The sequence below is a fragment of the Rousettus aegyptiacus genome, unplaced genomic scaffold (assembly GCF_014176215.1).
Source record: "Rousettus aegyptiacus isolate mRouAeg1 unplaced genomic scaffold, mRouAeg1.p scaffold_m13_p_5, whole genome shotgun sequence".
Classification (NCBI taxonomy): domain Eukaryota; kingdom Metazoa; phylum Chordata; class Mammalia; order Chiroptera; family Pteropodidae; genus Rousettus; species Rousettus aegyptiacus.
Genome location: NW_023416308.1, coordinates 105,423,244 through 105,495,332, shown reverse-complemented (window position 1 = coordinate 105,495,332; position 72,089 = coordinate 105,423,244). Strand labels below are relative to the sequence as shown.

Genomic DNA, 72,089 nt, shown 5'->3' with positions numbered 1-72,089 from the left:
GCTAAAACCGGAAATCTCAAACTCTAGTCATGATTGGCTCAATGGAAAACAAACAAACAAACAAAAAAATTCCTGACTTTTTTTAGAGAGCTGTTACTCCAATTTCTGCTTTAGCAGATATAAGTCAAAAAATACTAACACATGGTAATCACAAAGCAAAAACCTATAGTAAACACATGAAAGATAAATAAAAGGAGTACAAGCATATTGTTGAAGAAATACAAGCATATCAAACTACAAAGGAAAAGAGCGAGAGAAATGAGAAACAGAGTAGAACTACAAGAACAGCCAGTAAAGTTAGTAAAATGACAGTAATGTAGACCAGCAATAATTTTAAATGTAAATGGACTAAATTCTCCAATCAAAAGATATACAGTGGCTGAATGGATAAAGAAACATGATTTATTTATATGCTGCCTCCAAAAGTCTCACTTTAGATGAAAAAGCACACACAGCCTGAAAGTGAAAAGATGGAAAAAGACATTTCATGCAAATGGAAACCCTATGAAAGCTGAAGTAGCTACACTTATGTCAGATAAAATAGACCTTAAAATAAAGACCGTATCTATACAAGGTCATTACACGATAATAAAGGAGTCAATTCAACAAGAACTTCTTTGTAAATATTTATGCACCTAACCTAGGAACACATGAATATATAAAGCAAGTGCTAATAGTCCTAAAAAGAAAAATAGATGTCAGTACAATAACAGTAGAGGACTTTAATCAATGGATAGATCATCCAGACAGAAAATCAATAAGGAATCATTGACTTTAAGTAACACTGAGATCAGATGGACTGAATAGGCTTTTATACAACATTCCATTCAAAAGTAACAGAATACATATTCTTATCAGTGCACAAAGAGCATTTTCCAGGATACAGTGTATGTTAGGCCTCAAAATAAGTCTTAATAAATTTAAGAGGATTAAAATCAAACCCAGCATCTTTTATGACCACAGTAGTATGAAACTAGATATTAATTACCTGAAGAAAACTGGAAAATTCACAAATATGTGGAGATTAATCAAAACTAATGGATCAAAAAAAAGAAATAAAAGGAGAAATCAAAAAATATCTTGAAACAAATGAAAATGGAAACATAACATGTCAAAATTTATAGGATGCAGCAAAAACAGTTCTAAAAGGCAACTTCATAGTGACAAATACCTATCTCAAGAAACAAGAAAAGTCTCAAATAAACAACATAAGTTTACACTTTAGGGATCTAGAATATGAAGACCAAAGCCCAAAGTTAGTAGAAGAAAGGAAATAACAAAGATTAGAGCAGAAGTAATTGAAATAGAGACTAAAAAGACAATAGAAAAGATCAATGATCTTTTCTCTAAAAAGAAAAAAAAAATTGAAAAATGGCTAGCTGTACTCACCAAGAAAAAAGGAGAGAGAACTCAAATAAAATCAGAAAGAAAAGAGATGTCATAACTGACACCTCAAGAATACAAATGAAAAATACTGTGAAATACCTGCAAATAGAAATATCTAGAAATAGAAATTTCTAGAAATAGAAAATGAACAATTCTAGGCTAACAAATTGCACAACATAGAAATGGATAAATTCCTAGAAACATACAAATTACCAAGACTGAATTATGAAGAAATAGATAATATGAATTGGTTTATTAATAAGGAGATTGAATCAGTAATCAAAATCCTCCCAAAAAACAAGTCTAGGACCAGACAGTTTTACTTGTGAATTCTATCAAGCATTCAAAGAAGAATTAATACCAATTTTTCTCAGACTTTTACAAAAAATAGAAAAAGAGGGAACTTCCAAACTAATTTTAAAAAGGCTAGCATTGCCCTAATACCAAAATCAGACAATGACATCACAAGAAAAAAAAATTACAGGCCAATATCCCTGATGAACATAGATGCAAAAATCCTCTACAAAATATTAGCAAACCAAATTCACCAGTACATTAAAAGGATCATATACCATGATCAAGTGGGATTTATTCTAAGGATGCAAAGATGGTTCATCTGTAAATCGGTCAAGACCTATAGGCTGAAAACTATAAGACATTAATTTAAGAAATTGAAAAGACAAAAATAAATGGAAAGATATTCTGTGCTCATGGATAAGTGCCCTTTGTATTATTTGACTTATCATTTGGGTCCTCTAGTCCTCTGCTAGTGCTAGTTTTAGCAGATGCATTGTTTCTTTTCTCACATCATCTGTGACTAGAGCTTCTTTTTTGAATGATTCTTATATATTCAGTATCCATCTCCCAACTATATTGTGACAATAACAGAGGAAAAAAAAAAAAACTAAAAGCACAAGGTGACCAAATTGCTTAGGAAGGGAGAGTCAATACATTTTATTTTGCACTCTAGCTTTAGTAAAATGGAAGTGGCATTTCATTGCACTGGGTTGAGAAGTATTTCTGTACTCTGTAGAAAAGAATACCATAATTAACTAACAATGTGTTTCTTGTATACGTAAACACAGAGAGATTACATTTGTGCAAAAACATGCCGTTCTTGTCCTAGAGAGCTAAGGGTAGAAGTATGAAAACAGAACCTTGGGAGGTTCTTTTGTCAATAATTGTGTCCACTTGGCTAGGCTATGGTGCCCAGCTGTTTAGTCAAAACCTTGTCTAGGTATTGCTGTGAAGTATTTTATAGATGTCATCAACATCTACAATCAGTTGACTTTAAGTAAAGGAAATTACCCTCCATAATGTGGGTAGGTCTCATCTAATCAGCTGAAGGCTTCAAGAGCAAAAACTAGAGTTTCTCCGAGAACAAAATTTATGTCAACACTAAACATAGAAATCCTGCCTGAATTTCTAGCCTGCCGACCTGACCTACAAATTTCAAACTCAAGACTTACAACCCCTTGTTTTCATCCTGCCAGTCCTCATAATTGCATGAGCTCGATTTTTTTTTTAATTTTATAGATATATCTGAAAGTGTAGATGTAGGTATATTTAAAAATTTATAGATATAGACATATCCTGGAGAACCCTTACTGATACAACAGGGTCCATCCTTAAAGAGGAAATCAGGCTAGTGTATAATAAATATAATTCTGGTTATCTCTTTAATAAAAGAAATAGTCATAACTTGTCTTAGTTTGGACAACACAGGAAGTTTAGCATTTACTATTCAAGAAGCAGCTACATTCAGAGATCAAAGTTCTCCTTCAGATTTTCTGAGGCTAAGGTGATACCATAATATGGGAAAACAGGAAGTTATTGAGCCAGAGCAGACCCTGGTTCTACAAGTACTTCTTGCTGTTGCCTGTAATGTTAGAGATGAAGTTCAGAGGAGTTGATTAGATGAAATATGACAGACAGTAGACTTCCTTTCCTCCCACATAATGAATTTCAAAAGACTTAAATGCCACTTTGATTTCCCAGCAAAGTTTGCCATTTTGTTGCTCAGTCACATTCTTTCCATGTGACCTGCAACAGCTGTTCTTTCACCAATTACACCATTTCTTCCTGATAAATTAAAAACAATTCTAATTAAATGGTATAATGAAACTATCAATCTATGTTACTGAGGCAGAACTGTAATGTAATTAGTTATTGATACCACAAAGCAGGGCTTTGTTAGGATGAGAGTAGGATGCGTGGCTGGCTCTAGGATTTTCACAAGGCACGTGATCAATGTTGGAGATACATGAGTGACTCATCTGGTTGTTTTCCCAAAGGACATTTGTTATGTAAATATGGCCCAGGGGAACAGTATAATAAGATTGTTTTTAAATACGACACAACAGTTCTCAATACTACCAGCGAAGCCTACAGGGAAAGCATAGTTTTTTTTTATCCCCATGAATAATCAGTAATAAATAATTTCCGGGTAAAGAACAATTGATTTGAGGAATGAATGGCAATTATGGAAGTAAAATGAGGCCTTTTCCAGTTGGGATACTATTCTTACTCTTAGAAAATTTGATAGAGCTACTTGGTGACTGGGACTATCCCCTATTATTAATTTTGTACACTTCATCTTTACTACCCACAGTACATAGATAGTTGGAAGTTGCTCACAGAATGAATGCCTTAGTGTTTAGAGTAATTGTAGTGGGCAGCACAGATTTATCTTTCATAGATGAATCACCAGTAATAAAAACTATACCTGTAAACACTCCCTCCTTTTAACAACTAAAAACTACATGCACCAAAAGCAAATATTTTAAAAAGAAGTAAAAAAATCTATTAGCATACCAAGATTAGGTCACCATGTCTACTGGACTGTATAACAAATGCCTAGTGCTTTAAGTATTGGTTATTTTCACCTTAGAATCTTAGGAACAGTGTTAATGTATCAACATGAATGAGATTTTGTTTTTTTAAAAAACATATAAATGTAAGTACTGTATGAGTAAGTATTTGTTCATAAACCACGAAAGTATTTTGCTTTGCAAACAACATCTAGTTTAACCAGAAAAGGAATTTATAAAAGTTTACAGGAGGTACTCAAATACTGTCTTCTTGTTCAGTGCCATTTCATTATAATATTGATAAGATGCCTATGAACTTAACTCTTATTTATTATCAATTAGCCTATGATAAATTGTTTTTCTTATATGTTGGCCATTTTGCTGCATTTCCAAGAACTTACTGACGATGTAGTGTGAGGACTAATTATACTCCTAAGTTCTGAATCTCCGGGAGGGCATGAGAACTAGACTTTTGAGCCACAAATTCAGGGACAATTCTCAGTCCTACTGAAGAGACTTCTGCAGGGGAAATGCCACTTCATCACTCTTGGCCTATGATATTCTATATTATGTGGATCTGGATGCCAGAAGCTTCACCACTGCTACCCACAAGGCACTTGGTGCCTCTCTCATCACAAATGCCATAATATCAATTCTCAAATGTAGAGAAGTATGTGTCTGTCACCTCCTTTAAGACCTAAGTGTGCTCCGGTATATGTGAGTGGCCAAGTCCATATCACATACCTGTACCCTAGTATCAGGGATATCTGGTAATGCAAGTTCTCTGACTCTGCCTTGGAATAGCAAGATTCCTAAAAGTAGGAAATGACCAAAATATGAGGAGGGTTTTCAAGGATGTTGTGGAGCCACAAATGGCACATGTTTACACCACAGAAGCAGGTGGACATTTATACAGTCTTAGAGCCTTATGGGCTGTTGAAATGTTTGAACTATTTTCAAATAAAAGGAAACATTCACTAATCTATATATTACAGCTTTGTCAAGTTATTTATAATCCTCGCAGAGTAGTGCAAGTTTGGATTTTTATTGTAATGAATGTGAAACAATGACCTAAGCAATAAGAAATTTCTGGAATTGCATGATGCAAGAGACGCCCATAGACATTGTCTGACTTTTAAGTGACATTTTGTGAAGAAATTTATACAGTCTAAAAGGAAAATAGCTGAGTAGATTACATTAGTTTGGAAAGGACTAATTTATTAAGGAGATTGAAAAGAACTTTATCTGCATGATTTAGAAAGACATTCAAGGGCAAGGCCAGGATGACCAGTTATTGATATTGGATATATTTCATAGAGGGAAGAGTTCAACTTCTAATAGTGAGGTCTACTGGAGAAAACAATGCTTTATCCCTAGAGATTTTTCAGAGTGTACTTACAAAGAGTATAGAAGAATATGCAATAGGAAAAGAGTGCTTTTTTGAAAGTATCTCTATTTGAAAGAGATTCAAAGTTCATTTCTATAGGAATGCTTGGAGGCAAGGAGATCAGCAAAATCAGAGTACTTTATTATAATTTATGCTAATTTTTTTCCACCTAACCTCAACTGTATGCTAATTTTCTTCCATACAACCTCATAGACATTTTTCTTATTTCCTGGGAAAGTTTTGAAATATTAAACAATGTTTTTTTCTACCCTTCCTGATAATTCCATCCTTCTGAACTTTCTTCTTATTCAAAATGTGAGGGCATCTTGGGCCATTGCCTCAGGAGAGGGATGTGGCAAGCCAGAAAGAAAAAAAAAAAGCCTGCCAATCTCTTTCTGGCTTTAGTTTTCAGCCTAAAACACTTAAGAGAATTGAGAGGACTTCAAGCCCAGACAAGCCCATGCTTGGAGAAATGTAATGAAATGAGGAAAAGTGTTCCACAGTCCCTGCTGGCTCTGCACATTCCACAATCCTGTTCCTTTTCATTACGGTCACCATCTTTTCTAGAATAGATTCACCTAAAGCTGAACTATAGGAAGCAGCAGTATCCCCAGAAATGGCTGCTTGTCAAGTCTAACCCAGTGGGGTCTTCCTAAAGCCTCAGAGAGTGTCCCAGAGTGACCTAAAAGCTGATTGGTTTCCCTAACATCAAACATTTACAAAAGCAGCAAACACTTTGTACCTGTAGGTTTCATGTGAATGAGAATGAAGCATATACCTGAAGCTACATGTGTGGACCTATGACCAAGACAAAATAGGATGATGGGCTTGCTAACTGATGCCTACGTGGAGAAATGACCTCAAGGAAGAGAATCCCCACCTTGACTCATGTAGCCTTTTCAATCCAATCTGGAACCTGGAAGCTTCCCCAGAGGAAAAGGAAAGGAGGCATCAAATTGGTTGATATTTCAAGACATTCAGATCTCAAAAGATAAAATATGCTTCTGTAGAAAAATATAGGGTTACCTTTGTACGCCCAAACTAAGGACTGGGATAGCACCTACGCAGAGAAATGGAAGAAAATCTTTTGTCATCTGTGTTTCAAATACAGTTATTTTGTTGAGCACAGATGTATTTTCTTGCCACTTATTGTACTTAAGTAATAATAAATACTGTATTGTTTATGCTTTGCTGGGGGGGGTGAGATTTTGTAGTCTTTATTTATAAGTAACTGGAATGGAAACAAATTCAAAGGAAAGTGTTTTTTTTTTCTTTTTACAAAGTAATTATAGTGAAAAAAAAAACACCTAAAAGTTTTATATAAGTTTTTTATCAGATTTATTGAGGTATAATTGACAGGAATTTTTTCTTTATGACCAACTGCTCATCGAGTAACAATTTAGGATCTCTTATTTGTCTATTATCATTATTGCCTTCTGTTTTATACATTATTGTAACAATTTGATTATATATGAATTTAATCTTTTCTTTTTTAATGTAAAGAAGGTAAAATAATAAATAAGTAAATGCCATATTTTTTTAGTATAAAAGTGTAGACTTTGAAGATATCGAGATATTAAACTATGTATTTTAGAGCTAGGTTTCAATAAAACAATGAACAAGATACAGCTTGCTACTCATATCTCACTAATCTTTGACTTTTTAATCCAAGTTTTCCTGTGTTTAGGCAAGCTGCTAGGCTTGAAAGGATACTTCTTTTGTCAATCAACATACCTTTCATCTCAGCTCAGAAGTCTTTCTAGGACTCATTCATAATTGTCACTTGTTCTTTGAATTTACAGAAGTTTTACATTCTCTGTCTCTCTCTCTTTCTCTCTCATGTGTGCACATTTCCTTCACCATATTTCAACTTTTCTACCACAAAAACAAACAAATAAATGAACAAGAAACTCTTTAATTTTATTTTTATAACTTGCTATGGGAAAAGTTGTTTTTTTTTTTTAAGCAGCCAAAGACTTAATCTTATTGAATAAACAAAGTTCCTTCAGGGTTTACACCAATTATAGGAATACTTTAGATTATAACAGATGCCAGATCAATAGCCGATCTGAAAGAAGGAAGAAAAGTTTATGTTTTCTATGTAGAAAAAAAATCTACTTGCTACAGGATGTCTTGTAAAATTCCCAAAACAAGGTCTAACCAAGTTCCTTGGTTAGTGGACTTTTTTCTTTTTTCTTTTTCAAGGGATGGAAAGTGAGATTCAATATGCATAGAATTGGTTACAACTAATGTAATAACTTGAAGAATTCATGAGACAGAAGCATAAATATATATAAAGACAAGATTTTAAAATTGTAAGAATATTAACTATAATAAGTGGAAAGGATACATTAAAACCAGCAGTGTATGTGTTACACTAGTTTGAAACAGAACTTATTCATAAAGCCAAACCAAAACTGATGCTAGTTAAGGAAAATGGTCTGTTTTTAGAGGAGAGAGCCATTTTTTTTATTTGAAAATTCTCTACTCTTATCATCCTTTCACTTATCTTTTCCTAATTAAACAAGAAGAGTGATAAAATAAATTTATTGATGTCAATGACTACATAAAATACTGAGATCTGGAAAAATAGGGCAATTTTCCATCTGCCCATAGAACTGACTTGCTCTAATTTTCCTTCTATTCTTAATTTTATCAATAGCTTTTAAGGATATTAGTTTAGTTAATGAATGAGTTTATATGTATGAATCAATGTTCGAGTTTCTGTGGAGAACCAATTTCCTCACCAAAGTTTGAGCTACAATTCTTTATCAACTTTTACGACTTTCTTGTAACTCAATCTTCTTTAACAAGCAAAAGAAGCTTTCTGTTTCCATTCAGGTTTACCCTGCTTTTGAAAAGCACACTTAAACATTTTTTCGTTTTTCTAATATTTATGGAAGGCCCAGTATCTAAAAGCCACTGTGTTATGTCATGTCTGTGATACAAGGATAAACAAGATCCCTCCCTTCAAGAAGTCCACATTTTTGTAGAAAAGATAAGACATACACATATAATGATAAAAGTAGCAAATGATAAATTCCATAGGAAAGGTGTAGATAAATTGCTATGGGTATGAGAGGCTAGGGAGATTACAAAGCATAACAAGGTTTTAAAATAGATAAAAAGCGTTCCTTTCAACATGTAAATACTGTGAGTGTGTATATCTCTGTTCAGCGTGCCTCTTGAATATATATGACAACATTATTATTCTCTTTGCTATAGTTTTTAAAGATAGTCTGATGATGCCTTTCTTTGATACAAAGATTGTGTTTTCATTAGGGAATGGCTCTGCCACACTGGCCCATGGCAATGATGGCTGAAGATATTATTGCACTCTGCTAGGCAGGAGTTGAGGGAGGGAGTGTTCTATTTGATGTGCTAGGGTAGTCTTCCAGGACATAGAATTCAGTAACAAAAGGGGTTATTTTACATATAAGATATTCATTAAAATTGTGGAGGTCAGGTAGGGAAATGATTTTTGTTATTTTGAACCACAAATGTCTTCCAAGTGCAACCACCTCATGAGGGAATTTTTATAATCTGGTCGTAAGACTTTCTTTCCTAATTGACGTTCATCGAAATTTTATAATTTCTATTTGCTTGTTGAGCTTGAGGAATTAGAGCAACTTTGGGCATTTAGAGACCCATGACACAGAAGGATATTTGAAAGAGACAGACAGAAAGGCTTTTCCTACAGGAGACAGATGGGATGACTTGTTCTAATGGGCCATGTGTTCTTGGCTGGGCTAAGTCCAAGTATGCTGACTCCCTTTACCCATTAGCTTATACAGAAAAAAACTTTTTCACAAAGAAGTGACGTAGAGGAGTCATTGAGACTAAAACTTAAGTTTGGTTTCTATAATTTGTGCTTGTAGTGTTTAAGATTATTTCTATTTCATATAAGCAAAATGTTGCTCAAATCAGCTAAATTAAGAACAGAAATTTATTTTCTTATGTAATTGAGGAAGCTAGAGTTTAAATGTTCTCTGCTGTTGATCTAGCAGCCCAAAAATTACCATCAATTCTTGGGATTTTCATCATTTCTCATCAAAACTGGCCCTATTAATTTCATTTGCAGGCTCCATTTGGAAGCCTCGGGTGTAACAGAAAAGAGGAAACTCCTACACTGGTCTTGAAATGCATTCTGATTGGACTGATGTGGGTCATTTGTCTACTGTTCCTGAACCAATTCCAATGGCAAGGGAATTCCTTATGCTGAGTAAATGGGACTGGGTGATGTGCTCCCCATCTAGAAGTAGGAATGATGCTCCACTTGAAGTTCACAGATGAAGAATGGGGAAAGGTTAGTGCATAGTCAGAGAAATTAATGTTCATTTTAGTGTTCTATAGGCCTTGCTACCTTTTATTCTGGAGATGCTTGCCACAGCAAGGAGGTCTGAGGACCTATTTATAACCACAGAGTTAAGAAGAACCACAAAAATATACAAACCTAAAAATAGAGTATGTGGATATCTTTGTATATACATGTATATGTGTAAAGGGGGAAGAGAAAAATATGCATAGATATTTGATAGGAAAATTCTGAAAAAAATATATATCCCCCAAATAATTCAAATAGCTTATTAAAACTAAATAGTAACCAAATACTAAATATTTAAATAATATTAAATACTAAATAGTAACATTAAACTATATATATACCCACATATGTGAAAACATTATTGTAATGTTTTCATGTAATTCATAAAATTAATGTTAAATAATTTTAATTTTGTTTTTCATTTTATCTCAATTTTTCTAACGTTTCTACAATTATCTACTATAATTAAATAATAATTAGGTATTTTAGAATTGTATAGTTGAAATAAAGGAAATAACAGTGTCACTAAACTATTATTTAAAGTTAATCATCTTTTTCCCTCAATTGATTTTCATATATATAACCAATCTTAATCTGATCAGTAATCTAGATCATACCCAGGAGATGCTGACTTGGAGATATTGCCATCCTGAGTTGTTGTCATCTGTCTGAACACTCCACTGGCCACCATAATAGAAAGGGGGGGAAATGATGACCCTTTTTTCCTCTATGAATTCTCTCCAGTCACTAGGCTTATATTTTGGCCTTTACTATGTATTTATGTATTTATTATCTCCTTTAATACATAGCAATAACAAAAACGATGGTGATAATAATAACAATAAGGATAATATAATAACACAGCAGCTGCCATTTACCGAGTAGTCACTGTATTCCAGGTACAGAGCGAAGTGCTTTGTAGGCATTATCTAATTGAATTTATTGAACAGCTCTAGCATTTATTATTTACTTAATCAAGAGAAATTTATTGAACATATATAATTTTTAAGAAAGGATCTGAAAATCTGAGGGGTGGATATTTTATAAAAAGCTGAATTTTTTAAAAAGAGAAGCCACTAAGAAGTGATCTTTTCCAAGAACAAGTTGGGTTCCTTGGAAGTATAGCGGGGTATCAGGTGCTACAAATGGTAGAGGCCTACACCCAACTCCAGGTATCCCCTTGGAGGTAGGTAGCAGGAATTCTAATAGAGGAGAGGGAGTGTGCATCCTTGGAGGCTGAGAACTTAATCCATGCTGGGCTTTGTCCACAAGGGAAGTAAAGAGGAATTGGCACCTGCTTAGGAGCAAGGTCATGTTGTCTTTTAGCTAATGTCTTGATCTGAGTTCTGTGCCTTTTTTAGCCATGACTTAAGAGAGGGATGATCAGAAAACCATCTCTTCTTTGTATCTTTGGTTTCTTTCCCTATATCTTGCAAATTATGGTACTTGCTTAATCTTTAAGAAGGAGAACACTTGTATTTGAGAAACCTGAGTTCAAAACACAGATTTGCCACTCACTGTCTAAGTGATTTTAGAAAAATAACCTAACCCTTTCAAGGCTCAATTTCCTTATTTGTAAAATTGGCTTAGTGTAAGTCTTCATAGCACTTGGAAAATGTCTGTAGCAGAATGCAGCACAGAAGCAAAATCGTTCAGTGGTAAAGTGCACAGAATGGAGTCAGATTGCTGGGTTGAAACCCTAGATCCATCTCTTACTAGCTGAACAACCTTGGACAACCTACTTAAAGTTTTCTTGCTCTAGTTTTCTCATCTGTAAAATGAGGCTAATAATATGAACACTTTCTATCTTACAGTATTGTTGTGAGGATTATATGAGTTAATTTATGTAAAGTGCTTAGAACAGGGCTGGACTCAGTAAGCACTATATCACATTTTTCTTAATATGTTAGCACTTTCTTATAAGCTAGCTGAGAGGGCTAAAAGAGTGACTGTTGATTAAAAAGCACTTAGCGTAATGCGTCTACTTACTAAGTGCTCTGTTAACTTATGTTAAGGTTATGGAAACATAATATTAAACAGATTGACACAAACATTGCAGGGTAACAAGCACACTCCGGGATTCACCCTCATTTCTGTTCTCAAATTAGGGATTCGATTGTTCTCTTAAAGCAGAATTGTTTCAGCGATGAAATAAGTGCATGAACAGTTTCTTTTATAACGTTTTTAAGTTCGGCAGTTTATTTCAGGGTGTCCCTAATCATTCTATGAAGTATTTGTTTTAGCCAGCTTGCTACTCTTCCTCAGTATTCATGGCTGGCTCTTTTTCACTATCTTGGTTTATTTGCTCTATATTTTAGGCTCCAACTCTAAATATTAGGGAGTCCTGCTATTCTATCCTGGGTCCTTTTATTTTTGTCTTCCAATTGAGTCTCCATAGATATGTTAATATAGACCTATGACTTGAGTACCACTTAATAACTAATCTAATATTCTCAAGCTCTATCTCTACTTTTGACATCTCTTTGGAATTTCAACTGCATACATCATAACTTCACGTGGATGTCTAACAGACATCTCAAATTGAACACAGTCAAAACAAAACTCTTAGTACTGAACTCCTTCTATCTACGGTATTCTCAGACTTCTCAACTAACTGTGCATTCATTTGTTCTTGACCAGAAAACAAAAGAGGGAGGAGGAATGATATTTGCTGTTTCTCTCTCTTCCTTATCATATTCAGTCCATCAGCAGGATCTGTCAAACATGTCATTCATTCATTCACTCAAGCAATTCATTTCTCTTCATCCCCACTGATACCATTTTCATCCAAACCATCTTTATTTTCTTTTTGGAATACTACAACAGTGTCCCAACTAGCTAGCTTTCTTGCTTTTATCTATCTTTACAATATTGCATGGAATTAGATCAGAGTTCCTTTTCCTGTTTGCCTGATCTGTCCTCTCTTTTCCTTCATGACCTCACCTTAAATTAGCCTCTCCTTTCTCACTCTGTTCTAGACAATTTGGCCTTCTTTATGACCCTGGAGCAAGTGAATCTTGTAGCTTTCTCCTTGTACTTGGAATGCACCCTGTACTTGGAAAGCTCTTTCCATATTCTTTGTTTTTGACATTCAGATCTCAGTTTAGATGCTAGCTCCTCAAAGAGGTCACCCGGACCACCCAACCTAAATGAACCACAGTCGTTTCCTAAAATATCACTATCTTTTAATACTTTGCAGGACACTTCTTACCATGTGATTCTTTTTAAAAAATTATTTACTGATTTATTTCTTCATTTATTTTCATTTCAATTCACACTAGAACTGTGGTCCTGGGAGTGGTTTTGTCCTCCTAGGGAACATATCTGGAGACACTTTTGGTTGTCATAATTAGAGGCGTGCAAAACATCCTAATGGATTAGAGAGTTCCTCACGACAAATGATTATCAGCCTCAAAATGTTCATAGTGGCTGAGATTGAAAAACTCTGCACCAGAAGAAAATACTAGGAGAGCAGAGATGTTTCCAGTATTATTTATGTTCTATCCCCCGTACCTGGTACAGGACCAGGCATATACTGAAAATTCAGTAAATATGCTGAATAAATAACTGTAAAGACTTTTAAGACCTTAATAAAATCAATGATCCCTTCTGATACATAATATTTAAACATTTTTTTTTATTTCAAAAGCTTGATAAATATCAGTACCTTAGAAAAATCCAAATTGATGGTATTTGTCATTGAGGGGATAAAAATTGCATGAATAAGGAGATGATGGTCATAAGAATCCCTATCTCTACGGACTTTGGCTACAAGGGGTCTCTGGGAACAAAATAAACCTCAGTCAAAATGTTCTCCTTTGAAAGAGCTTTCCATTCATACAAAGGCAGTTTGCATAGTGGCTGTGCCTAGGCACTTAACAACCAGACTGCCTTGGCTCCAGTTCCCCTCCATCATTTCAAAGCTGTGTGACCTTGTACAGTTTCCTGAGCTCTTCATGCCTCAGTTTCTCATTTCTAAAAGAAGGCAACAAATAAAATACCTTCCCCATGGAGTTGTTCTGAGAATTATATGAGTTAATTTACATAAAACACAACAGAGGTTGGCACTCAAAAAAAATATTGTTTTGTGTTAAAAGTCTTTTCACAAGTTGAAAGAAAATGGTTCGATCTTTTCTTGATATCTAGGGGATTCTCGGGACCTCAGCTCCTCAGAGGAGAGCACCCTAATGATGGAAAGTAAATGTTAGCTATGATAATTATTTTTTTTTGTAAAACAAATAGCTTGGATTATAATGATACTTGTATATATGTTAATCTTCATGCAACAAAAAGATGATGATGATATGATGATGATGATGATGATGATGCTGCTGCTGCTGATGATGATGATGGAATTCTCAATCTAATAATCTCCCTTCAAATTCTTTTGAACATAAGATTCAGGTGAGCAAATAGAATTCCACCTTTCACAGGATCAGCTTGGAATCTGAGATTGAATACACATAAAAGTGAGCTATGAGTTAAAAGCTGTGCACACCCATCTGCTGTCACACCCACAGAGCTGTGCAGTGCTCCCCACTCCTTCTGCCCTCTCTGGTCTCAACGTCTTTGGTCATCACTCCACTTTCTGCTCTGCCTCTTGGCAGGTGGTGAAAATCAATAGGAAATAATAGGTGAGAATGGTTGTGTTCCTTAGAGGAATTTCCGAGATAAGCAGGAGGTTATGTAGTTATTATATGACTAATGAATGCTGTTTTCCCTCACTGCACTCAGATGTGGGCAGTATTATCGAACCTGGCCTTGGTCAACTGTGGCATTGATTTCCTTTTGTGATTTTCTCTTCTCAAGTAACCTTAACTAAACACTTGAAATAGGAAAACCAATTCAAATTGACAAAGTGCAGACTGAACTTTAGACCTAGATTTTAACTGATGATTTTTGAAAAAAAATCTTAGGTTGACTTCTCTGACGTGCTTGTTTATTTACTTATTTCTTAATACTTTTTATTCATTTTTCTATAAAGTGTCCTCTATTGTTGTTTTATTAGTATGTGGCAAATCATCTTTTTTAAACAACTTGATCCAGATGTAATTTATATATCATAAAATTTACCCATTTAAAATGTACAAATTTATATTTTTGGTCTACTTCAAGAGTCATGCAGCCATCACAACCATCTAATTTTACAATATTTTGACATCTCAAAAAGAAACCCTGTGCCCATTAGCAGTTGCTCCTTATCTTACAACTAAGCCCTAGGCAGCCATTAACCTACTTTCCGTCTTTATGTATTTGCTTATTCTGGACATTTTTTATAAATGGAATCACACAATATGTAGTCTTCTGTATCTGGATTCTTTCACATAGCATATCATATTAAGATAACAGCTTTTAGATCGGTCATGCAAAACTTTGAAATCATAACTAATTTTCCATTCAATTCGGCTCAGCGGCACCTTGAATTGCTATCCTGAAGTCACCTTTCTAAGGCCTCATCCCGGTGAATGTTGAAAAGGGCTCTTATAGATGACTATTATTTCTCCAGATATTGCCTCAGGTCCTAGCAGAGGTTTGTATATACTTGGGGTCATTCCGAGGAGTTTATTTGGGTCCGAAGGACTTCTGTAACCTAGTGATAGGTTCGGTAGGTATTATAAACATTGCCTTGAACTAGCCTTCTCCCCTATGTCCTCTTCTACAGAACTTTCATGGGTGATGCTGAGTTTCTCAAGGGCTCTGTGCAGTGAAGACCATCTTCCTTGAGAACTCTGGAGTCTATCTAGAGACCAGGAGTTTCTGTTTCTAAAGGCTTCCAAGTCAACCTCGATCTAGGGAAGATCCTTAAAAGCTGGTTTCCTGTGAAAAGAGGGGAGCCCACTGGCTTCTGACATTGATCTGCCTACACATAGCAGTTAGTATAGCCAATATCTGATGACTTCTCCAGATTATAGAGGGGTATGAATATTTCAAGTGACTTCTCTGAGCCCTCTCTTTCCTCACCATGGAGACAGACCACGAGACAGAGTAGAATGGATCCAGGAAACAGTCAGACCTAGGACTAAATCCTGGCATGGCTACTTATTAACTCATTGATTCTTGGCAAGTTTTCTTAGCCTCATTTTCTACATGGGAAAAGCAGGCATTAATAAACATCATGAGGTGGTATAAAAATTGGGTTAGGTAATACATGTAATAGACTTTGCACTTAGTGGGGACCGAAGAAGCCGCTAATGTATTTAAATGCAATGTGGTGTGGGAGGAAGAGCCGAGGCAAGGAGTCAAATGACCAGCATTTGAACCTTAGCTTTCAACGTACTGTGTAAGTTTTTTTTTTTCTATTCATTATCCTCTGTTTACTCATATATAAAAGGCAAATACTATATTTTGAAGAGCGGATAGAAGAATTAAAGACTATTTACAAATCGCCCATTCCAATACCCACCATTATAGCAGGTCAGTAATTAATAACTTTGACTACTTTTTACTGTTATTGAGGTGGCCAAGGCCAGTGAGGATCTAGGTAAGCCATATAAAGTGCCTACAAGAGTATGCTGGCATAGGTTAGAGTGGTTTTAGTCATGGTACTTGGACACATTTACTCCTTAGGGTTTGGGTGCCTCTCACCCCTCCACTTCTCTGGCATTCTGGCTGATGGAACATATATACAAGGATGTCAAAGAATTAGCAAAGTAACAAAAAAAAGAAAAAAAATCCAACTCCAACATGGGCTTTTCTAGTAAAATCTGCTTGAAACATGATGACAGACCTAACGCCAAAGTGAAGCCACTTATCTTCCATTTTGACTTACACTCAAGGATTTGCAAATTTGGGCATGCCCCTGGGAAGAGAGCAAGAGTGAGAATGAAAGCAAGACAGAAACTGAGACAGGACTGACATATTGAAGCGCGACCGGACAGGAGCGCAGAGTGCAGCCTGAGTCCACCGCTGTAGCCAGTTCCACGGGGAAGCGAGTATTGCCTCATCTACCTAGCCAGAGTCCTAACCAGGGGGAAATAGGCAGCCCTGTGTGCTTCTGGCACAGGAATAAGATGTAAAGGAGGGCTGGCCATACCTGAGCCCTGAAAGTGAAAGAGAAAAGACTCAGTGGGCTCCAGTATCTTTGGTATCAGTTATCACATGCACTGACTAACTGATGAGAGTTATAAAGGCTTGGCCCACTTGCCCTCATTTGGAACAACTCTGGAGGGCCACCCCAGTTTCAAAGCTTCCAATGGGTCCCCCTGAGGACTTTTATTGTGAATATATGTGGCTGGACATTATCTCCCTCCCATCCGTCTTTCACTTCCCCACAGGTGTTGCTTGTGAGAGCATCCTAAATAAGCCACCTTCATGCAAACCTCCATTCAACAGTGGGAATAACAGAGAAAGGGACCTAGGAAACCCTCCCTTACAAAGCCTGATTTTACCTGCTTCCAGTGTACATGGGTTTTCCTTCCTCTGAAATCTTCCAGCTCTTTCAGATACCCCTCTTCTGGTGACAGTACATTTCTACCTTGAAATTCTATTCATGTTCTGTCTTCCTTGTTAGACCTGCAGCTTTCCAAGGAGAGGATATATGTTGCTTTTCTTTCTATATGTTCTCCAGTTCACAGCCTTTTGCCTTGCATATATAACAAATATATGCTGAAATAATTAAGTCTGGGTTGCAGTATGAATTGTCATCCTGGGGTTATTTCAATAACTAAATTTTAAAGTGTGATTTTGAAGCACCTGGAGAAAAGCAACCTATTTAAGGATGATAGTATGCCTGCACAGATTAAAATTAGGGTTTCAACTTAATTACCTCCAGGGGTGAGCAGCTCAAGTAAATAAGGAAAATGAAGCATTTGTAGGAAAATAGGTCACTGGTGAACTATGTGTCCTGTGCTGAGAGGAGAAAGCTGCTACTTCTTAGACACGGTGGGTTGTGGGCTTAGTTTTGCCAAATCCTCAAATTTTTCAAGAGAACATGGGAACTCAGACCTTGTGTGAATTTTTTTTATCTTTCAAGCATGTACAAGCCAAGCAAACATCTATAAATTGGACTCAGTCCTGTGGGGCTGCGAGCCTGAACCTCTTGTGAAGGACCTCTTAGGTTTTATATACCTTTGGTTTTCTGAATTGTATGTCTCTGTCCAAAATAGTTGTATTTTATGAGCGAATGATGAACTGTGTTTATTTGAAGGGTCATTTTTATCCACTGTTATATACTTGTATTTCTCACTGAGAGAATCAGAGGAGGATGGTTAGGTGCTGAGCAGAGGACTTGGACCATAATTTTGAGAATGTTTTAAGCATCTCAGAAGAATGGTGCAATATGGCTGTAAGATAATTGTTGTGTTTTCTAATGAATCTTTTTTCACCTTTAAGGAAAGCTTGTGAAATGGGCTAACAGTCTTGCTGTTTATTGTAAAAGGCAGCCAGGCCCTTCTGTGCCAACATTATTACATGTGTATTTCAAGGATACGATAATAAAAAATCCAGATCCAAATCTAAATCCTTTCTTCTACAATACTGAGAAATATATCTCCTTTTCCTTCCCTCTGAATACTCCTGACATCTGTGCAGTAAATCTGGCTTAAATAAGGGCACGAGTCCTAAATTTCTTTTGTTGCATCTAACTCAGAAGAGTACTAGTAGTGTGGGTAAGAAAAGAGCCTTGTCTGTGAACACAAGCTACTTAAGGGTGATGGTGTAAATGGAGGAGGTACATGAACACAGGTGTGCGCATGCACAAGTGTGTGCGTGACTCATCCAAGCTCAGAAAATTGGGGTGGGGGTGGAGTGGGGGGTGGGGCAGGAGAAGTATCTTACTGGTATCTTGCTGGTGGGCAATTCAGCTCAAAGAGTTACATTTTGTTTGCTAAGGAGAGGATTATCAGGTTAAACTCTGATTTACTCAGGACATTAGAGTGGGGCTACGAAACAAAACTAAAAACAAAATCAGGGTTTATAATTTACTCTGCTAAATTATCTGTGGACAGTGCAAAGAATAATCTCAACTTAAGGCACACTCTTATTTTCTACTAAGGAAGAGAAATCACACATGTTATGAGCTGTTACCATTTATATGAAGTTACGATCTGGCTTATGAACAACAGTTTTAGGTTGAGGTTAGAAGTCAGAGGTAAAGAACAAGTATGGGTTTTAAATCAGTTTTAATCATATTCCTTTTTCGATTAAGATGTCTTACTTTCAATCGAGCAAAATTCAGTAAAGAAAGAAAATTTAATATATTATTATCCAAAGTTGTTCTTAAACTTTTCATCTTGTTTTACAACATGGGGATTTGATCTCAGTCGATATTCTTTAAAAACCAATTTTTTATACATAGTTTAAAGGCGTTAATTTAACTAACGGAATTTTAACTTGTGTAATAGTCTATTGACCTGACACTAACTAGTGACCGTACTAGATGTCCTCACTTGTTTCATACACAATTTCATTGATTCTGAAGGAGAGATGTATAAATGTCCATGAACTAAATCTATAAATGTAATTTTCAAATTGTCTTTTGAAAAGCACCAGGCATTTTATCTCCATGGGGTTCTGTTGTGCCGTGTCCTCCATTGTAGTAAGTGGGGGAACAGATGCAAAGAAAGAAGAAAAGCAGGTGTTTCAGAGTCAATGAGAAAGAGAATCCCTGAGATTCCAGTAGCCTTTCATTTACACTGGTCAACGTCCCTTTCTCCTACGTGGCGTTTCCAGGCAGCATTGCGGACTGAATAGTATTCTCATGGGAGAAAAGTCTATCTCTCCCACGAATATTTTTCAGAGAACAAGAGTGGAAGATTGGACTTGGAATATGTCGAATTATTTCTGATCAGAGTCCTTGTCCGATCCTCAGTGTTTTATAGATGTCATAAAGGGGAAGTTGAGGCATTTGATTTCGGCTCTCCCCATCTCCCTGTGTTAATCCTGTTGTCTTAATGATGTGGCTCTGTCTGAAGACACTGACAGTATGGTACCCTGGCTAGAGACCAACAGAAGGCTTTCAACTTCTGAAGGCCTTGTCTGCTTATGCCTAGGATTAAGTAGATATGTTAGATGTCGATAGAAACACTGGTACCAAAATTTCCTTGGGTCTCTGTTAGAGGTTCCTAAATTCAAGGATCTTTGAAACATGACTACTTACTTAGTCCCATCCTCATGGTTCCTTAACCAACCTGGACATTTGTTCAGACCTTCCCACGAAGAACTATAGCACTTAGTTAGCTCTCACCTACTAAGTACCTCTCAGACTCATCCTAAGTAACCATACTCTGTCCTGATCACAGTGCTGAACCGTCTTTTCTCAGCGTCAGCGCCCCGGCATAATGCTTATCAAATTTTCTCAACAGAGTACTCTTAAATAAAGAGGAGAGTGAACATATATTTTAAATAGGATGGAGGAAGGAAAACAAAAGAAATTGGAAGAGTAACATAAAAAGTGATGCAAGTAATATCTGAGGATATATCCCAAATTCTGAGTTTTTGATAATTGTTGCAATTTATCTTTTAAATTCCCACCATAATTCAACAGTCTATCCAGTGATATCTAATGCCAAACTATATAATACAGTAAGTAATTTTAATATTTGACATTAATAATATATTACCATGGAATACATCAACATGTAAAATATGATTCTTATTGGTTTGATATAAAATATTTCCCCTAAATATTTGAGTAAAAATTATTGTCCAGGATGTTGTGTTAACTTCATTCAGTGGTTTCTTCTGCTTTTCCTGCAGGTTACTCCCCAGCCTCTTATCCACCACTGTCCAGAGGTATAAGGAATCTGTCATGAGAAACGCTGTCTTATCAGGTATGCTGGCTAATGATATCAATATTGCCTTAAATGTTTACTCAGAGGCCTGGGACTTTACACTTTTTGCGCAGTTTTAATGTAGTGCATCTGTTTAATCCCTCTTTAAAAATGTCTGTAAGGAACAAAAAGTAAAGTCACAACTAGGCGTATCATCATATAATTTCCTCAGAGTTGGCACAGGAAAAGGCATAGAAGGAGGACCTGGGAAGGGGTTTTTAAATGTGAGCTACTTTATCTTTTTATAAGCCATGTGGAGGTTAGAATTTCATGCAAAATAAGAAAATAAATCTAAAAAAATAATAAGATATTAAGTCAATATTGATTATTTAGAGTGAAAATGCTTTATGGGAGGCAGTAAAATCTTTTAGGATACTAAGGGGGAAAATATGGGTATAAAAGTGGAATAAATTACTGCAGTTTAATCACTTGGTAAATATCTAAAATGCTGTTGCTGGATTTATAGTGTGAGAGAGCAGCCTCCTATAAAATACAGAACATGTTGGTGATGCAGTTGTGATGGATTTTAGGGTAATTGTGCAAGAGCCACAGCTGTCTTTATAGCTTACCTCTTGTATTTCTCTTCATTATTCTTTCCTGCATGTGAGTCCATTTTAAAATGTCCTGTGTTCGTAAAACCATAGATTCTCATTTAAAGAGAGAGTCTTTCGGATTCTGAATATTCATTTAAGAGCCTTACTTACCTGTGCTACTCACACTGCTGATCATTTTCATCAAAATCGGTTATGACTCTAGTTTACTTTTCTTCATTACAGCCAACATCAGCCTTTTGGCTCCAACCCCGGGGCTGTATTTGACTCCAGAGTGTTTTGAAGTGATGGCTATCCTTATAATTTTGCGCAAGGTGACAAAAATAATGCACCTTCAGATATTTCACATTTTTCTGGCTTCTACTAGCATTATTGATCTGAAGAAGTAGAGAAACTGTGCTAGTAAGAGGCCTCTTGTCAAAACTATGCCTTTGATAAAGCTAAACATCACCTCCATCAGCAAGGAAAGCAATATGTTTCCAGTACTTTTCTCACCGAAATACTTTGACAAAGTTTCTCGTTCTTGAGCATTCTGAAATTTAAAAACTTTTCCTTAACCTTCTTATCAAAATTTACATCTCTTTTGTTCCATTTTTTTAATTGATTAGAAAATAGTGACATAGATTAAGCCTCACTAAATAACAATTAATAAAACATTAATGCTTTAATTGTGTTTTACATACTCAAGTATTTATACTAAAGTAACAAATATAAGAAAATGTAAAATGTTAAGAACATAATGTACAGAGAAAGTAATATTCAATTACAACACACCCACTTTCTCATATTCATTTTAAGATTATTTTCTCATTTTCAGTAAATTTACATTTTTCTCATGTATGATATTTCCTTCGCCAAATGACCTTTTTCAGTAAATTTACATATTTCTCGTATATAATATTTTCAGTAAATTTACATTTTTCTCATATATGATATTTCCTTTGCCAAATGACCTTATATCTGATTGAAGCACAGGAGACTGCCCATATCTGAGTGAACCAGTTGGGGTTCAACTCAGAAAAAGAGGAACTGTCGGAGATATAAATTAAGAGATTCACTGCCAGAAATTGGCATATATGATTGCAAGGGCCAGCTAGGAAAGTTCCAGATCGTAGGGCAGGCAGCTGGAAAAGGTAAGCTGGAACTTTCTGCTGAGGCCAAAGCTGCTATTCACAGTCAGATTTCTTCATCAGGAAAGCTTCAGCCTTCTGCTTAAGGCCTTTCAACTTAAATGAGGCCCACCTTAATTATCTAGGATAATCTCCCTTACTTGAAGTCAACTGTTTATGAACTTTATTCACATACACTAAATATCTTCACGTCAACACCTACATCACTATTTGATGGTATTGTGGAGGGAGAGGGGGGCCTAGCCAAGTTAGAAAAGGCAACTAAATGTATTTTTTTTTCCTAATATAATAGTTAAGCATAGCTTCCGACATTCTTTCTATATTATATCACTTATTTTAGGACTTCACAAAATTGCTCTGAAATTATCTTGAACTCATCACTGGGAAGACATTTGATACCTTCTTAGATTTTTTCCAAGCCCCCTGAATCATATTGGAATCTTTTATTCTGTATGAAAACCTTTCTATTATTTGAAGGCCTGACTTTAGTTATTCTTTTCTTCTAGAAATGGCTAGCTTCATTAATTAGGCTCTCATTTTTTTTTCACTTTTTATTCACAATAAGATAATAAAATAGTATTGGCAAAATGCCTTACAGAAGGTCCAGTGCATTTCACTGTAGAATTTGACCCCCAGCCTAGGAGCGCAAAAATAAACAAAGCAATAGTTTGATTATTTTTTTCATCTTTAACCAACCAGATACTATACTATGTTCACAGACACAGAATGACCCGAGTTTTTTTTTTTTCTTTTTTGACTTGGCAGTACTCACAAAAAGGAATTGCAAACCAAATATTTGGCTCAAGTTCCAACAGTCATTCTTCCCACAACAAGGCCAGCTTCTTAAAAGGGTGGAAACTACTAGTGTTATACATTGCTCTTTGCACTATCCTCAGAAACTCTGAAGACCTAGCCGTGCTTTTCTGGATTAAACGAGCTGAGGTACCAGTTTAGCTAAGCAGAGCTTGGCAAAAATGTCACTATGGTCAATGAAAAACAGCAATTTTAAACTTTAAAATCTTAAAACAGAGGTTATAAAAATGTCAGCCCTATAAACGATTGATTGCCAGGATAGAGTTTTACCCTGTACACTTGAGCCAGTGTGTTTCCAGCATCACTGACATTATGAAGTTGGCAGAGAGTGAGCCTGCATTATTTACAGCAAAAGGCACACCTGTATTATTATTTTATTTCTGTCGTGTTCCAGGATAAATCAAGTCCCCTTGTACTCTGAGTCGATAGAAGCCTTAATGGCTTTCAATCATCAATTCTCACTGCGGAAGTTGGTGGGGAGGGAAGTAATATCTGTGTTTAGAAAAACAAAGCGGGGTCACTATGTCTTTGGTTTCTTTCCTGTGGAGTTTGGGGCACTTAAAACCACCGCGTCGTGATGGAAGCGGTGGGGATGGAGTTCAGGGGTCCTGAGTTGTGGCAATGTAGTGAAAACAGTGGCAGAAAAGAGGGTGGTTATTAGACCCTCAGCATTTACAGATCCCAAGAGCTACTTTAGAAGCAGAGGTTGTGCTCCAGGTGGCAGTAGACAAATATAATGCCTTGATCATTCCTTGGACTCAAGATGATATGACACTATTTGCCATCCTGCTGTGCCCGTGATAGTATGTAGTGAACTTTACTTTCCCTACGATGTGGCCAATTTTCAGAAATGAATAGAGATAGCACACTAAAAGGAAGCTATTTTTCTTTAAGAGATGAACTAAGAACCATAGATCAGTGGGTTCCAATAATAGTAATGATGTTGAATAGTATTCACTATCAATTTTTTTAAAGTTTTAAAAATATCTGTGTGCCGGTACCCTATGAGAAGGGCGCTACCATTATCTACTTCCTCCACATAAGGAAATGGAGTAAGGCTCCGGGAGGCAGGTAATTTGTTTAGCGTTATGAACTATGAGGTGATGCATTGGGGTTTTGGACTCTGGTCTAACTCTGGCCCTGTTCTCTATAAAAATTTGTGTGGAGCAAAGTGAAAATGACTTCTTCAAGCCACCCCACCAGCTCCAAAGCTCTCTTTATTTCAGCTATGAGAATTATTTCAGTCCCCTCATTGTACCTCACTCTGTCTTGTGCATTCGGATTTCTTATTGGTGTACTCACTCCATGAGAGTCTGAGCTAATCAAAGGCACAGGACTTCATCTTTTGTGTTAAATCTCCAGGGCTTAGGAGAATTCCTAGCACATGGTAGATACTCAAGAACGTTAGTCAAATGACATGAATTAGCAAAACCATGACCAAATCCTTCGTTTGATATGGGCTTCCTTTTCTACCTTGGGAATATTTTAAATATATTTTATATAGATAAATAGGTATAAATATAGTTATAGAGGTAAATATGGTCTACTCAGTGTTTTATTCTTTAATTGTTTTTGTCTTTTAGTGACTTCTGCTAGTTGCATAAAAGAGAGATAAATGAACATACAAATTAATTTTTTAATGATACTGAATCACAAGCAAAGAATTTACTAAAGAATCCGCTTTCATTTTCCATTTCAACTCCTCGCAGAGGCTTTTATGCTCTTGTCTTGGCTGCTATGTATCCTCCTCCTTTTTTTTAAGTTTATTGGGATAACTTGGTTAATACAATTATATAATTTTCAGGTATATGTTGTAATTTGACATCTATGTATTCTATTGTGTGATTACCATCCAGAGTCCAGTTTCCTTCAGCTACCATATATTCAATCCCTTTACTCACTTCATCCTCCCCCAACCTGCCTATATTTGACCCCTTTTATCTCGTCTACCTCTACCTCCTCCCCCACCCCCTACCTTCTGGTAACACTAGTTCATTGTTCATGTCTCTGAGTCTCTGTTTGTCCTGTTCATTTGTTGCTTTTAGGTTTATGTCCTATATATAAATAATATCATGTGATTTTCAATTTTTTCAGTCTGGCCTATTTTGCTTAGCATGATTATCTCAAGGTCCATCCATGTTGTCACAAATAACAGTATTTCATCTCTTCTTATGGCTGAGTAACATTCCATTGTATATATGTACCACATCTTCTTTAGCCAGTCATCTATCATAGGACATTTCAGTTGCTTCCATATCATGGCCACTGTGAATAATGCTGCTGTGTACATTGGTGTGCAAATATCTTTTTGGATATGGGTTTTCAAGTCTTTAGGGTAAATACCCAGTAGAGGGATTGCTGAATCATATGATAGATCAATCTTTAGTTTTTTGAAGAACCTCCATACTGTTTTCCATAGTGGCTGTACCAATTTGCAGTCCCATCAGCAGTATATGAGGGTTCCTTTTTCTCCACATCCTCTCCAGCATTTGTTATTACTTGTCCTGTTGATTAGAGCTATTCTAACAGGTGTGAGATGGTATCTCATTGTGGTTTTGATTTGCATTTCTCTAATAGCTAGTGATGTTGAGCATCTTTTCATATATTTGTTGGCCATTTGTATGTTATCTAGGGAGAAGTGTCTGTTCAGGTCCTCTGCCCATTTTTTGATTGGATCATTTGTTTTTTTGTTGTTATTGAGTTGTATGAATTCTTTGTATATTTTGGATATTATCGGAGGCCCTTATTGGAGGCATTGCTTGCAAATACATTTTTCCATTCAGATGGTTGTCTCTTTACCTTGTCGACAGTTTCTTTAGCTGAGCAGAAGCTTTTTAGTTTGATGTAGTCCCATTCATTTACTTTTGCTTTTGTTTCCCTTGCCTTTGAGGTCAAATTCATAAAATCATCTTTAAGTTCAAGGTCTTTGAGTTCAGTTCCTATGTTTTCTTTTATGCATTTTATTGATTCTAGTCTTATATTCAGGTCCTTAAACCATTTTGAGTTAATTTTGGTGTGTGGTGATATAAGGCCACCTGCAGAAGAATGAAACTAGGCAACAGTTGTCTAGTTTCATTCTTCTGCAGGTGACCTTCCAATTTTCCCAGCACCATTTATTGAAGAGGCTTTCCTTTCTCCACTGTATGTTTTTTGTTTTTTTTTTGTCAAAAATTATTTGTTCATATAAATATAGGCTTACTTCTGACTCTTGATTCTGTTCCACTGGTCTGTGTGTCTGTTTTGCTGCCAATACAATACTGTTTTGATTACTGTTACTTTGTAGTATAATTTGAAGTCAGTCATAGTGATACCTCCAGCTTCATTCTTTTTACTCAGGATGGCTTTGGCAATTCAGGGTCTTTTGTGCTTCCATACAAATCTGATATTTTTTTGTTCTATTTCTTTAAAAATGCCAATGGGATTTTGATAGAGATTGCATTAAATCTGTATAATGCTTTAGGTAATATGATCATTTTAACTATGTTGATCCTTCCAATCCAAGAACATGGGGTATCTTTCCATTTCTTTGTATCTTTTTTGATTTCTTTTAATAGAGTCTTGTAGTTTTCATTATATAGGTCCTTCACATGTTTCATTAAATTTATTCCCAGGTATTTTATTCTTTTTGTTGCAATTGCGAAAGGAATTATTTTTTCAACTTCTTTTTCTGACACTTCATTGTTAGAGCATAGGAACGCTGTGGATTTTTGAACGTTGATTTTGTATCTAGAGACTTTATTGTAATTGCTTATTGTTTCTAGTAGTGTCCTTGTGGGGTCTTTAGGGTTTTCTATATGGAGAATCATGTCATCCACAAATAGTGACAGTTTGACTTCTTCGTTTCCTATTTGGATGCCTTTCGTATCTTTCTCTTGCCTGATTGCACTTGCTAGGACCTCCAATGTTACATTGAATAACAGTGGTGGTAGAGGACATCCTTGCCTTGTTCCTGATCTTAGAGGGAAGGTTTTTAGTTTTTGTCATATACGGCCTTTATTGTGTTAACATACTTTTCTTCTATACTGATTTTGTTAAGTGTTTTGATCATAAATGTATGCTGTATCTTGTCCAAGGCTTTTTCTGCATCTATTGATATCATCATACGATTCTTATTTTTTAATTTGTTTATGCGGTGTATCATATTAATCAATTTGTGGGTGTTGAACCATCCCTGTGCCCCTGGGATGAAGCCCATTTGATCGTGGTATATCATCTTTTTAACATGTTGCTGCATTCTGTTGCTATGCAGCCTTCTTACCTCTGACCTTTCTCCTTTTAAGGCTGACATTGCTAATTCAACATGAATATACAACCCTGATGAATTGCATGTGTGTCGAATCATTCATCGTCACACTGTATGAACTCGGTTACCATTTTTTAGTAAGTTTGTCACGCCAGTCAAAGGTGCTGCCACTGCCATACCTGCTGCCACTCCTGGTGAGCCAGCAACGTCCTGGCCAGGGCTCCTTGGAATCTTGGGACATTCGTTAATGAAGATCTTTATCCAGAAACTCAGTGGATTAATGCCGTGCCAGGAATCATCAGATAGCAATAGCTATTATATCTTGTCCCCTCCTTGTAACGAAATGCCTCCTTTTACTTTTCTATGCCATTGACCTGATTGGGAATGGTTCTTGGAGTACAAGATGCTCTTCATGAAATTTCATGGTCACTGAGAAGAACACATGTAGTTTCTAAATATAAAGATACATAAAGGAAGAAATACATAACATAGATGAAACAAATTAGCTTAAAACCTTCATTGATTTAATGATATTTATAAAATGCATCTAAGATTTTTGTTCCCATTGATTGACAAAACACTTTCATGCAATCTGGCATTCTTTTGCTGCATGCTAAAAGTGTTTAGGTGTTAAATGTGTAATCACCATACTAAAAAGCAAGGAACAACATCCGCAGTGAGGAAAGGGGCAACAATGAACAGAAATAGAAGCTCATTTACTTCTGGAAGGTAGTAAAAAGGACGACACTTACACCTGGGCATGCAAATCGATATCTATTTATTCCATTCGAAATGCTGGTAGCCCCTATTACAAGGCCAGTGTAAATGTATAAGATGACAACTCTGCTATATAGGCTTTTGGTGTTACTGTGACAGCCTTATGGTGCAGCATCTAGTATCTAGGATGGAAAAACTTGGTTACGATGAGGCACTTTTAACAGGACTTTACTGTATATGTTTTGAGCCAGCTAATAAAATTTTATGTCATCCAATCATTTCTGCTGCTGACAGATAACTTCTGTCTTGGGGAACTTGTTGCTAGAAAGCACTGTGTTTAGGGAACAATGATTATATTGGGCTTGGAATACAAGTAAGGTGAAATTTACAGGTAACTAGATAAAAGTATAAGTAATAATATTCAGTGGGGATATGCAATGCTTAATGCTGGGGGCCTCTGCCAGGAGAAGGAACTGCCAAGCTGCCTGTCTGGTTTTATTAAAAAGTAGTTGTCAAACCGTAAAGGACATTTACCTTCCTTTTTTCAGAATAAGGCTGGATTCTTTCATGAACAATGCTCTACTTGTGTCTCCAGAGGTGACTGTTATTTAATTATGTATTACCTAAATATTATCTTGACAGCATAAATAATACAGAGGCACTTGGTCTGGGGTATTTGTAATGTCTGGAAAGGTAATATTGGTCAGTACTTCTTAGACATGATTGAGTCTACATGGTCCAGAGTTAGGGACAAAACACCAGTTATTTTACCTGATGAATTCCAGAAGAAGAATCGGCTTCCTTTGCCCTTCTTTCTTGCCAGACTCCAGAGCCTGCCCCTCCCCTCTCTCCTCTCTCTCTTCTGTCTCAAATCATATATACATATATATTTACATATATATTTACACATGTATATATATCCTCATTGTAAACAAATATGTTTATTGAAGAAATTTGGAAAATATAGAAAGTCACAAGAAGAAATTAGAATCACACATAAACCCACTACCCAAATACAAACATTTCATACCTCCAGCTCAACATTCATTTATTTATCAAATATTTACAAAGTCAACTACCGAACATAGGCAGTCTTCCAGGAGGTAGGAATACTTTAGTGCCCAGAACAGACAAAAATTTCTATCCTCTTAGAAATTCCATTTCAATGAGGTGAATCAATAGACAAATAAGTCAAGTTTGAGGTTATTGAAGACTTTCCAGTTAGCTATTTCCACAGCGCTCTATGGGAGAATGAACTTTAAGGACCACATCAGCCAATTCTTTTGTCTTCTGCATCCTGGCCAGCGTCAGTAGGTAGGAGGCCTGAGCAGGAGACAGAAGGTGGAAGGCGAGAGAGGCCAGTGTATGTGTTCCTGCTGGGCTGTGGGCTCACAGTGGCATTGTTCCTGCACACCAGCCAGGTTTCTGTCCAGCAGCCCTCCTCTGCAACTGCGACCTCTTTCTCTCCAGGTTCTGGTAACTGCTCTGTCCTCTTGCCCCTCCATTCCCAGGGATGGCATCCACTCCCTCATTGTTGCTCACCCTGGGAAACTTTGTAATGTCTTGCTGATTTTCCTCAATTCTGCTTATACCCTTGTAAATAGTCCCTGCATTGAATCCTTTTTAATTACTACACTCTGTGTGCCATCTGTTTCTTTTCAGGTCCTTGAAAGATAAATTTAGTATGCTACAGAGTTGTAAATCCTAAGGAGGAAAAGTAAACAAGGGTATGGGGATTGAAGTATTTGAGAAGAGCTTGGATTTTAGATGGCATGTGTAGGGAAGGCTTCAAAGAGGAAGTGAGTTTTCAGTGAGATCTGAAGAAAGAGAATGAGTACATTCTACAAACAGTGAGAGAGAGAGAGAGAGAGAGAGAGAGAGAGAGAGAGAGAGAGAGAGAGAGAGAGGGAGAGAGAGAGAATGAATGAGAATATTCCAGAAATATATGCATTAATATATTACGAGAATAGAATCATATTGTTGCACGCTGTGTTCTGTAAATTCACGCTGCAGGAGCAGGTTTTCATGCCCTGAAATATGCTTTATTATTTGATTGTAATGACTGTACGGAACTTCGTTTTAAGGTTATAGCATAGTTTATTTAATTGATCTCCTGCTTTTAGACAATTAGGTGGATTTTACAACTCCGTTATTATAAATAAGCCCTGTTGACAGCCCATACTTTGTGAAAGCACTTTAACTGAATTCCAGGGCCTAGCGGGTCATCTTTCAGGAATCACTGTTTTGCTTTTCATGAAATGGCAAAATGGGTTCATTTCTGGAGGCTGTTAGTGTCAGTCTTTGGAAGAGATTCATCATTGATGTGCAAGAGAGTCATTTTGCAAATGTGTGAGGGAGGTCTAATTACCATGCTGAACAAACAAACAAGCAACATCTGGAATAAGGGGAAAGATAACAAAGGAGTGGTAGTTTTATTTGTTTTGTTTTGTTTTTGTTTTTTACCCTAAACTGGAAGCTTGTGTGGTGAAATGGAAGCACATGTTTATAGCTGTAGCTGTCATATACCTGAAGAGTCTTTCCTCACCCACAAGGTCCCTCATCCTCAAGCTGATCAAGAAATGAAGAAACCCTAGAAGTGCCCAACAGGTAATTTGTTGGCTAAAATTCTCTCTCGGGATAAGTTCAATGTATATAAAGATTGCATTGGCAGGTACGCATGCTCATTTGATTGAATTTGGGGATAGCAGGGTTTTACTGCTTGTCATGCTTGGAGCCTAGTGAAGGATGAGACTGGCGCTTTGATGTGCTTCATTACACTAGCCTTGATGTACTATCCTCCTGTCCTCAGCCAGTCTCAGAGGACATAAGTCGTCCACAGGGTCAGGTTCCGATAGAAGCGTAGCTTTGTCAAAACCTTGAAAAAATAAGAAATTAAAAAGTATTTTAAGAAAACAATTCTTTGCACATAGATATTTAATAATTATTAGTTGAAATTATATCTGAACATATTTTACATCCTTTAAATTCTCTCTCTCTCTCTCTCTCTCTCTCTCTCTTTCTCTCTCTTTCAGTCAGGATTCCTGTTCTTAGTGAGATTATGCAGAGGGACACCTCAAAAGTTATTTAGAAGCCAATCCAAAGTAAAGAGACGAACTCCAACACTTGCTCTGGCTTTTAAAATGTTATGTTTTCTCTTGTCTTTTTTTTTTTTTTTTTTTTTACATCTTAATCATACATCCTGAGATTCCAAATGCCGGCATAAATATAAATACAACTCATTAAGATTCTCTGGCACTGACACAAAATGAATGAACAATGGCAGCCCTGCACTGCCCAGGCTTAAGCAGCCTTCACTGTTTAGATCAGAGGTTTTTCCCTCTGAGGAAGTTTGCTGTCTCTTTCCAGCTTCGGAGTAGATTTTAATGACAGCTCTTGGGTATGGAACACAAGAAGAATTAATTTAATCAAAGAAATCCCATATTCTCCTAAGTGATATTTTTGCAAATATTATTATTGCCTTTTCACAAATCAAGAAACTAGGGCTCAAAGAAACCCAAAACAACACACCTCTTAAGTGTTAGAGCTAAACCAGAAATCTGAACATACAGAGCGTTCACCATGATGACTGTATATTTAGATGTTCCATGTTCCATTGTGATGACTCCAGAGAAAATTGGAGAATTAAACCCATCTTAAAGGTTACACAGGAGATCAAATGGACATGTGTTAGGACTCCCCCATTAATACTGAACACGTTCTATAAAATTTTGAATTCAATATACTTAGGTCTGACTTTTGTACACCAGAAAACTGAAAAATTATAACCTTTCTAAATATAAACTTTACTGACTCTAATCTTAACATTGGATGTTCTGTGCTTTCTGTGTTAGTTTAGAGCAGCTCTTCAGAGACTAAGACAGCAGACACATTGTGTCATTACACTCAGTTATTGAAATACTTTTAGTTCCCTGAATATCCCAGTTCTTTCTTTGCTGCTAGACCTTTTCATGTGCTTTCTGTTTTTTTAGACCATTCCCCATGCCCCTGATTGTCTTTCTAGAACACCGTCCCCCGTATTTATGCTTCCACATTTGGCACGACTAATTCCTGCTTATCTTTCAATTCTCACTGTAGGTCTCCCATTTAAGTGGGGCAGATGTATCTCCCCAGTGTTCCCAGCACAAGTTTTACCCATTGTAGTGCTTATCGCTTATCGATATGATTGTCTGTTTACTTCTCCATGTTTTCTCTTAAATAAGAAATATACAAAGGTAGGTTTATTGCATGCCATGTGTACTATTGTATCTTTAGCATCTAGTGGGCCAGTATACAGCATATGCTCAGTAAATCCTTTTGGGATGAACAGATGGGTGAAACCATTAATGAGTGAAAAGAGTAAGTAGATTGATCTTTCCAGCAGTAAAAGAGTCCTTTTAAATCCTTTGTACTTAGAACCACTAAGTTTGCGTCACTCGGTGTTGGAAATATTTGCTTGATACAGTGAAGAGCCATCATATAGAAAGCTGCAGATCCCTCTCCTTACCAATAGACATGCTTTGATGTGCTGACCTTAGGGTGTCCCTCATGCTTCCTCCTCAAGATAACTACACAGTGTAGCCACCACACAGAATGGAATGTCTGTCCCCCCAAAATTTGCTTCCAATGTCAAGACTGATGATACCATACACATACCCAAGAAGCTGTGACAATATTTACTAGTCAAGTAATGAGACTTTCTGGGGAAGCCAAGATGGCTCCCAAAAGGTCTGAAATGGCTTGGTGTTTTTATAGTGTTTCGGGGGTGGGAATGGAGTGAGGGTTCCTATGCACGGCCAGAGGCTTGTGTGGTTTGACTTCCCGCCAGTGACAAATGAGGGAGCACCTGCACTTTCTCATCGCCCTGTCTGGATATGGGGCAGAAGGGAAAGAGGAAGAAGTAAGGCTTAAAAGCTGTTCACAAACATAAAAGAGGTATCAGACTGTTTATTAAACACAAATTTGTTTAATTCCATTCCTTTGCGAGCCGGTGGGATCTATGACTTGTTTCTAACCAACAGAATATGTCAAAGGTGATGGATGGTCTCCTTTAAAATCATTCTTGGGGTTATGTTACATTGAATAGGACTCCATCTTAGTACGCTGCATCTAGATGCTTGATGAAGTCAGTGACCAGCTTGGAGAAGCTCACATGTCAAAGAACTGCAGTTGGCCTCCACAACCTGGCACTGGTTCCAGCCCACAGCCAACAGGAAGCCAGGTTCTGAATCCTCTAGCCATAAGGATGTGAATTCTGCCAGCAATCCAAATAAGTGTAGAGATGGATTCATCCTCAGTTAATCCCTCAGATGAGTACACAGCCCAAATAACACCTGATTACAGCCTTGGGACACTGAGCAAAGGACCCAGCCAAGCTGTACTCAGATTGGTGACTCATAAAAACTGTGAGATGATAAATGCATGTGTTGTTCTAAGCTGCTACATTTGTGGTAATTTGTTATGCAGTGATAGAAAACTAATAAGTATTCCAACTAAATAATCTTATCTGTCACACGGTTTCTTCAGAATTGCCTTTTTCAACAAATGTCATACCACTGTCAAGAATTCTTTCTAGCAAGCTAGTTTATTTTTCAGAATCACTCAATTATTCTACTACTATGGTGGCCTGGTACATTAGGTGGACATTTAGCCTTTTCCAAGTCTTCAAGGCTGACCTCAGGTCATACAACAAGGTAACTGATACCTAAAAAATTACCTCATAATTATTGAGAACATTTTATAGTCAATAATTTCCAGAATATTTTTCATCAATCACTCCATTTAATTCTCACAATAAAGCAGTGAGATGCCTAATATAATTTCCCCCTATTGTACAATAAGGAAGTGGAGTTTCATAGATTTTGAGGAATTTATAAGAAATAAACCCACTAGTAAGCGTCAGATCTAGAATTCAACCCTAGATCTGAACTTAGTACAAACACTTTTTCGTTCCTGTGGGAGGTTTTTGGCAACTGGTATTTCCTAGTGACATTGCACCTTGAAAATATACCTTTATTATAAATCTCCCCCACCCCAGAACCAGTAATATATGTAATAAATCTAGGCTTCCCACATTCAGAAGGCTCCTCTGTCATAACTAAAGTTCTAAAATCAAGAGCATAGACTCTCATTTCCTTAAAACAGGGTCATCTTCGTTTTTATCATGATATACTGGAATTTCTGAGTTGTTGCTTTGTATAAGTCTGCACATGTCCAGACTTATCCAATGACCTACTTTTTATCCAATGACCTATTCTTATGACTTTAGGATATAGCATGTCCTGCTCAAAGAAAAATGTGAAGCAGAACTAAGAAAAAAAAAATTATAGGAATTATTAAAGTAGAGCAGCTGGAACCAGAAAATATGGGGGCAGATTAATTTTTTTCAAGTGATGCCTAATGGTAATTTATGCCTGGACTGGAGGCGTATTTGTTAAGTAGCATTAGTGCAGGAAGGTAATCCAGATCTCTTTTAGAGTCTCTGGGAAGCAATACATCTCTTTGTTTATCCCTTGTGTAATTAATTCAGGCCTTAATTGTGTTAGGTAAGAGGTGGAGAATTTAAAAATAAAAAGGTTTCGGTGATTCTGGGAACATGCATTTATTACTGTGATGAAAGAGCCATCTCTCCCAGTCTCCATTTGCTGCATTGTTTCAGTGCTTCTCTTCTCCAATAAATCACAAGGCTGAGGTCTGGTCCCTTGGCTGAGAACAGTGCTTGGAATAGATGCTGTGGGTTGCCGAATAAAGCTTTCAACGTAGGACTTCCATTTTTGATCATCATCTGGAATGTATATCTTCCTGTGATGGGATATCCTTTTACTGGCCTTGGCCTGACCTCTACCTTGGACTCAGAGAGAATACATTTTCCCATATTTCTGGAAATGAGTCACATGAAAGAAAGATGTCATTCCCATCCTAATTTAAAACGTGATAATAATGCCATTGCAGCAGACAGTGCCTGATACCCTCGGATCCCATACAGTCTCCTTTATTTGTTCAAACAAGTCACCTCTACCAGCTCCCCTCCTGTTCCCCATCTTGTCTTGTCCCTCTGCTCTTAGAGTACTCCAGCTACTTTGCCTGCAGGTGCGTAGAGCCAGAAGGTTTTATGGTTTTACATCCCATCCCCCACCCCCCAGCCATGAATTTAATTCAATGACTGAATGATGCGAGAGTATAAAAACTCCTCTCCCTTCCTTGCAAAGGAAAATGGAGAACACAGCAAACAGGTGCAATTTATTCTCTTGTCTTTTCCTGCAAGATTAGGCTGAAACTGGGACTTTTCCTGAAAATGCACCTTTACGTGGCTCCTTTTCCTGGCTCCTTTCCCTTCCGCATCCTTCATCTCCTGCTCCCTTCGATTTTCTCTTAGGATCACACATCTTCATTTAATGATCTGCTTCTGAAGAACCCCACCTAAGACAACCACCGCCTTTTAATGGAGCATTTACTGCTATCCAGTACATTCATTTAATTCTCACAAAAACCATCTGCGATAAATTAATGACATTAACCCCACACCACAGAAGAGCACATTAACTAGTTTTCCCAAATAGCTAATAAATGGTGTAGCCCAGATTTCAACACAGATTCATAGAACTCTAAGACCTGTTCTTTGAACATGGCACATATTATTCTCAACAGGAAAAGTCTGATATTAAGAGTCAATAGCTTCATCATAAAAGAGCAGCCAAGAAACCGATTTACCAGGCAGAACATCTGGATTTGTACTGCCCTTTTACTAGGTGTGTGAGCTTAGGCAAGTTGCTTCATTTTTCTAAGCATTAGTTTCTTCCTTTATAAAAAGAGAAAAACTAATATTGACCCTCCTATTCTTACCTTTCAAAATGTAGGGTAGAATAACACAATGAAGGTAAGGATTGCATTGAAAGTATAAAATATTAGAAGGAAAGACGTAATCTTTGGATCTGGATTGTATGCTGGATTTAACCACTGACCAACAATGTGACCCTGGGCAAAATTGTCACCTCTGCGAGCAGTGTCTGCTTCTGCAGAGGGATAATTATGCCTGTTTCATAAAGGTGCTAAGATTAAATGAGCTGGGCTGCTCTGTAGATGCTGCTTTGGAAGTCAGCTGTGTCCATTTTGTGGCACAGGGCGGTTCCCTGGTAAATGTGAGCCCTGTCTACCCTCTTGTTTACTTTTCTTCTTCAGATAGGTGCTTGGACTCAGAAATAACCCAGAATTGTCACTCTTTCTCTGCCACTAGCTCATACAGGAAGCGTGTGTGTGTGTGTGTGTATTTATTTATATAAAATATGTGCACATATTTTGATTAAGCTTTTCTTTGCTTTTATTAGCTGTTATGCTTTCATTTTTTGCTATCTTTTCATGTATCTTTTATTCTCAATCGATGTCAAAAAGCTCACACAAATACCACGTCTGCATCTATCCTTCTTGATATACACAGCTCTGTACTTTTAGGAAGCTTATTTTTTTCCTGACTTCTTTAAATTTTCATGTGTTTTGAATGAAGCACTATGGAAAGAAAATGCGTGTTCAGTGTGTGTGTGTGTGTGTGTGTGTGTGTGTGTGTGTGTCCCAATGGCGGGTTCTCTGGGCTATCTATGCTCATGGTAGAACACTGCATATTTGGCCATCAGTCCCCGAACTTGCTTCCTGGGAAGTATCATAAAGATTCAGATAGAATGACTTGAAAGTCCATTCAAGTTGCTTGTTTACCAATAGAAAAGTTGAGAGAAGGCAAATGGATTTTTAAAGAGTAGAGCTTGTAACTTTTAAATTCATGTCCATAGTTTTTTGCCATACTTTCCTTTGAGACATGTGAAAGATATAGTCCCTATAAGAAGGTTTTGAAATATTGATGGTTGTTATTCAGAATATATTTATAAAGTTTGTTTTTTTGTCCCCTCGTCAGCTGTCTGACAGTACTGTGTGGTTTAGTTAAAATCCAGTCCTTTTACAGTTCCTGGCAGTCAATTTTGTTACAGATTAGGTAGACTCAGAGCAAAGTCAGATTGGCTTTGAATCATAACTATGCCTGTTACTGGTTGCACACACTCAGAAGGCTATTTCATCTCCCAATTTCATCAGTAAATTCAGAATGATAATATATGTTTTGAAGGATTGTTGAAAGGATGAGATTTTATAATATAGATAAATTGCCTAATCTAGAGCCACATACATTAAATGGGTTTTAGGACACCAAGAATACTAGACCTTTCTCAGAGTATATTTGTGTGTGTGTGTGTGTGTGCGCGCGCGCACACGTGCGTGCGTGTTTTGTGAAAGAAAGGATGCATATAATACATTCTAGAGTAAGGTGGGTTATTTGGGAGGAAGTTTTAAAGAGTTTCAGTACCCTAGACAGATTTAAAATTGCAAGTACTTTTTTCTTAGGTAAATAAGGTTAAAAAAAATCAGAAAGAGCTGATTTACCTTGTAACAGTGATATCGAGATAATGGAAGTCCCCTTTCCTGACCTCCCCACCTTCTGCAGGAGTACAGTTGACATTAGAGAGTGATCATATCCCAGGGTTTCCTTTGTTCTTTTGGTCTGGGAGCTGTTCATGGGTGAAGTGACTCTTTAAGAGTGTTACTCATATATGTCACGTTGAATTTGTGTGTCCCTCAGTCTCTGCACTCCAGCCACCCAAATGTGCCCCAATACAAAATAACTGGAGAAAAGAAACCCACTCCTTAGTGAGGATCTATTGTGTGTTTGGAATTGCCCTAGATGCCCGTTATACACCATTATTTAGTTCTCGCCACAGTTTTGTGTTAGACATCATTACCTGTATTTAACAGATGAAGAGACTGAAGATCCACAATATTTTCTGTAGAAGCCAGACTAATAGTTATGACTTTGCAAGGCATATACATCCTACTTGGCTGCAGGTGTAGTGTATAAACAGCCATAGACAATATGTAAATGATTGGGTGTGGCCATGTTCCAGTATAACTGTTTTCAAAAACAAATATGGGATGGATTTGGTCTGTAGGTTGAAGTGTGCCAACCTCTTTCCTACAGTGATTATGAGGTAAATCTGTATACAAAATAAATTTTTGTCTGTCTTCAATGCCTATACGCTTTGTACTAATCTCTACTCTCTCCCTAATGGGTTTTGAGATTAGAAAGAAACCCAACTATATCCTGCTATACGGTGGTTTTCAGTTTCTAAGCTTTAAGGAGAATCCATAGCTTATACATTGACACAGCAGCTTACGCAGGGGCAGTTCTTTGAATTACAGGCTTTGTGTCTGGAAAAAAATTGTTGGTCCCTCAGGCTGATCTTGCATGTTTGTCCCTACTGGGTGACGACAAGCATGGCACCAGCAGGCTCTATGCATTCTGATTGTGCCTCGACACTCTCTTGCTTGGACCATGAACCACATCAGTGCTTTGGATTTATTCTGAGGGTTCCAGGAAGGCTTCTCTCTAAATCACTCTAAATTCACCTCCAAGCAGGCAAGGAGCCTGGAGTTATGCAACAGTGAAGAAATACCTAAAGCAGGACCCAGAGCAGGTAAAGAAGAATCTGGATGTGGCCAGCGCCTGTCAGTAAAGCCACACTCCATTGGCTTTGAGAAATAGCTCAATTATCCTCAATTTCAGCATGCAGAAAAATGAAGCAGCAATGTGACCTCATACCATAAATCCCACACCCATAAACACTCCTTATGCAATTAGTTGTTGCTCTAAATTGGTCTCATCTAAGGGAAATAGATAGTCTTATATGTCACCTAAGGGAGACATGAAGCAGTCACAGAATAAGTCTATTCTCTGCTGTCACAGCTGTCAAAGAAGAGAAAGGTTGAGTTTCTAAGTTAGTTCATGTGCTAGCTATCAGAATACCTGTAATAAATCACAACATACTGATGGAAAGAACTCAGTCATTTATTGTTCATGAACATGGTTTTACCAGTCGGAAAGGGTGGGAGAGAAGACCTTGGAATTCAAAATCAGGACAGCTGGTTTCTGTTTTCATGTAGAATCTTGGGCATTTGTAGAGGGGAGAGTTCTGGACTCAGAGTCAGATGACCTGCTTTAAAGTTCCAGCTCTCACAGTTATCAGCAGAGAAGGCGCTATGTTTTTGCAAAGCAATTCTCTGCTCTTTCTATATACACAATTAGGCTATATTTCTCGGGGTCTTTGCAATTGGTTTAGTCCTGTGGCAGAGATCTGGTTAATGGGATGTGCTTGGGAGGGCAAAGGCCACTTCCAAGCCTTTCATTCTCTCTCCCTTTCTGCATTTGTAGGCCAAGTATGAGGGACCCTTTCAGGGACCTCAAAGCCCTAGAGGCTGATGGAAAAGCCAGGTTTCCTGAGAACAAATTCCATCTCTCTCTCCCTACAACTCCTAGCCCCTCCAGCCTGCCAACTGGCTTTATGTAAGTGGTTTAACCCATTGAGATTCCAGGATTTAGCAGTTACATAGTTAGTGTTAACATCTTAATAACAATAACGATGATAGTAACAGCTGTATTTTTGAACCCTTACGTTAAGATAAGCCTTGGGCCCCTATGATATGTACCCAAAATGTTATCACATGTGCCACATGAGTTATGCTAAAAAAGGGCACTTGAAGGACCAAAAGTATCATATAAATGTTAGATATTATTATTGAGCAGGGAGCATGAGAGGTGAGTCTAAGTAGAAAGATGAAGCAGGAAGAAGGCACTTAATGGATTTTTCTTTTATTTCAACTTCTTCTCTATTTCCTCCAACTAAATATTTCCTCTGGTCTGTAGTTAGGCATGTTAGGCATGTTAGCACTACCTGTTAGGTGATACCCTAAATGACCCCATCATTTTTCAAGTGGCTGATATAATACTCAAGGTAGGCCAGGTCTTATGACCCAAGGAAATGTGAAAAATCAGTTTGTATGAGTTTTCTTTTAAAAAGAGATAGAAAAGTGTTATGGCACAGTTCAATTCTGATGTAATTCTCAATCCAAGTCAGATGTTAGGAAAATAAATGGGAAAAATCAGATTTTATGGCATTTCCTTTGGAAAAAGAAAAGTTATTATATCATATACCAATTGATTCTGAAGTTTAATTCATACTTAGAAAGGACACATTTATGAAAGATTTTTGAAGTACATTTTTAGCATATCTGTCATCTAAGTTTTAATTCAAAGATCACAAGCTTTAGGGTTCAGATATGTCTCTGACTTGAAAGAATATTTTGCTGAGCTCAAAGAGTGACATCCCATAGAGTGTTAAATTGGTATCAGGAAATTGCTAACACACACATGACCCGGATCTCCTTGGCAATAAGAAAGATCTGGAAACTTTGAAGCTGCGTTCCTTCATAACAACAATTGTTTGGAGCTGAAGCGTGCTACACACCTCGATAGACCCTGTACTCTCTGCTTCGTCGCAGTCTTTGCCACACTCTGTTGCTTCTCAACGTGGTAGCCAAGTGTCAGTTCCCATTTACCCCCTTCCATCTTGACTACGTAGCTCATTTACACTGATATTCAGCTCCCTGCACTGAATCTGCTACCTCTGCTTTAGAATATAGCTTTTCTTGGAAAATAGTATTTAGTGCTATGAATAAAATTTGACCCTTCTGCTCCCTGTTGTTCTGAAGCAGAGAGAACGCACTACTCACTCTGCAAGAAGTCAAGCTTTCCAATGTCTGTTCAGGTGCTGTTCATTTTACATGAAAATCCTCCCTTACCACTCCTTCTCTATATGAATGTTCTCTAGCATTCCAATTCATCTATAGTGTTAGCTCCTCCGGGAAGTCTTCCATGATTTCAACTACCTCAACAGACTGTGTTGGTTTTCCTGTATCTGTTTGCACATAGCACCAAATACTCATTTTTGTCATTGCAATTGTTGATTCACTTGTTTACCTATTCCACTAAAACATAAACTTGGAAGAATCATCATCCCTTTGGATACATCATGCTCTATCCAGTAACCATGCCTTTACATATGCTATTTCTTCTTCCTAGAATGCCCTTTCCTATTTGCAGCACTCTCCTTGACACAAGTAAATGCCATTCATCTTTTAGGGTTTCTCAAGCATTGCTTTTTCAGTGAAACTTTCCATGGAAACTTCATACTAGCTTGGTTCCCTTAACCTACACTTCTATAATGCAATTGTAGACATAGTACCTATCACAGTGTAATCTGTCTCTCACACCAGACTGTTAAGAGAAACATCCTTGAGAGAAAGAGAAAGTCTTTTTTTTTCTCCATGATTTTAGCATTAAGTAGTATGTCTGGGACATAGTAGAATGCACACATACATAGACACACATGCGCACAGAAGGGAGGAAGGGAAGGGAAGGGAAGGGAAGGGAAGGGAAGGGAAGGGAAGGAAAAGAAAAAGGAAGGAAGGAAGGAAGGAAGGAAGGAAGGAAGGAAGGAAGGAAGGAAATTTCTTTGTCATATAACAGACTGTTATCCACGTTTCTAGTGCTGTCCTCCACTCTCTTCCACTCTAAATCCAGTTGGGCTGCTGCTCATTGCTCATTGAACACCACTGACATGACTGGGCCTGCTTTCCTTCCTCAACTGTCTAGTAATTTCTTATGAAACCATTAGGTGGTATTTCATTTGTTCAGACAACTTCTCAATGGCTTTTCCTATTGTTTGAGTCTCCCTATCTTACCTTTGGGAAGGTCCTAGATAAATGTCTACAGTTGTGTGGTGTAATTTAGTGTTATTTAATCCCTTTGACCACCATTATCAGAATGGTCTCTGCAATCATTAAGGATCTTTTGGAAGCAAGTAACAAAAATCTATTTTGAACAATCTTGAGCAAAAAAAAGAAAAAGAAAAAGAAAAAAAAAGATAAAAGAAAAGAATGCATTAGATGTTTACCCAGATGTCATATAGACAACTTTGTCACAGATCTGCACTGAACCTAAGGGACAATCACACCCAAAAACTTTGAGGTCATCATGACTCTCTTTACCTTAATTTCCTAATCTAATGGCTGTAGCTAATCAACTTAATTCCCCATGTTCCAAGCCTAAAAATCTCAGGAAAGAGCCATGATTAACAGTATGATTATGATTTCTCTTCCTTAAACCCATCAACTCCAGTTGGGAGAAAGTCACATATTTTATGAAGTTCTGTGTTTACCATATGGGAAGTACAGAATGGCCAGAAAAGCAGAGGCAGGCCAGGCAAAATAGTATATCCATTATGTTCCATGGCTAGATTTTTAGGAGTTAGTACAAATTTAATTGATAGTCACTTATTTAATATCTACCGTGTCTAGATACTAAAAAAGCAGCAGTGAATAAACTTGATAAGATTATTCCTGTTAGAAAATCAATATTTTTTCCATTCATCATCAAATAATTACTGGGTACCTACTGTATACAAAGACTCTACTGGGAACTATAGTGAGGTGAAAGTGAAAGATGCAATACACACACACACACACACACACACACATATCATCTCAGTTCTCACAAAGCTTACAAACTAAATGTGAAATAGGATGTTTGAACAAGTAAGTGTTACACAAGACTGGTCAGTTCATTCATTTTAGCAGATATTCACTGAGTATACAGCACATGCCATTATGTTAGACTCTGAGGATATAAAGATGAATGAGAAACTGTTGTGGTTATTAAGATGTTCATAGACTGGAACGGGAGTCTGACATATAAACAGTTAATTCCAGCCCAGGGTAATTCAATATTTTATAACGAAGCTCTATAAAAGAGGGCATACCTATATGAAGCAAAATGTTTTAGAAAAATCCAGGAAAGAGAGTATAGTTGGCAGAAAGGTCTAAATAGAAAGAACAAATCTAATCCCAGTGGATGTAGCTGGTAAAAAGATGCAGAAGCAGGAGGATGCAGGATAGATTTATAAAATGGTAATAACTAGTCAGGAATTTTCAAAGAGATGTAGAAGATAAACCTGGAAATGTAGGTGGGACCAGATTATGGCATGTTAATAACTTTAGCGTTTTTTGCTTAACAATGGAAAGTAACTGGATGTTTCTGAGCAGCCAGTACCTTGATCAAAATACATTTTTAAGTGGTTAACTAAAAAATAGGCTATTTCTTGTTTTTCCTGCTGGTGGAGGAGCTGGGGTACTTACTATTTGCCGGGGTGGGAGGGCGGGTGATGGAGAGCGACTAAAGGGTCTGCTTAAAAACTACTGTAATAAAGATTATTTTCTCCTTTAATTTCTATTATGTTTCATAGCTCTTGAGGGATTTAACTTACATTACAGTTCTCTGTGTTATCATCTTTTCAATTAAACTGCAAGCTCTTTGAAAATAGGGGTGTTGTTCATTTTTGCATCCCGTGGAGCCTCACACAAAGCTGTTTAAAGTAGGTTCTAAATAAATATTGAATAGACGCAAAAATTAATAGGTGAATGAATGAGTGAAAACATGAATGACCCCAAGAGAAAAATTTAAATATCTTGTACCCTGAAAGTCCCAAATCTTGAGCGTCATATGCAGACAGCACATCTTGATGCAAATCTCTACTGTGACTTTCTACATGTGTGAAGTTGTCTAAGTTTCTCTGTTTACTGAGCTTCTAAATATTTTATTTTCCTGCTGAAATGGGGCTAATAATTCTATTTCATAGAGGTAGCACGAAGATGAAAAGGAACATTGTATATAAAGCACTTAGCTTGTTACTAGCACAAAGTGAGAACTCATTAAATGGTATGGCTTAATATGTTTTCAGTAGCCTACTAGTGATAGGGGTGGAAATGGCCTCTTGCCTTTACTAATTTCTTTATTTAATGATTCATGGATTTAGTATTTAGTTAAAAATATTGATAAATGCCTGGTATTAGGTACTGAAGGCACGAGAGTGAAAAGGATCCAGTACATCATGGTCAAAGAACTCACCATATAATGGAGAATACTGTTATGTAAACAGGCATTTACTATATACAATGGGATATGAGCTACTAAGAGGGAATGCATTTGAAAGATGCAATTTTTGAGCACACCTGCAGGGTGAAAGCAGGCATGACTAGTTTAAGGAACTGTGAGTAATTCATCTGGCTCATCTGACAAGGAAGTGTGTCATGAGGCTGGGGGAGTGAGCTAAGTCAATTCATGATAGACTTGTCGGTTTTTGACCACTTTGAGAAGGAATTCCTAAATTCCCTACTGTTTATCCACTTCCATCCCAAATATCTTTACTTAGTGCTAGCTCTTTGGTTCCCTTGCTGACTCTGCAGAGTAAGCCATGTCTTGGGACATACAGGGGATTCTTGGAAAGCCATGGCTGCAGTGGATGGCAGATGGCTCTTTGCTGGATTCCAGGCTGCCTCTTTGGGCTTGCCTTTTCAGCAGGAGAAAGGATCCAGCTGGGGCTGACTTGAGTCAGCTTGCAAAATTCATTCTGCACACATGTGTTCCCTGAGAGCCGACTAAGAAGTCCTTTGCTGGTGGTGTTAAAAATCAATATTTGTCAGTCCGTTTGAATATGGGGTGCCTGGTGCTAGCTGTACAAGGAGAATCTGAATAGAGCAAAAGAATCAGAGGCATCAACTGGTTTCATTGAGCACTGAGAGTCTTTAAAAATTAAAGTTCTGTTTTTTGGCCCCAGAGTTTTGTTTTTCTTCCCTAAACAAAACCATCATTCTCTGTTGTTAAGGACATGAAAAATAGGGTTGCGTTGCTGTGTTTCACCGGCCACCTTTTTAACCTCCAAGATGTCACAATGCAACCAGTTTGGTACTACAGGGCTCCTTCCTTCATGCTTTCTTTCTTTCCTTTTTTTTTTTTTTTTTTGTAATTAATTTTTAAAATAAAAAATCAACAATTTTTTTCAGAGTGAATAAGGTAAGCAAAACATGACAGGGCCAGAAAGGGTTGGGGGAGCGGAAAGTAAAAGAAAGTATTTCATCATTCTCACTTTCTAACCCTGCTAGAAAGAGATGAAAAATGGATTCCAAATTAGGGTATATCCAGTCCGATACCTCCCTTGAGAAATGGACATCGTCCTCTGGTTGGTCACAGTGATTCTGCTCTGGCCACATTAATTTTCTTTGCCAAGTGACAATTATTTTCAGAATGGATGTTGTCATTGGTCTGTAGCCACCCAGCTTCAGTATTTCGAAATATGCCCGAAATAAGGCTGGGTAAACAAATGCTCAGGTTTTTCATTTTGGATTATCTAAAGCCAAGAGGACAACTTCTGTTGGCAGACCATGATCTGGCTGAGACGTGCCAAAAGTAAGTTATGTCTTCCAAGGTGATAACCAGTTAGTTTGATAGGGGCTACTGCTGTATTTGTTTGGAATTTGACCTATGCCCAGGGCTTTATCTACACGAGGTTCTTTAATTCTCACTACCATCCAGTGAAGCATGTGGTATTATTCCTCTTTTATCTGATATTAAAAATGGCTCTGAGAGGCCAGTTATCTGTCAGTGATTACAAGCCAATACATGGGGAGTTGGACTGAAATCTGGATTTATTGATTATTAAACTTGTGTTTAGTCTAATGCACCTTTGGGGCAAAAGGTAGAGAATTTGGTTTTCATTTTCACCAGTACCTTTCTGTGACTAATACCCTTCTCCTCTGTGTCTGTAGGAGTGACAATGTCAGTGTCTTTAAGAGAAATGGCAACACCCTGGTAGACTGCTGAAGGGAACATTGCCATGGATAGAAATCAAGGCTGCTCTGTTTACATTTCTTTTAGTCCTTACAAACAGTTCTGGAATGAGTCCAGGTTCAAATAAATAAACCAGTAATTTTTCCTCAGTGCTCAAATACACTGGATGAAAGTCCTGGAATCCAAAAGCAACTTAAGAGAATTTAAACTTGGATTTCAATTATAAGAATGGGCTTTGGAGCACAGATTCAGCCTCTATTCCTAGATAATTATGTTCTCTCTGTGTTTTCCATGGCAAGTTACTGCATCTTTGAAACTCAGATTCCTTGCCTATCAAATGCTGATGTAAGATTACTTTTCTCTCAGTTATTTTGATTATTTAATGTGCTAATTAATGTAGGCGCTTATCATATAATAGACTATTTATAATAGTAACTATTATTAGCTAGAAATTAGAATATTCGAGATCCGATTCTGGTCCTTTTATTTGTTTACTCTTAAACTTTGGCTTAGTTACTTAATATTCATAGGCCAAATCTAATGTAAAACCAATGCTAAAAAAAAAAAAAAGAACCCCAAAGTCAAAACAAAACAATAAATGAAAACGCCATATAATAAGGAGTTTAAATAAGTTCCCAATATTTTTACTACCAAACAGCTAAGTATTTATTAATACTTAATTTGTTTTTCTATTTTTAATTAATCAAAGATTATATATACACATACACATCCGAGCATGCAGCACAAACAATAAGTATCAAGCCCACAATAGGAAGACCAAACAGAAACAAAGCAATAGTAAATCTTATTAATGAGTCTATGTTTTCATTAGCAAATGAGGCCTTGCCTTGTATAAGTATTTTTTATTTCCAATGGCTTAAAAAAAAAAAAATCTACAATAACTCAACAATCCCCACTGTTTCATTCTGGGATCCCAGGAGATTTGAGAACTCTAAGTTTGGCACTAAGGTCATATTAGGTCTTCGAAACCCTGGGCCTGTCCTTAAATATTAAGGATTTTTACCCCTAATTTTCTACTTTTTTTTCTTTCTAATTTCTGCTTAACCGATTCACCATTGCCAGCATTCATGTACTCTGATTTTCCCCTCCCTTTTGGGTAATATGTGCTTTTAAAGCAAGGATGTCACTCTGGAGCTTTGCTACTCAAAGCAAGTTTTGTGGACCAGCTACATCAGTATTGCCTAGCAGCTTATTAGAAATACTGAATTTTAGACCCCTCTCCAGACCTACTAAACTTGAATCTATAATTCAATATTATCCCCAAGTGGTTTGCATATACATTAAGTCTGAGAAGCACCAGATTAGAATCTAGATTAGAAACAGGCATGGAGTAATTCCCTGGTAAATTTAAATTCCTGATCTATTGCCTTGCACAAGCCATTTAATTTTTGTGAGCCTGAGCAAAAGAAGAATAAAAGTGCCTACTTGTCTTACCTGGAGGTTTTATTGTTAGTCTCAAGAAAATAATCAATAATAAAATATTTCATAAGCTTGTTAACTGAGCTACATAATGTTTCATAATTATTGCATAACATTTTTTTTTCTAAGAATTAAAATGAAAAGCAGACTTAAAAAATTCCTTTTATGATTCAGAAAACTCTCCAGAATCTCCACCATTCCCCTGCCTTTTCCTTGGGGATTGTGAATACCTCCCTCTCAGCTCTGCCCTGATTGAATTAGAGTTATCTGTTTAACCCATCTACCTCCTCTTGAGATCTATTAATTCCTTGAAATTGTTAACAAGAGACCATATTTGACTCACCTCTGCTTTCTCTCCTTCCTTTTCTGTGCTCCTCCACCTCCTCCCAGTGCCTAGCACAGAGTTAGCCTTCCATATGTGCTTGTCGAATGAGCAAATAGATACTACTTGACAGCATCTCTCTGTAAAACAAAATGCAGCCAAGTGCACTGGGTACCTACACCACCTGTTTAATAGGGTTGTTAAGAGAATCAAATGAGACTGGGCATGCGGTGGCCCTATGTGAGCTGTTAAACACTGGATAAAAGTGAGAGAGTATTATTAGGCATATGTAGTCTGGCAGGGTTTTACAGATGGCAGTCACCTGTCGTTATGAAAACTGTCTTTAGCCAAAGCCAAATGGTAGTGATTCCAGAGGCTCTTGAGGTGGTGAATTATAAGCTGTTGCCTCTGCTGCATCCTTAGCCAGAGTTTTTATGTGCCACGTGGGCTGTGTGTCTACTGTTGTTCTGGGGCAGGACAGCCACCTTGTTAAGCTGGTGTGCACATCCTGCTTTTGGGAGCTGTGTGAGGGGCCTTCAGGAGTGCCTCCTTTGGTTGGCAAAGACTCATCCTGTGCCATGCGCTTGCTGCATTTACATACTGTGTTGCTTCATTAGGGAGACTCACTAAGATTGTTTTGCTAAAAAAAAAAATAAGGGCCACACTGGGATAAGTTGAATGGACATTTATCTTTTTACAGGGCAAATCGATGAGTAATTTTCTGGTTTGCGCGCTGTATTTAACTCTCTATCTGGGGAAGTTCTGTCAACCATGACCTATTCCGAGGTGGCTTCATAGAAGAGATTGTAAAAAAAAAAATCTTTTAAAATTCCTAGAATATTTTTTTTTCCTGCTTAAACATTTCCAGGGAGTCGTTGCTCCCCACATCACCTGATTGCGGTGTGCAGCCAGCCCTCTTAGAAGTGGGCCCTGTGCTGACCACATGCATTTGTGCAGGTGAGCTTTCTTTAAATGTGGTGAAGTAGGAAGGCAGACAGCCTCTTTCCTATATCATACCTCAAACCCATACTCCTCCACTGCGTATCACAGGCAAGGATGGAAAGAAACTTTTACCTGTCACTAACAGGCTTGCTAAACAAGGCAAAGGAGAGAAGTGGCTCCCAGGATCCATGCATGAGCAATGCCCTGTGTTGTCCTAAACAGTGAAATAGTCCAGTTTGTTTGAATACCTTTCAGCAACAGAGTCATCTCTAGTTTTTGAGCTAAGAGGCCTCAAGCTTCATTGTCTTTTTAAATTTTCAACTTCTATTTCAGCATCTCAAAGCTGGATTCTTTCATTCTTCCTCATCAGTGTATAAACAAACAAACAAAAGGAGGCTTGGAGAGGTCAAAAGACTTTGAGTCAGAAAGCTAGTATTAGCAGAGGTGAAATAACATCTTCTATTGGTAAATTAGCCCCATTTTCCTCACAGAGAAATAGCAGGATTCATAGAGGCTGGGAGGGCCCAGTTATTTTTGTTGATAGTGCCAAAGTTTGAGGCTAACTTGTAGCCCTCTAATCTGAATTATTCTCATCTATAAAATGAGGATACTGATAGTAACTATTACAGGTTATTGTGTGTATTAAACAAGATTATGCTTGTAAACTCTTAGCAAACTGCAAGAACATTGTAAAGTTATAGAGACTTCAAGCAGACCCTCTTAATTCTATATTAGAATTTTGAGATGTACAAAAATACTGGATGATTATTTATCATGTATTAGAAAGCATCCAGATGCTACACATAATGACACTTGGAGAATATGACCATTTAACAACAAAACAGACTTCCTTATATCGAGTATAGTAACATAGAGCTTAATGCTGATTTTAGAAACTCTTTAAGATTGTTTTTGAAGAAAGGTCCAGCACAGTGCAGCAGCCCCCTCCGATTGAGTAAACTGAATAATACTGGGACAAGCAGTTGTTTTTCCCTAGTGACAATGAAGTCTTCATATAATTTTTTGTGGCATATTTACATCAGCACCACCTTAACCTTGTGCAGGACCACACATTGTAAGCCCAAAAACCAATGTTGTTCAACCTCCCTGGTCAATGTGCTGACATGCTAAAGCCACTGGATTTGCAAGTGATCTAATTTCTGGACAGTTTCTGGAGCTGTGACTCTCTCGGAGCAGTTCTCACAATCAGGTGTAGATGGCGATGTTGCACCAAGAACTTCCTTGGCAGATGCAGTGGCAGGCGGAGCATCCAGCTGTGGCCTGCTGAGGCGCAACTCCATGAATCCCATTTTAAGTTCCTCTGGTTGGTCATAACCCAGCAGTTCCCTTCCTGTGCCCCTGCCTGTCCATCATTCTCCCCCTTTATAAGCCAGGAAGCAGAGCTCTGTCTCTCCTCCCTCCTTCCTACTCTCCCTTTTTTTTTCTTCTTTTTTTCCCCCACAGTAGTCTGTGATTAATGGCAGGGCCAGTGAACAAGTGAGAGGAAGAAGGTACTTGTGTAATGCAACAGCAGACAGATTAAATGCAACCGGGTGCCGATCCTCTTTAGCGAGAGCATCCTTGCAAATTTGTTTTCCCTTTCCTCCCACAGCGACCCCCTCCTCAGAGCAGAGGCAGGCACAGCGACTTCATTAATCAAGGCGCTTTGCAGGGGCTGATGAATTTTAACAACAAATTGTCACTTACAATCCTTTGCTGTCTCATGTATCCCTGAGCACTGGTTATTTCATCGTCACCAATTAATCAAGGCAGCCACAATAGCCACCCTGGAGTTTATTAATAGAAAACAGGTTTTCTTTTCCCTAAGGACAAGCTTTTTCTGTTATTTCAAATGCAAGGAGTACCTTTGCCTTAGTTTTTTGGTTGAGAGACACACCTGGTCGCTTCTTATCTGCCTACCTTTCTAGGACGATCATTTATCAGACTTTTTCCAAATCTTATCACATTTCTTTGCTGTAAGTACTAAGCACCTTGAGTGGGAGGTTGACAGAAACAAACCTGGGATGTTGCCTTTTTACCTACAATGGTCCTCAAACCTGGCTGCATATTAGAATTATTTAGAGAGTTTTCAAAAATACCTAGGCTCCCAGACCACATCAAAAGAAAATTATCATAGAATTTCTGAAGCTGTGGTCTGGGCATAGATATTTTAAAATTTCCTTCTGTAATTTGTAGCCTGGATTGAAAACTGCTTCAAGAGATCCTTGCTCACCTGGAATTGGTATGCTCATTTATAAAATGAGGGACTGAGGTCAGCAATTTTTATGGTAATAGCATAATCCTCTTTAATTTCCAAAAGGAATATTTTGAAGATCTGCACTGGCAGAAGCAATAATGTGTGTCTGTGGAGTTTCAGGGCTGCTTTAATGATGTTGCCTGTCCCTTTCCTCGTCACCTTTTCCCGAGATAGAACAGCTTTTGTGGCTAGTTATTTGCATACTGTGTTTTTTTGTTCTTCTGTTCATTCATTTATTTATTTCAAACATCTATTAATATTTCCTCTTAGCCAGATTACATCCGTGCCATCATGGATTTAAAATTCAACAGATACACAAATGACATTATTTCATTACAGTTACGATAAGCACTGTGAAGAAAAAATGCAGGGTTTTGTAAAAGCGTTTGATGGAGACTGAATATAGCCTGTGAGTCAAAGAAGGCTCCCCGGGAAGTGACATTTACAGGGAGACCTGAGACTTGATAGGAATTAGCCTAGCGAGGGATGGAATGGGGAGAGAGAAAGGGTTATAGACAAGGAATAATCTGTGTAAAAGGCTGGCAGGAAGCTGGGGTTTATTGTAGGTATTGAAAGGAGGCCTAGGGGGAGAATGTGGAGTTTGAGGCTAGGAGGGAGGGAGGAACCAGATTACATAGGGCTTTTTAGGTCATTTTTGGGACTTAATCTGAAAATTAAAGGAGAGCTATTGCATAATTAAGAAGAGTTGCTTCTTCTTAAGAGATACTTACACAAGGGCTTTAAAAAATATTGCTTTAGGAGAAGAATTACCAGAATGGCGAAGTAAGAACCTCAAAAAAACCACTTCTTCATAAAGCAACAGTGGCAAGAATTGTCAAAATCAACTTTTTCAGAAATTAACCAAAAGCTTGCAAAATTTGAGAACTGTTTATTTAAGAAAAGTGGTAGAAGCTTAGTAAGAACAGTGAGTTTCTGTTGTTTTAACTTGACCTGTTCCAGTCTCCCATTCCCAGGCTCTCAAATAGTCTTGAAAACTAGCAGCCTTGAAAGCTTGGAAACTATGAAATCCAGAAGCCCAGCAACCACTGCAGGAAGCACAAAGGGCTTGGAGCCCATCAAAAAGATCTATTCCCCAGAGGATTGTCACTGTTTGTTCTGTAGGGTAGCTTCCTAGAAGAACCCCATTCATAGGGTTTGTTTTTGTTTGATCTGACTCAGAGATCAATCAGTGGGTAAAGCTCCTTTCTTAGGGCATTTGCTGGCAGTCACTGACAATTGTTTAACAACACGAATGTCTAAAGCAGTGATGCCAATTGAGGCAAACGAGAGTTGAAGCTACAATAACTAAAGCGAACAGAATTACTAGAGGTTCTCAATAGCAGATTTGACCTGGTAGAAGAAAGAATCAATGACTTTAAATAAGTCAATTGAAATTATGAATTCTGAAGATCAAAGAGAAAAAAAAGAAAAAAAAATACAGAACCTCAGAGACCTGTGGAACACCATCAAGCACACAAACATATGCATAATAGTAGCCCAAGAGGGAGAGCAGAGATACAAAGGCATGAGTGGAAAGAATGTGTGAAGAAATAATGCACATAAACTTCCTAAATTTGATGAAAAAAATCAGTATACACATTCAAAAAGTTTAATGATCTCCATGTAGGCTACACTGAAAGAGTTACACATGTAGACACTTCATATTCAAATTGCTGAAAGTCAAAGACAAGAAGACACTCACGCGGCAACAAGAGTAGAACTCATCACATACAAAGGGTCCTTAATAAGACTAACAGCTGGTTTCATATGAGAAACCATGAAAGCCAAAATGCTGTAGAATGATGTACTCAAAGCGCTGAAAGAAAAAGAATGTCCACCGCAATCCATATCCAGGAAAACCGTTCTTCAAAAATCAAGATGAAATGAAAGGCGAAGATAAACAAAGTAGCTAGATAAACAAAAAGTGAGAGAATTTGATGTCAGCAGATCTGCTTTACAAGAAATATAAAAGAGAGTCGGTCCTTCAAGCTAAAATGCAAAGATATTAGACAATAATTCAAATCTACATCAAGAAATACAATACACTGATAATGGTGAAACCAAAGGTAAATATATATAACAGTATAATTGTGCTTTTGTTTTAAAATCTTTTATATTTAATTTAAAAATAACATCACAAATTAGTAATTGATATGCTAGCAATATCCATTAAACACACAAAAAAGGCAGTGATGGAGGAATTGAGGAATAAAAAAAGATGTATAGAAAATAATTAGTAAAATAGCAGATATCAATTTTAAAAGAACAGTAATTCCATTAAGCGAAAATAGAGTAGGCACAGCAACCAAAAGACAGAGATTGAAAGGTGGATGTAGGAAAAAAAATTATCCAGCTGTATAATTTCTACAAGAGACACATTTTAAATTCAAAGACATAAATAGGTTGAATGTAAAGTGATGAAAAAAGATATGTCATCACAGTAACCAAAAGAGAATTAAATGGGGAACAATATATGATGTTTCAAACAAAATCAATACATGACAGAAATCATCACTGGAAACAAAGATATTTTATAATGGTAAAGGGTCAATCTATCAGAATAAAAACATAAATATTATAAGCAAAACAGAGCCCCAAAACATATGAAGCAAAAATTGACAAAACTAAAAGGAAAAACAAAAGTTAGTGTTTTAAAAATATCAACAGAGCTGACAAAACTTTAGCTAAACTGACCAAGAAAAAAAGAGGAAATAATAATTGGAGACTTAAATACCACACTTTCAATGGCCATAACAAGTGAGTAGATAATCAATAAGGTAATAGAAGACTAGTAAAACATTGTAACCTGACTACACTTAATAGACAGCTATGGAGTACTCCACCCAAAGACAGCAGAATACCCATACTTCTCAAATGCATAAGGAAAAGTCTCTAGGATAGACTATGTGCTAGATCATAATACACATATCCATAAATTTAAAAGATTGACATCATGCAAAGTACGTTTTATTATATTTAACAATAATACTAAACTTTATTGAGCTCTTGATTTTCTAGCTCTATGCTAAGTTCTTTGCAAATATCAATACATTATCTCCCCCACAACCCTTTTAGTGAAGATGCCGTTTAACCTACATTTTAGTAATTGAGAAAGTGATAAACAGAAAGAAGAAGTCAGTCTATGCTTAGTGTCTCTGTGTAAGGAGCTCAGTAAAATGTCGGTATTGTCTCTAATGGAGCATAATTTTAGGAAATATCAGATGACCCTTATTCTAATTTGCAGGCTACTTAGCTAGTTAATTATTTCATGTTAGTTCAGTTTGCTACTTTAATGCCTTTAAATATACTCTTAGATTTATGTCCTAGATTTATGCTCCCCATTCCCCGATAATAAGTGTGATCATAGTAAGCCCATAGTCTGGACTAAGCCTATTTCCCCATAGAAAAGATCGAAAGAAAACTTCAGACACCCAGGACTTGACTTCACAATACTGTCAACCTAATCACCACTGTCTGCTTTCAGTGGACCAGCACTGCTTTCATTAGGCACCTAACCCTTGTTATGTTAGTCATAACAAGAACCCCAGACAAGCTGCTTCCTTCTTTTCTCCCTGTACTTTTCACTCTAAGTCTCTGCATATTCTCTGTTCTCCCCCTTCCTTCCTTCCCTTCCTAACTGCTGAATCTCTTCCACTCCGCCATCTGGAATTTATGGTCTATCATCAGCAAAAGGCTCCATTTCTTAAATTTCTTCTTTGAGCATTTTATTCATCTTCTTGTTTTGAATAAAATGTTGTTTCTCTTCTCTCTTTCTGCCTTTCTTTCTCTCTCTTTTTTAATGTTTTCATCCAGGCTTATAGCAACAATTCTATACTCATGACTCCCAAATTTATATACTTATCTGAGACCTCTTTTCTAAAGTCTAGATGTGTGCATTTCTGTCTCTGTCATTGTGTCTCTTTCTCTGTTTTCCTGTTTCCTCTGCCTCCAGCATGCTCTGAACCATTATTATCTCTCCCTTCCGAACTAGTGCCACCACATCTTCGTTGTGTCCCCTGCAGTCTATTCACATGGCAGCTAAAGAGATCTTTTAAAATCCTAGGTCAAATCTTGTCACTCCTCTGATCAAAGTCCTTTATTGACGCCTCATTTGAACCCAAGTATAAGCCCAAGTGCTTATACTAGCTTTCTACCCATTAATTATACTTTTGACTTTATTACCTATCATTATTCCCCTTGGACATTCCCCTCTCTGTGAGAACTCGGGTATAGCCCTGAACCAGGACAAATACTGCCTGACACTGTCTTCCCTTAGGTATCTTCATAGCCTGTTAACTTACTTTCTTTAGGTCTTTCCTTAGAAGCCACCTTCTCAATGAGGCCTACTCTTAAGACTTTATATAAAATTGGACCTTTCTTGGCCTCCACATACCTGGCTCTCTTGATTCTCCCGATTTTGTTCAACTTTCCTTCTTTCAAAAATGCTTATAATTATTGAAATGGCTAGCCATTTCTGTCATTTACTATGTTTATTGCTTGTTTTACATCTTCATCTGCTAGAAGATAAGGTCCTTTGGGGAAGGTGCTTATGTTTGGTTTGGTTTGTTCACCAGTATATTGCAAGTAAAAACTAGAACAGTATCTGGCACAGAGTAGATGCTTAATCAATATTTGTTCAATGGATATGTAAATAATTCTATCTTCAAGTAGTAATATTCACTGGAGAATGTGGTGAAATATTCTCAGTCACTTTGGCAACACACAACTAAACCTTGATCCCAACTCATTGCAGAGAAGAAAATATTGGACTTTTTTTTTTTAGCAGACAAGAAATAGTATCTATAAAATTTTCCAGGTATACCCAAGTATAGACTATATTAAACATACTAAAATGAACTCTCCAAAGTCTTTGCTTGGTTTATAAGTTTTTATGCTTCATTAAATTAGACAACCCTACTAGGAAGTTTTGTCTCATACAATTATCATTTGAACATTTTCTCTTTTTTTGTATGAAATATCAAGTTTCCTTGTTATAATTTTCTTCTTTGCCTTGTAGATTTTCTTCATTTTATGGCTGCTTTTTTTTAATCCTCCTGTTCTTTTAAATTTCATATTGAACTTTATTTGTCCACTGTCTGGGTTCTATTCTTTGATGGCATATGCCTTCTGGACTCAGCTTTTCTCCCTACCCATCTCAGATTAATCCAAGTTAATGGATTAGATTCTTATGGTTCAGATACTTTCTTGTACCAAACTCTGCCTTAGGTTCTGAAGGATATTCCAAAGGAAGTAAAACATGAGGTCCATATTTATTAGGGCTTTCTTAATTGCAATTAATAGTAACAAATTATGTTGATTATCAAACCCAAAGGAAGGTTGAATGATCAGATGATTGCATAGGACTGTGCTGGGTCTCAGAAATATCTTAATTAGGGACTTAAATACCATCAGTTCTCTCTTCATCTTTTACTTTTGCCTTTCTTGGGAATTGGCTTTATTCTCTTTCCTTACAGTTGTGTTCTAGTCACATTGTAAGAAACCTAGTTTTTGACAACTCACAAATTTTATATTTTATCATTGAAAGGAGACTATTTTGATATTCTCTCTGTCCCAAATACTATGTACTTGGAAGAAGGGTCTCATCATCTTAGCCAGGGTCTGCTACCTACCTCTGTGAAAAATGTGGTGGGATAATATTGCACAAAAATTGCTGCTTCCACAGAAGTCAAGTGGATGGGAGCTTGCATTTTCCATAAAAGCAGGTACTGTTTAGATAAATCAATACATCCTATACCTGAAACTTGTAATCACAGAGTTTGTGTTTGCAGAGAAAGACCAAATGATAATTGAGGTAACTATAAATTTAGAGGAATGTTTATAATCAATCAAACTGCATAGAAAGGTTGCTTTAAAAAAAAAATGGAGCAACTATGAACTAATAGCATGAATTTGAAGAGTTTTGAGAGGTTAATATTAAACCAGTATCATGTAAAGTTGAATTTTAGAAATAGAAGGGGACACAGGATTATTTACTCCAGGGATTCCCATCTGAGGGTGTCTGGGCCACTCAGAATCCCTTAAATGGAGAGAAGATTTTTCCGTGAACCATTTCCTTTTTTTTTTTTTTTAATTATTCTATGAAATTTCTCTTTCACAATATAAAAAACAATAGCAACAACAGCGACATCAACAACAAAGCTATCTTTACTGAAACTAATAATATAGCATAAAGCTTTAAAGAAACAAAGTTCATAATCTTCCCCTACCCCATTTTTATTGCCTCCCCTGATCATAGAAAGATATGTAAATATATACAGATATATTGGACTTTTTTTTTTTTTACAAAGCAACATAGCATTACTTTAAAACTTTATTTTCTTTCTCAATACGTCATGGCCATCCCTCCAAGTCAGTAACTGTAACTCTAGTTACTCTAAAGCATTATTTCAAGTAGGTGCAATAAAGTACCACGATTTATTTAACCTTTTATTCTTGAAGTCTTGCAATTTCTTCTCAGTTTTCCCCTCTTTTAAACAATATCCAATAAAATTCCCTTAATACTTGGCTTGACAACTTGGACTTTTAATAAGATAGAATCCTAAAACAATTATTTGTGTATCAAATTTATATCCATTTTAAATATTAATGATATTAGTAGGTACTTTACAAAAAGGTTGTAGGAATTCCTTTGCATACCAGCAATATATATGAGAATAGCTGTTTCTTCATGTTCCCAAAGATGTGATATTGTATTTCATTCAAGTGTGGAAATGTAATTTTATTATTGCCTTGCTTTAGTCTGATGACTGTTAGAGTTTAAAGTATTATTATTTGTTTATTTTCAATTTTCTTTGTAAATCACATTGCAAATTCATATGTTTTTAAATCTCTACATTGATTCGTTTATCCCTTTTTTATGATTAATTTAGAATACATTGTATATTATGGAATGATAATTATTTGTTATATATGTTACAAATTTTCTTTAGCCTAATATATGCAAATATGGCTTTTTAAAATTTTTATACACACATGCACACATAGTTATTTTACTATTATATGTATAATTTTCTTTATAACATTTTAGTTTGTGTTTTGAAAATTTTAGCAAGAAGCGGAGCCCTATAGCTCATCGGAAGCTCTTATTTTGAGAGTACAAATACAATTTTGATGAATAAAAATTATAAAGTGAGATAATTTCTCAATAAATGGAGCTTTTGTAGTAGTTTTCATCTTTCAAAATATGGAGATTATGGTGATTTCCACAAAAGTTATTCTTGGCTATAAAATGTTTGGAAGTTCTGGTCTAATGCAAATGACTCATTTTATGTTAGAAGCAAAAAAAGGCAGAATAGTGAAGTGGCATGTATTTGTCTCTGCTTGAAGATGAGCAAATTTATGAATCTGTGAAGTAAAGTAGTATCTGGAAATACGTGTAATGAGAACAAGATGAAACCGATTACAAATACCTTACCACTGATGCTGCCTCGCTATGTGCTTCTTTCTACTTTCCAGAAAAGAGCTAGCCAACAAAATAGTAGTAGTGAGAAGAAATCCTTTATAGATCTTCAAGGGGGTAAATCACACTAACCAGGTATGGCCAACCTTAACAGCAGATAAGATTTCTCTTAAACTACACTGATTCTTTGCTGTTATCACCATAACAGTGTAATCGCATGATTAGACAATGGCATTACAATAAAGAGAAAGACTGTATAAACTAAACTAATAAGCTAACTTGAAAACACATGCAAGATTTTTGGCAACAGGGATATGAGTGTTATAGGGATGGTCCAGAGGAAAGAAAGACACTTGGGAACAGTAGATGTTAAAAGACAAGGACAACCTGCAAATCCCAGTCTTTAAGGAACATGGGGATTATCTATAAAGGTGTACATTAAAAGCACAATGGTACTTTTAAAGTACTAACGAACAGAATATATTTGAAACTTTATCACTCCTGTCATCTTCGACAAGGTATATTACTATGAAAGAATCAACAGGGCCTCTTTTCCTTGCCTGCATCCTGAATGTTTGAATCAAGCTTCTAAGACTCTTCATCTACTAATTACAAGTATCTGGATAACTCTGCATATTCCAATAAGAATTGAGGTCAATAGGAAGCAGATCCTAAAATACGATCTAAGCATCTCAAGTATCAGGCTGGCAGTAATGATTAATCTCAAAAGTATCTGGAGGCTGCTCAAAATTGCAGCTGAATTACTTCCCTATTATGCATCTCTCCCTTGACCAGATCTACTTGATGCACTCATGAAATCTTCAGAGACTCCATTCTCGAACATGGTCCATGGTGTTCATTTGCTTTCCTTGTTGAGAGAGCATTTCATCTTAAGCTACTTATTGAATTGGGTGTGGTTGTTTTGTCAGAAATCAAATCAGTTATGATTGTGAGGAAATTCAATCTGGTAATACAATTTTTGTTCCCACTAAGGATTATATGTCTCTCAAATATGTCCCCATCTCGCTACAGTATCTCTTCATAGCCTCCAAGAATCTCTATTTGGGAGCTTCCCTTCTCTCTCATGTGAGTCACTACAATAGCCACCTAAGTGTCCTCCTGGTCTTCTATTTCATCCACCTGTTACTTTCTCCAGAGTGAAGCCAGATCAATATTGTTAAAATGAAAAGCTCATCATGCTGAAAATATTTCAACAATCTCCCATGCATACCTTTTTATATAGTTTAAATACTGTGGGGGTAGAATTCCATAGTAAAGCATCTGACTCCATTTTTTAATGTTCGACTACTAACAAATTTTAAGACTTAACTCTTTCTTTTGCCTTCTATTCATATCTGGGCAAACATATCAGAAAGCCTGATTGCTTCTTCCTCTGATGCTGTGAGATTCGATCCATATAAGCCCCTGCCCACATCCTAACCACAATTAAAACACCAAGCCAGTCTTCTTTTCTTAATCTCTCAAGATATTTTTGGACCAGCTAGGGAAGACTTCCCTGTTCTCCCTCAAAGTCTCATTATGTAGTTAAACATTTTCATACCCACTTGGTGTGGGTATGGCATCATCAGTCTTGACATCTGGAGGTGACCCTACTTATCTGTGTGGCCACAATGTATATCAGACTTTTCTATCTAGTGCTTACCACTTCTGTGTTTTCATTCAGCCAGCAAATACTTTTTGAAGACCTACTTTATTCAATGTACTTCTTAGGTATTTGAGAAATGGTAGAAAACAACCTAAATATGGTCCTTATACTTGGAGCTTATATTCTAGTGCGGTGAAACAAAAAATAAACCAAATAATGCATGAATTTATGTGGCGATAATTGCTATAAAGAAAGAAAAAACAGGGTGATGTGACATAATCTGGGGACATAGGATTAGACTGCATTGTTAGAGAAGGATTCATTGGGAAAGTGATATTTGTCGAGCGCTACAAGCAGGAAGTTCTCACCTATTCAGGTGTTTAGGATCAAGTCATTCCAGGCAAGGAGAATAACAAGTGTGAATTCCCTATGGTGGGAAAGAAAGGACTTGTGCTTTAGAAATAGAATAAAGGTTATCGGTGCTGAGTCTGGTGAAAACGAGAGAGAAAATCAAGAAGTGAGGACTGGAGGGGTAGGCAAGGGCTAGATAACAGGATCTGGTAGGTCATGCCATGGAATATGAGTTTTATTCTAAGTTCAGGGGAAAGAAAGCCAATGAAGGGATAGGCATGATCTGATTTGCTTTTCAACAAATAATCCTGGCTGCTAGGTGGGGAATGAATTGCACTGAACAAGAGTGGAAACAGAGAACAATTACTGTGCTAAGAAAAATAATTTGAGTGAGAGACGATGGAGGCTTGGACAGCCGTGGTAGCAACGGGAAAGAGAAGTAAACGGATCTGAGTATATTTAGGCAATAGAATAAAGAGGATTTATTGTTTAATTTACTCAGGGTAGCGAGTACCCTTTCTTTGGGCATATGGAACATCATGCAGCTCCTGAACACTCTGATTCACCTTTGACAGTACACTATGAATGTCATACTGCTCTGCTGAGAAGCCACTCTTATCTGGTCCTGTGGTGTTGGGCTCACACCAAATCCAGTGAATACTTTTATCACAGCACTTATCAGAATGTATTGTAATTGTTGTTTCTTTCCCTAAGTAGGAAGCTAACCCAATGATTAACACAATGCTTGACAGTGTCAGCATTTAATAAACCTCTGTCAAATGAATAAGTGAGAGTGTACTTATGAGACCCCACGATGAAGGGGTATAAATAAGACCTTTGCGCCTTGCAACAGTCCTAGCACTTGAAGAATACTGCCAAAGGTCAGGGAGCTTTCCAGAGGATTTCTTTTAATTACTTCAGAAACTCTCAAGAAGAATGATCAGAACATTTTAGATGGTAATGATCTGGAAAATGGAAAAGGGCCTACAGATTGGAAGATGAAAATAGTAACCTCAGATGTTATGAAATTAGTTTAAAAGCCAAGGTAACTGGAGGGAGGAAAACAAGTCATCCCAAGAGAAACTATTAAATTCACCTAAGTACAGGTCAAGTCCTATTATCTAATACATTAATCTTGCAGGATGTTTTTTCATTTCCAAAAAATTACTTTTAAGCTCTAATTGATGTCCTGTTATTTCAAGGTGTATTTTATACTAAGAATTCCATAGGAAAAATAGTATGGTAGTGGAGAGTTTCATAAAAACGGGATTCCTGATTCAGGTCTTGTCTTTACCTTTCTTTGTTGAGTAAGTGGGTCTCTGTGACCCAATCTCTTCACACATTAAAGAAAAATAAGAATATAATATTGCATTCTATGTTTTTTTTCCAACTCTAATATTCTATGGCATTTGTTGTTGTAGGATCTGTCTTATTGGTTTGGTGATGATGTAATAAGAAGAGGACCATAATTCCACTTAAAAATATATAAATTGTTGGTGCAGTTATAGTTAGTACAGAGAAGTAATGTTGAAATTCTGGTGAGAACATAGACATTGAGATGTATGTCAGCTGATGGTCACCATGCTTTGCAGAATTTATGGTTAACACCTTTACAGTTTACAAAGCACTTCCATGTCTCTTATTTAAGTACATTATCAAGACCATTGGCTACTTGTACAAAGTGTGTGCTGTCAGTCCCATTTTAGAGATGAGTACACTGAGGTGAACACACATGTATTATGAAGCGAGATAACTTGCACGAAACAACCAAGGCATGAACCCAGCTCTTCCGTCTCCTAGTCTAGAGTAATTTCCCTAACTCCTGAAAATCTCTATGGCTAATATTTCACATGTAAAATGCTATAAAATCTCTGAGCAGTCCTATGATATAGGTCGTAACATTTCCCATTATCAAAAGAGAAAACTCAAAATTCAATAAGTCAGTTAACTTGCTCAAGATTTCAAAACTATTAAGTGACTAAATTGAGATTTCACCTGAGATCTAATTCTAAAGACCACCCTAGAGGACTTCCCACTGCTGTGGGAAATAAATGCCAGACTCCTTTAAGGAATTAAAAAAAAAAAAAAAAAAAAAAAAACACTAAACCGAGTTGGCTAGGAAGGGACAGCAGAATGAAAAATTGTAAGGTAAATCATAAACTCAGTATTTCTCATGGGATGTTGGGGACAAGGCCATTTTGCGAATGCATGTGATATGGAAGCCATTCTATTTATCTCTGCATGTCTACAGAGCAGAGATAGCTAAGACTAATTTAGTAACACATAAAAGTAATGGCCATGACATAAGGATCCATAATATTTTATATTTAGAGAATGCATTGTTCCTCCCAGGAAAAATATGTAGATATATATGACTATGAAATATGATGATGTTCCCCAGTCTAATGTGTTTTATATCTTACTGTTTCACTTCTAATAGTCTATTATAGTTTAATGAATAGTCCATGAGCTTTATTCCTTAACTGCATAGGTATTGGTGTTATGTCCCACTTCCTGCTTTTGCCATATATTAAATTACTATTTTAAAATTAATTGCTAGTGATTTGCTAAGTTTATTAATTAAGTTCTGTAAGACTCAAGATCATCTCCTCCAGACCACATGGCTTCTAAATTCTATACAATTAAGTCTTGATATACCCAAGCCTATTCTTTATCAGTGCTAGCACTTTTTGAAGGTGTGTTACAAAATGTCTGTACCATTATTCTTTCCTATTGAGAATGTTCCTTTAAATAAAACAGACAATTTAGAAACCACTTTCATCTGTTAGTAATCCTTCCTTTTCAGGGGTAGCAAGGGAGTCCTTTACCTTTTTTATGTTTTAATTCCTTCTTCAGCCTTTCCAGTCATGTTGTCTCTTTTTGTTGCTTTCTTAGACCTTTTGTTTTCCTTTAGTTTCTTATGGATTCAGGTTATGGAGTTATTTTCCTTGTATACTTACTTAATTATCTCATTATATCTCAGAATATCCTAGAAAAAAAAAGCAATTTGTAGAAGGAAACATAATTCTCTATTTTTGCTTTCAGGTTAGATTTATACATTTATTTTATACCTGGGAGATTATTTTAAAAATAAATGATATTGATTAAGAAAATAATAATTATAGAGCAGCTTTTTTTCTGCTTCCCACAATGAAAAATCTAAAGGGAAATATGGGTCACATATATGGAACTTACGAAACATTCCTCACCTTGTGGAATTTGGGGAGATTATAGGCTTTGGAGTCGAAGTTATCTGGATTCAAGTCATGAATTGGTCAAATGATATCTTCATAACCTTGAACAAATATCTTCTTTGCAACTCGGTTTCCTTCTCATCATGTTGACCACAAAGGGTTGCTGTGAGGATAGAATGAAACATGTTTGTGAAAATGTCAACAAGTATAGTCTTTATGAAGAACTTTTGATGTTTTCTTTTTAATGGTTCAGCATCTAACCTTTGGCCTATTAGCTGCCTGATCTTTATACTGAGGTACATTCTCTTACTGTGCTTCCTTGGTTGGAAGGGACATTCCATTCCCTGCCTCCTCCTGATGATTAACTCTATAGAAATGATAGGAAGCTTGATCTTTCCTGTACATATTCTATCCTGGGAATGAGCAAGGGATATACGCTTGGCCAAAGAGTACATTAAACATTGCCTATAAAATATTAAACATTGAGTTAGTGAACTCAGTGAGGAAAATGATTGGTGTTTAATCGACTACAAAGGTAGCAATGCTCTATCAAACTCTTTCTATGGCATGACAGCAGTAGAGTGTCTTATTCTAAAAAAAAAAAAAAAAAAATCAATGTTATAGAATTTTTCCAGTAGATGGAAGTTAAGTTGCTTTTAATAGGTTGAATTTAAAAATCTAGTTTATAATTTGCACAAAAGATTTGTATAGCAAGCAGTGGCTCTGGTACCTTTGCAAGTCACTTAACTTTTACTTCTCTTGGAAAGAAAATAATAATACGTGCCATGTTGATGTTGTGAACTCAAATAACAGAGATGAATGTGTTCTGTATAGGCCTAAAAGAATGTGGCCTAATGCTTATTTTTGTGGTATGAAAATGGATCTAAAAGTTGATAGGAGTAATAGTTTACTCTATGCAGTTTTAGAAGGCTTGGTGAACTTGGCTGAACCTACAAATAAGGATCATACCTAAAATGATACAAAGAAGTCATTGCTTTTTGATTTTGTGGATGAGAAATACATGTAGAAAAAGTAAAAGTATAATGATGTATTTTCTAAGACAAGTATAAATAACAGATGCAAGTGAAAGAAAGAATAGCTTTTGGATTTTGATGACACCAATTAATATCATATGATTAGGTTGTTTAATTTTAATATTTCTCCTTCCTTTTGGGTGAAGAAACCACCTATCCTCTTTATAATGCCTTAGTCTATTTCTCCACATTGACCTCAGTGAGAATTCCTCACTCTGTATTTTTGCTTACTGATTATTGCCACGTTCTGTTCTCTCTCATCAGTAAATCTGTTTATCAGTGAAATACCACAGTTGCACAAAGTTAGAATGAAACAACAATTAAAGGATTCCCACCTGATTTCCTTCCCTCAAATTAGGAATGACATTAATGAGATATTTTTCAAGGATAACAATGAGCTGACAACAAACTCTGCTCCGTGTCTCTCTTGGCACAATGTAGCTACCCATCCTGAGAAGAATGACACTCAGTTTTGTGTAGATGGTGGAATCTGAAACTATAACTATTGAAAAGTTTGTAGAAATTAAAAACTTCTGAGGTTTCACTTTTGAATCCCCAAAAGTAAGCTAGATGGAAAGTGGTGAATAAAATCTTTCAAGGTAGCAAAGTTGTGTCATAGGCTGTGGTGAGGTTAGCAATGTACGCCTGTTTAGAAATAGTCTTTTTCATCTTCATCATCAGATACATGTGCAAAAATGAATTTATATTCCAGTGGTAGTCAGCAATGGGTAGTCACAAATTCAACCTACTCCTGTGGCTGTTGTTGAGGAGTTATTTGCATGTACATGAATGTGCAGGCGCACATACAGACACACACACACAAATTATGTATGGGAATGTATGCTTGTGTGTGTGTGTGTGTGTGTGTGTGTGTGTGAGAGAGAGAGAGAGAGAGAGAGAGAGAGAGAGAGAAGATTCATAGCTTCTATTAGATTCTCAAAGGGCTGTTGCTCATATAAAGTTGAGAGCAATTACTCTTCCTTGTTTTTCTCTCACTTAATAAAATACATGAAAATTCAAGTAAATGGTAGTTGACATAATGAATGGGATAACCTTGAAAAAATTCTAAATATTTTACTCGTATGATGCTTGAACTACTCCTAATAAAATACCTCGCACTGTAATGTTAACCACCATGTGTAGCCACCAAGTTTGAGAATTGCTGCTCTAGTAATCTCCAAGGAATCGGAGGAGTGCAGACTTTCAGAGGTGGCTCTCAGAGTTTATTTAGAACAAATCATTTCCCCATTTATTTTCTGTTAAATATACAGTGCAACTCCTTTTCTCAAAGTATATAACAATTTCAATACATAAAACACACGTAAAAGAAACCGCTTTGATCAAAGTGTTCATGACCTTGGATTCTTCCTGTTCAGCCTCCTCCTCACTTTCCGCACAGCACGGATATAGAGCCGCCCAAAGTTTTATTTTCTTTATAATCATTTATTGTTGGCATTACCTATTGTGATTATTTCAATATTTTGTTCCTGACTTTTCAAAGTTTGTATTATGTCGTGTAACTTCTTATGACAGAGTTAGAAACAAAAGGTCTTGGTTGACTCCTTATTAAGTTCTCTCATTGATCTGAACACTCTCAAGTATTGATCTTGGTGTCAGATAGGTTTGAGCGGGAATCATGGCTGTCCCAGAATTGCTTTATGCTTTAGTTTCCTTATCTGAGAATTAATGCATAAAAATTAAAGTAATTATATTGATAATGATAATAATACCAATAATGATAATAATTATAATGGTAATACATACCTGCAGGGTCACTGTGAGATTTAAATGAATGAGGGCTCATGACAGGTGATTTTCTTGATGACCAAAATTCATTCCTAATAACCCTGCCTCTGACTAAAAAGACATTAAATATAAATATAGTTCTTTAATTTTAATGGAAAATTATGCTTTTTTGATCGCAATCTGAGGCAGACAATTTTCAAAGATTGAAAAAATATATCTATTACATAGTGAAAAGAAGTTTAGGTAAGTAACAAATATTTGAAAGTAAAATAATATGAATTATAGGTGAAATTTAATGTAACAAAGGATTACCTATTCGCTGAAGGAGTAAAGATGGATAATGAATAGTTGTAAAAGAAGATACAAAGAGTCGTTCTTTAGAAGTATGTTATTTTTATTTTTATTTGTTTATACTTCAGCCTCATTGAGGTATAAAGGACATAATATTGTAAAATATTAAAGTGTTCATTGTGATGATTTGATATACATTGTGGGAGGATTACCCCATCTAGTTCATTAGCACATCTATCACCTCACATATTTATCTTTTTTTTTTTTTTTTTTGCTGAGAACAGTTAAGTTCTAGTCTCTTACTAAATTTAAATTGTAAATACAGTGTCATTGACTCTAGTCACCATGTTTTTTCCTAGATTCTTATATTTAATTCATTTCATTGCTAAATGTTTATACTCTTTTACCAAACTCTCCCTATATCCCTACCCCTAGGCCCTGGAAATCACTTTTCTACTCTTTCTATGAGTTGACTTTTTTTTAAAGATTCCACATATAGGTTATATTATGCAATATTTATCTTACTCTGGCTCATTTCACTTAGCATAATGCCCTTTCATCCTTGTTGTTGGAAATGGCAGAATTTCTTCTTTCTCATGACTGAATAATATTCCATTGTATATACTGACCACATCTTCTTTATCCATTTATTCATTGAGAGACATGTCGTTTCCATGTCTTGGCTATTGTGAATAATGCTGCAGTGAACATGTGGGTGTATATATCTCTTTTATATCCTGTTTTTATTTCCTTTCAATATGCACATCTAAGTTCATTCTATTTAACTATTGTTTCAAAAAATTTCCAATTGTTGGTAGTTTATGGTTACCTTGCCCTTAAACTACACTTAACAAATTTATAGCAAAGAAAATAACTCTTTTATACCAAAATAAAAGCTACAACAATAGTACTTTGAAATACATGGAAATAATACATATACAAAGCAAACTGAATGAAGTGTCTTAGACAGTCCTGACTTGTCCTCACGCTTGCTCAGCATCTATATGCAAAGCGAAACCATTTAAGAGCATTCAAAATGTAACTCATTCAGATGTGTTCTTTACGATATTCTCTAACAGGAAGCTTTGGTGTCAAGTAAATTGGTGAATATGTCTTTGCCTGAAGCCATAATGTTGAAATACTACCTTCTATCCTATATTTATTTAATGTATTTTGAGAGGAAAGAATTATCATACTGAAAACAAGAGAGTTAGTGTCCAAAAAGTACCATAACTTTTCAAGATGGTGCTTATTCTATAACTAAAAAGTCATGATATGTGGTTCAGTCTGTATTTTGCATAGTTTTAGACACCAGAATAGGAAATTAACAAATCTAATTGTTTCCCTTCTTTCAACTGTCATTTTTTCCCTCTTTTTCTTCCTATATTCCTTCCATCTCTAGATATTACATTTAAAATTTCAGCTTCATAGAATAACTCAAAAAGCCCCTACAATTTCTATGACTTGCAAAACAGTGCCTGCAAATCATGCAAAAAAAAAAAAATCTGTTCTTCATTCCTGCAAAAATTTAAGCTGATTCAAATCCACACCTAGACTATATTTCCTTTTCTTAAGAATACTGAAATATTTCATTCATACATCATATTGTTTTCCAACATTCCTGTGAGGTATAGTGATAAAGATGTACTATTTTTCAGTTGAAGAAACCTAGCAAGGCAAAATGAGCTGTCCAGGTTTACAAAAGCTGGATTCCAACAATGTCACTAGTCATCTATATTACCTTGTCTCCTCATTTATGCTTTTCTCAGAGTGAGCACATCGAATAGGTAGCAAAGGTTCAAATCAATTTTCCCATTGGTGTTCCCAGACTCAGAAGATAAGTTAAAATTACTAGAGGCATCTGTTTGATACTCTTGCATTTGAAACTCACAATTTATTGCTCATTCTACATTCTAGTCATAGTGTATTCCCAGACTCATGTGAGCAAGTATCCATACTTAGGAGCCCTTTACTTTTTGTCAGCTCTATACAACTATCTCTAGGACTTGCTCATTGCTGCTTTTATATTGGAAGCAGTAGATAGAGGAGTCCTAAAAGGCTAGGAAATTATGTTTGAAACACATGGTATCAGCCATGCACCTGTGCTTTGTAGACTTCAACTGTAGGGAGCATAGTTGACTCATAAGGGCCCCAGCTGTGCACTCTGAAATCCATTAATGTGTTTGAACATGTATTCCATGGGCTGCCTCCAGCCAATGATTGAGCACAGCATGGTTCCTAAAACAGGCTTGTTCCAGGAAGTTGTGGCCTCCTCTGATGACAAGCTTTCTTTGGACTGTAGGGAAGTCTAGGATGCTTTCACCCATCCTTCCTTTCCTCTCTTATTCACTTTGGGTCAGACTTCCATCCCAGCCTATCAAAAAATAAATCCGGAGTTAGTTAGGTAAGAAGAGACTTTCTTCAAAAGAACAGTTGTGATAAGGGGAGGGGACCATTGAAATAAAGAGAGCTCTCTGACCATAAGGGTTGCAAGGTCAGGCAGAAAGGGGACTTTCCTTTCCTAGACAGGAGTGGGTAAGGCTAGAAATAACCAGGTGTGGGCAAGTAGGGTGAGTGAGTGGTGTAAATTAAGGGATACTGACCCCTGAGGTCAGCTGATTCTTGGAGGGGCTGTTCTAAGAAGGGGTTGTTGTGCATTCTAATTTTCAAGGGTGAGCCAAAGTTCAGGGGTCTGTGGAAAGAAGTGACACTGAACTCAAGCATGGTTAAGTCAAGTTAACGTGCATTATATTCAGTTGGACAGTGGTGACGAACAGTTCCAACAATAATTTATGAGACGTAGAATCGGAATTTGTAGTCTGCGTCTGGCTTTGTCATTAATAAACAGGCTGTTCATCTTCTAGTGTTGTCTGAGTCAAGGGAGAATGGTGGTTCTTTGCAGCAAGCCATTTCTTGGAACACGTTTCTTAACCATCACTGTTTTCAGAGAGCACGGAGCTCAGGTGAAGTTCAGAGTTGTTATTTGGCTTCCTCCCCATTTTGTCTCACAGGCTTCTCTCCAAATAAAAATTCTTGCACTCGCCATCAGATTCATAGAGAACCTGAACTAATAAACATGTTTCTTATATGCCTTTCCTTGCCTTTCCAACTTGTATAATGCTCTTTACATCAGAGGCTCTCAGGTTTTATGATGCATAGAGATGATAGGTAGCACCTGCTACAATGCCAACTCCTTAGGACCAGTACGAAAAGATTTCATGAATCTGGGGTGGAGCCAGGAATTAAACATTCAGGTGAATAAATTATGAGAGGTCTTCAACCCACACATTGAATAACCCTGCTGAAATCGGTCTATGCAATATAGGAAAGATTTATATATAGATGGTGAGAAAGCTTTACAGTAATTTTTGTGTCTCATAGAAATGTCTGTTTGATACATTTCCTTGGCCGAGGCTATTGAGCCTTGTTACTACTACTAGTAGTATAGCATAATTTGGAGCCCAGGCTCTAGATTTGGAGTACCTGGCTTTTTAAATTTTACCCATCCTTCTTCCTTTGTAACTATGGGCAAATTGCTTAAACTCTTTGTAAAATAGCTACCTCAAGGAATTTTTATGAGGTTTAGTGAGTATATGTAAAATACTTACTATTTTGTATAACACTGTAGCGAGGTGTCAATCAAAGTTCATCATATCTGCTATAATTACTATTAACCACAAATTTCACCAGCTAACATTTATTGAGCAGTCTATTTGTGCAATTTGTTTGAATTGACATTTAATTCTTTCATTGTGTTGTAGGACAGAGTTATTGTCCTATATCAAAGAGGCTTTTCAATTAAAACTGTTATTTTTTTTTCTTACTCTTATAGGTGCATGCTACCATGTGTTATATTTATCTTTATATGTGTCTGTCTCCCCCATTAGTAATAAGGTTGAGAGACCAGGAAGAAGATCCAATGTATTGTTGCATTCACAGACCAGTCGATTTAACCCCTAATTCTTTCATTTCATAAATTTATGAAAGAGAAAAAAACTACAGTGCACTAAGAATGTGGAAAACCTAGTGAAGTGTTTGACAGTAAGATACCTTTTATTTATCCTCTACCTCCTTACTTTCTCCAGTTCTCTAATGCTTTTCTGTACTCTGGAACTTCTGGTCCTTCCTCAGCCTTAAACGTATCAAAAGCTTATTCCCAAGAACTAATTTTAATGGATATTTACTTGAACACTACAGTGTTCATTCATTTCTCCTTTTTTGGTTGTAGACATGTATCTTAGACATCAAAGAGTTGGGAACTTAGAGTAATTTTTTTTTTAAAGAAATTATGTTTAAGCTTGCATCTGAAAGGACATAAAAATTTATTTTTATCTTTCTAGGTTCTTTGGCTGATCTAATAATTAAACTTACATAAAACAGCCTAACAGGAGAAAAAGAAATGTAATTTTGTACATACGGGAGCTCCATAAAAACGTGAGATCCCAAAGACAGCCAGGTGATTGAGATTTCTATAACATCTTGAGCTTAAGAAAGGGGTAGGAATCTGGGGGTACAAGAGGGAGGAAAGCTATTCACAGGAAGGCAAAGGAGATATTTGAGAAACAAAATTGCCCTGTTATGCATGAAAGTTTCTTAGATACAAAGGTATCTCTGGTAATAACTCCCTTCCTGCAATAGGCCCCCTTTTCAATGTAGATTTAGGCAATTGGGAGGAAGAGTTAGACCTTTTCCTGAGTCAGACCTTTTCCTGAGTCTTTTGGGTCTTGACTGCTTTTAGCTCAATAATCCTTATGTCAAAGAGACATATTTTGGGGTGACAGAATCTGATCCCCTTCAGATCAGCAGATGAAACTACCAAAATAATAGCACTGCAAGTCCCTTTTCTTTGCTGTAAGAATGTTATTGAAAATATAGGTCATGACTCAACATGTACATATGCAACTCCAGTGGAGAAATATAACTCAGGAGAACTCAGAAGAGAGAAAAAAGAAGAAACAAGTAAACAGACCACTGCTTTGTCTGAAGGGACAAATGTTTTTAAATCCATATGTTTTTAACTTATGGATTTTGTAATTAGCCATGTTTTGTTCAATTTTTTTTTCTGTTAGGAGACTTAAAACCAATATATAACCCTTACGTATATGCTTTGTTTCTTTTGTTTTTTAGGACCCTCTACTTTAGGAGACTCTCCTTTAGCAAGTGTTCTAGTGTGTTTCCTCTATGCAAAATCCTTTAGCTGAAGCTCTATCAATACTATGAATATAATGTGACTTTATCTAAGTGGGTTTGAGTTTGCTGTGTTCTAATTCAGGGGAAGAATTTCATCAGTGAAAAGTTTCTTAAACCTATGGTAATCATACTGTAAATGGCACAGATTATTCCCTGTACCTCTGAGAATATTTTGGTACAGAAAATGAAGACTCACTCATTCTATACCATAAAAATTTATATCATGACTAGTTTAGCTCATGATGCAGTGGAATTTAATAGTTATATGCCAAATTGAATAAGTTTGTCAAGTAAAAATGTTTCTCTTTGTGAGTTAGGTAAATCCATTAGACACTAATTTAAGAAATCCAAGTGTTCAAATTAAGATATAAGTCCCAGCACCAAGGTAGAATGAGGCACACACTTATCATAGAATTTGAAAGGTGTTAGACTAAAAGCTCAAAACATTAAATTTAGAAGATGCAGCGGTTCTCTGAAAGAAAGAAAAAGAAAGAAAGAAAGAAAGAAAGAAAGAAAGAAAGAAAGAAAGAAAGAAAGAAAGAAAGAAAGAGCGAGCAATAATCACAATTTATGAGTAAATACAGTTATGCTATTTAGCACTTAGCGTCAATCCTG

At 36.6% G+C, this 72,089-nt stretch overlaps 1 long non-coding RNA gene across 1 annotated transcript; it reads right to left on the bottom strand.

The window, feature by feature from the left end:
• Positions 1-29,594: 29,594 nt before the first annotated feature.
• LOC118602984 lies at positions 29,595-63,564 on the bottom strand. Its single transcript, XR_004951057.1, has 3 exons — positions 63,229-63,564; positions 62,848-63,008; positions 29,595-31,005 (listed from the first exon to the last, which is right to left on the bottom strand). It is a non-coding gene; the product is annotated as an uncharacterized LOC118602984 (long non-coding RNA).
• Between the last annotated feature and the right edge of the window lie 8,525 nt (positions 63,565-72,089).